The 59,445-nt window shown below is 35.8% G+C and overlaps 5 protein-coding genes and 1 pseudogene across 5 annotated transcripts; 2 read left to right on the top strand and 4 right to left on the bottom strand.

The window, feature by feature from the left end:
• Positions 1-7,245: 7,245 nt before the first annotated feature.
• Positions 7,246-7,345, bottom strand: LOC113339123 (annotated as a pseudogene).
• A 15,013-nt stretch (positions 7,346-22,358) lies between these two features.
• On the bottom strand, positions 22,359-23,688 carry LOC113338575. Its single transcript, XM_026583966.1, has 4 exons — positions 23,497-23,688; positions 23,118-23,413; positions 22,772-22,895; positions 22,359-22,682 (listed from the first exon to the last, which is right to left on the bottom strand). The coding sequence occupies exons 1-4, from the start codon at positions 23,686-23,688 to the stop codon at positions 22,359-22,361; spliced, it is 936 nt and encodes a 311-aa protein (XP_026439751.1).
• Positions 23,689-34,633: 10,945 nt separating this feature from the next.
• LOC113338574 (eukaryotic initiation factor 4A-6-like) lies at positions 34,634-35,878 on the top strand. Its single transcript, XM_026583965.1, has one exon. It carries the CDS (start codon positions 34,634-34,636, stop codon positions 35,876-35,878), a length of 1,245 nt encoding a protein of 414 aa, XP_026439750.1.
• A 395-nt stretch (positions 35,879-36,273) lies between these two features.
• LOC113338573 (egg cell-secreted protein 1.2-like) lies at positions 36,274-36,735 on the bottom strand. The gene has a single exon (XM_026583964.1). It carries the CDS (start codon positions 36,733-36,735, stop codon positions 36,274-36,276), a length of 462 nt encoding a protein of 153 aa, XP_026439749.1.
• Positions 36,736-37,246: 511 nt separating this feature from the next.
• LOC113339051 (protein NUCLEAR FUSION DEFECTIVE 4-like) lies at positions 37,247-40,190 on the top strand. The gene is made up of 3 exons (XM_026584454.1): positions 37,247-37,384; positions 37,542-37,649; positions 37,791-40,190. Exon 3 carries the CDS (start codon positions 38,238-38,240, stop codon positions 40,002-40,004), a length of 1,767 nt encoding a protein of 588 aa, XP_026440239.1. The 5' UTR covers positions 37,247-37,384; positions 37,542-37,649; positions 37,791-38,237; the 3' UTR covers positions 40,005-40,190.
• Positions 40,191-42,978: 2,788 nt separating this feature from the next.
• On the bottom strand, positions 42,979-44,838 carry LOC113338572. The gene is made up of 2 exons (XM_026583963.1): positions 43,741-44,838; positions 42,979-43,050 (listed from the first exon to the last, which is right to left on the bottom strand). The coding sequence occupies exons 1-2, from the start codon at positions 44,836-44,838 to the stop codon at positions 42,979-42,981; spliced, it is 1,170 nt and encodes a 389-aa protein (XP_026439748.1).
• Positions 44,839-59,445: the final 14,607 nt, after the last annotated feature.

Genomic DNA, 59,445 nt, shown 5'->3' with positions numbered 1-59,445 from the left:
AGAGAAAACCTTAGAATAGACAAGAGTTGAAAAACCTAGATTACAAGTTGTATAATCAATCACGAAGATTTAATTAAACTTGGCTTTGTGATCCCCGAAACAAAGACTTTATCTCACTTTTGTTCACGAAGAACAGAAGACATGGAAACAACCTGCAAAGCTTATGCCTATTTTCCAAAAGGGATAAAAAACGTGTAAACTCACGAACCCTTTATTTATAATGAACAATAGCTTGGAAGCTAAGAAAAGCTATTTTCCTTTTTCAAGACTCTCCAACATATGAGAGTCTTTCCTAAGTTACAAATATTATGCATAAATAATTAATTAGCAAATATTTATTTATGTGAATAAATCACATTATAACTTAGGAAGGAATTAAAAGTTATCACAAACACTTTAATATGGTAATCAAATATGTTTGGATTAATAGCCATCTCGCTTAGACAAGGAAACATCACCAACTTGACCAAAAACAGCTTTTAGTCACGTAATTGGTCCCAAGTCCGTGAACTGTTACAAACAGCCCATGGATTGTTTCCTACTAACGAACTGTAATAATCACATCGACACTTATAATTGTTACTTTAATAAATCTCATAACTTCATCGTTGTAACTCGGAATTGAGTGATCCTTGGCTCGTTGGATTCATAAGCTCGTTCACCATAACATGAGATTCTTTATAAGGATAAAGGTTATTGTATCCAAGGTCATGAATCAAATAACCTCAAGTATATATACATAAATGTACATTTACCGTCATTGGAATTGTTCCATAGAGTGAGCATTTATCTTGATATATTTAGAAAGGTATAATTGAACAAGAATCCAAATGAAATCAATCACATACTTTGTTGATGGATTACTTGTTGATGTCTTCTTGTAGTCTTCAATCTTTATCCTTTAAGAATAGCTTCGATTCAACTTCTTAGACCTACTCTAGTCCGAAACTATCTTTAGTATGCTAAATCAAGAATGCATTTTGGCAACTAAAATTGACAACTAACTTGACGTACCAACTCTAGTGGGTTCAACTTAGCAGTATTCTAACAATCTCCCTCTTTGTCAATTTTAGTGACAAAACCATTTTACATATGGCTTGTACTTGTTAAAAGTAAAAACAAAAATCTTGATTTCCTTGGTTCTTAAACTCTGCATATGTTCATCCTGTACTCGTTGAAGATCCATCATAATATTATTACACAGTATCAAAGTTTCATTGTATCACAACTTTGACAATAATACTACGATGATATGTATCACTCCCCCTTAGTCAATAATCCATCTCACATGGAAACCACTCCCCCTTACATAATGATCCGAAAACCATATGTATTTGTAGTGTGAACTACATATTAATTATCCACCTTTTTGTCAATAAAATTGGAAAAGGTACAAGAACGGATCATAGTGAAATTTCCGAAATAGACATTTCATGACAAAAGGAAAAATACATACCAACTAATCTAGATGCAATCATAAATCCGAAGCTAAATGCATTCATCAAGGAGTTTAAATATACAAGATAACCCCTCTAAAATTCCACAACCGCACAGCCCTCAAGATATGACCATTAAGAACAAGTTCAAAAGAACTCTCACCTATTAGATGTCATTCCCGAAAGAACAACAAGAGTGACCTTACTCCAGAGATAAGGATTTATATATTGGATTTTAGAAAACCCACAAGGAGATACGAACTAAGAACCAATCATTGAAAGTCTCTCATGAGATCAAGTTACTGAACATTAGAACAATCTCATGGTAATAATACACAATATGTAACCATGAAGATCAAATATTGTGATCATATTTTCTAAGATACAAACTTGTAAGAACAATAATTGATATGCTTAGAAGGAAGAATAATATTTTCATAAGGATTTACACCAAGAATGGTTACCATAAGAATATGAAAAAAAATTCTTTGACAATAAAAACCAACATCCATGGCTTTGATAATTGCTTCTAACCTGTTATATTTAAGAAGTCCAATCACAAATCAAGTTAGGTAATTAAGACTTATACATGTGGTATCTAACCATATTCATCTTAACCATAACTAGTTCAAATGACTTCACATGAACTAGTTAGAGAGTTTTTCAATTGCAAGGAAATCTTATGTAACTACACAAGACACAATTGAAGCAAAGATGATTTGACTGAATCGGTTCATGAACTTTATAGCCACGGTTTGCAAACTGCATTCCTTAGTATTTATAAATAAGTTCAAAACAATCATCTTTAGATATAACCTCACTCAAGTTCACAGACTAGGTTCGCGGACTTAAGTTACCGGGAATAGTTTACAAACTCCAGCAGAAATTCTCAGGTATGAGAACTTCACCGGTTCGCGGACTTAGTTTCACGCAAGTAGTTTGTCAACTCCAGCAGAAATTCTCAGGTTTGAGAACTTTGGCAGTTCACGGACTTGGCTCACGCCATTCTTCCGGTTCTCTTGATCAACAAAGTTCGCAAACTTTGGTTCAAGGAATAGGACTTATACATAAATGTGTTTCCACAACAATGCTTATGTCCACCATTGGTTATGTAATCTAAACTCTCATTTCAATCATTGAAACATTCTTAGAGGACGTTATACAGTTGTTACACCATTTCTCGTCAAAGCAATTTTCAAAGTGATTATAACATATCATGACTTTCGTCACTAGGTAAAGATCAACTTGGTTGAAGCGAAAGCTTACCAACACATATTTTGAGAAATATGTAAGAGAGTTAGACTCATCTCGAAAAAATAAATTGTTCCACATATCCAGAAATTACCCAACACAATATGTGCGCGCCAAATCTTTTGCAATCTTCACCGCATTTAATAGGGCTTCATGGTGAGGATGCACTTTCAACACACTCAGGTTGTGTTGAGGTGAGCAAAATCTTTCTCACGACAGGTATTCGAAATAAAATCAAACATGGAATCTAGGAATTTAACAACTTCCTTGAAACTTTCAGTAACTGTTCCATACCTTTTTAAGATGTTATACCTTGTCGAACTCTTGTCTGGGAGATCCTTCTTAATAGTACTCGTTGCTTTATTGGTCTTCTTTGGTACCCATTTCTGAGAAGCTTTTGGAGCAACGTATTTCTTTTTCTCCCCAATATAATTATGGAACTTCTTGGGGGGGGATACTGAAAAAACTGATATTATGAGACTCAGTTTTTCTCCAGTTTGGAACATCAGATCTTGTCATCTTAACAGAATAAGATCTGGTTTTATCTCGTTTAAGAAATCTGCAATTCCTTTGCAAGTGACCTGGTTTTTGATGACCACGAAAATGCGAAGCATTTTTACTCATAAATGCATTAGATGGGACTCATTTTATCACTAATAAACTTGTTTGTAAGTGTTTTTATGAAATAATCTCTTATGGAGAAAGTTGCTCGAAAAGTTGTTTTTTACCCCGGAGGACACATGTTATTCTGACTCTCAGTTTTGGATAAGGGGTACCCAATTACTTAGGGGCATCCTAATTTCTATTCGCACTCCCGGATTGGATAAGGGGAGGTCATCTTCAACCTTTTGATTTTGTTTATTGGCGGGAAAAATCAAGGTTCACTCGGTAGAATTAGGATTCGTGACTTGGACCAGTTTTAATGAGATTAAAGACCTGAAATCGATTGGGGTTATTAATTTAAGCTAAACATGGATGATATTGGTTTTTGATTCGCCTACAATTGACCGGTTTATCGGGAAAAAATGTTGCAGTCACTTGCCGGAATTAGGGTTGAAGAACTGGATGTGTTCCACTGAGATTCAATTGCTGAAACTAAATGAGATTGTTCGAATGTACCTTACATGGTTGGTATAGGTGTCTGAATCGTTGAAGTTTGGATGAAATGCTGGATTTGAAGAAAATATGAGTCTCGGGTTTATTCTTCTCCGGGAAACTTTGTTTGGACCTGTGAAGAGATTAGGTGAGATTCAAGTACCGTAATTCATTGGGATAAACCTGTTAGGATCAACCAGGACTGGTAAGTCCCTTAGAATCGACAAAATATGAAGCAGTACGTGGATTGGACAAAATAGAGGTTAAAAGGATATGATAGACACATTTTGGTGTCCGATATGTCTCGATTCTATATGTTGTTAGGGCTCAATTTTGTACTTATTATGGTGTTTTATTTATTTGTACGTATTTTTGGCCAATAAACATTTTTGGAAAAAGTTTGCTCGAAAAGTTGTCGGAAAGCACCCGGAGGACATTTGCTATTCGGACTCTCACTTTGGATAAGGGGTAACCTAATTACTAAAGGGCATCCCATTTCCAGGAAATTGCTAATCGCACCCCTACTCTGGATAAGGGGTAACCATCTTCAATATTCAAAAATCAGGATTTTGGCGGGAAAAAAGTGCAGTTAAAGAGCAGTTTTGGCAATCGTGATTTGAAGGAGTTAAAGGCCGATTAAACCTCTGATTTTCATAGGATAGACTCCTTATGGGTCTAGGAATATGATATGGGTGTTTAAATCGATTAGAATGGGCTCAATCGACAGATTTTTCTCACAACAAGAAAATATGGAAAGTCACGTGTGTGACCTGTTTTAGGAAATTCTAGAGAGATTAAAGCGCTGTAAACCTTCCCAAAGATTTGTATCTATCTAAGGAAGAGTTTAGAATAAAAAAGAAAGCTCAGAAACGCGTAGAAATCCTAAAACAATAAATTTTCGCAACTTGGCCGTGAAGAGAAGAAAAGAGATTTTAGAAGATTTGGGTGATATTTAATCGATATTTTTGATATAAATAGATGTCTTGGGTCATATAGAAGAGGTGTCGAGAGTTTGGGAACCTAAGGAGAGCCAGAGAAGAAGAAATCAGAGCTTTCCCAAACTCTGTTGCTGCTGCTGCTGAAGAAGAAGAACGCGAAGAACATTGACGCTCGGTAGACAGTCGCAGAACAGTGTCATCGATTAATAGCTGAAGAACATTAAGCTATTCAGGGCAGTCTTATTCTAGGGTCTTAAAATCAGCGACAAAGCAACAGTTTTTCTGTAACAGTTCCATTGTAACAGCTGTTTTGCAACACCAATACACTGTTGCAAACAGTCTGTGTTATTACTTTTCACTCTTTTAATCATCTTTTGAGCAACAAACACATATTTTGAGATCATGATTAATATGAGGAGCTAAACCCCATTGCTGAGGCGATAGAGGAAGCTATTTTTCCAACAAAAATTGGTATATTCTATTTTATCTTTTTATTTGCAATAATTATATGATTATTTTCCTTGAACTATTATTGAATATGATTTTTATTTGAGTGATAGTGATCTATTTTGATGGAGTATGCTTAGTTTTAAGACTTTTGATGCTTCATACTTGGTATTTACAATTATTACTTTTGAAAATCTACTTGTTGCAATATTTTAGAATCAAATTAAACAAGAAAATTGCATAAATATAAGTATTAGTTTAATCACTTTGAACTTGGAAAATAGTGGAATCTTAGCCTCACTGTTTCTTTTAGCATTGATATCATCTTTGATTGAGTTTGCTATAATTTTTAGTGAGTTTTCTATTTTAATATTAGAATGTAAGTCTAATTAATATCCTTCACAAGTTTGAGAATCGAACCACTTTTACCACTATCTACAAATCACATCAATTTTTGGCGCCGCCGACGCGGACTTGTTTTTAGGGTTTTAGATTTATTTTATTTTTTATTTTTTATTTTTATTATTTTTGTCCTTTTTTATGTTTTTGGGTATTTATCTTGTGTCTACAGGTTCTGGATCATAAAAAAAATTGAGCCAAGGAGTTTGGTGATTTCATAAAGACTTGGAGCTAAAGATTAAAGCAAAAAGAACAGAAAAGAAGACAATTTTATTTTAGACAATTTTAGTTTAGGGTTTGTTTATTTTATTTTAAAAAAAAAAAACTGTATTAGGGTTTATTATTTTTGTAATTTTTCTTTATTATTTTTTTGGACTTTTGGACTTTGGGACGTTATTTATTTTTTGTTACCCTACGGAAGGGTACTTTAAATATAAACTGTTTGCAGAGAAGGAGGACAATTACGATATTGTCTCTGCACCTTGGGTTCGTACACTAGACATCGGAGTCAGTGGCCCAAGTCGACTACAACCGATTCATCCCCCGTCTGGAACGGGAGGTAAGATTTTAAACACTCGCGAATCCCCTGTCAGCGAGTTACTGGACTCCTTCGTATGAATATATGTTGAGGACTGAATACGGACATTTATTTTTCTAGTAAAGGGCAAGGCCTGGCCATACAAGATAAGGGTTCGGATTTCATCACCGTTCTCTTCTTGCCCGCTTTAGGAACACGTAACCTACGCGAACCTAAGCCTAAAATTTTGAATAGAACGAGACCGATAGGGTAACGAGCTTAACAGGAAAGTCATTCGAAAAATATTGGTTACTCTTTAAGCATACTTTGAAGTTCTTGATGGTTTTTGTAAGTTGAATGCGTGACTGCGCCGCCTTGTAATACCGGTGAGGCCTTGGGTATCAAAGCTCTACCGAGCTTCCCTCGCCTCTATTCAACTTACGTTAACTCAGATTGATTCCAGATGGGTTTGCTTAAATTGTAACGAATTCCCGTTCGAAGGATTGGAAGCTGGTCTAGAAACAATCTAAGTGGAGCCTTCATGCTTTTTGTTTGCTAGAAATCAATAGGTTTGATTTGGTTGAGTCGGCCTTGATCTGTGTTTGCTTACCCTTCCAATTTAGAAAATTCTATTGTATGCATGAACGTAAAAGAGACGCACTAGGTAGATTTATTAAAGAGAAAGCTAGTAGTTCGAAGCGTCTCGATTACCTTAATCTAGAAAGTCCTTTTTAAGAGTCTGTTTTTGAACGTTATTTGACTGAGGAGAGAATCCATGTTGCTTCGATAGCGCCAGAAATGGCAACTTTGAAAGCTTTGTTGAATCCAACTAGGACTACCCGTCCTTCGTGTATTAAGTTAGCTGAAACGGAGGAACCCTATGAACTGAAACCTGAGACCTTACAGATGCTCCCAATCTTTTTAGGGAAAGAAAATGAAAACCCTTATTACCATGTTAGGGATTTTGAGGAAATTTGTAGTACTCTAAGAATTAGAGGCTTAGATGATGATGCTTTGAAACTCAGGTTATTCCCATTTTCCCTGAAAGATAAGGCCAAGTCGTGGTTGTATAGTTTGGACTCCGAGTCAATTGAGACATATGAACAACTTACATCTTCCTTTTTTAATAAGTGTTTCCCTAGGCACAAAACATCGTCTATTAGGACGCAAATATGCACATTTTCACAACAAGAGGGAGAATCTTTATATAGGTATTTGGAAAGGTTCAATGATTTATTATCCCAGTGTCCTCATCATGGTTTAGAAAAGGTTAGGCTAGTTCAGATCCTTTATAAGGGTTTAGATTATTCCACAACGACCATGGTTGAGTCTCTATGCACTGGTGGATTTGAATACCAAACTGTTGATGCGGCGATGGAATTCTTTTAAGTAGAGGGAACGTTAATAGGATAGAAGGAGGCTATGAATCAGATGCCAAAATTGCTGCTATAGCAAAAAGGTTAGAAGCCTTAGAAGTGGGCCAGACTAGTGGTAGAGTGGAGCCTTTTTGGGAAGGCCAGAATATTGAAGAGCATGCCAATGCTCTTTATAATAACACTAGATTTGATAACCGTCAAAAGATTGACCCATATTCAGAAACCTATAATCCTGGTTGGAGAAACCATTCGAACCTTTCGTGGTCTAAGGGCCAAAGTCAAGGTCATTTTAGTAATTCTAATGCTCCCCCAGGTTTTGGATATACTAAGAATCCTTCAGGACTAGCTCAGTTTCAGAATCCGTCAGATAAGAAAATCCTAAGTTTAGAGGAATCTCTCGCCTTGTTAACTCAGCAAACTGCAAAATTCCAGTTATCCGTAGAACAGAGTCTACAAGCTAGTAACAGGATAGGACAAGAAAATAGTCAGGCTATTTTCGAGTTAAAAACCCAGGTTGGTCTGATAAGTAATTATTTGAGAGAAAAAGGTAAGTTTCCTAGTCAAATACAACCCAACCCTAAAGGAGTTCATGAATTAGGTGCAAAAACATCGAATCAATTGAATGCTGTTAGAACCCTTAGAAGTGGTAGATTTGTAGACAATAAGGTAACCATGCCCGATAGTGAACATATTGTAGTCCACCCCTCAGGATCTCACCTCTCAGGACCAGTAGCTGAAGAGACTGATAAAGTTTCTGATGATGTGAATTCGGTTCCTGAAAGGTCTGATTTTAGGCCTAGAGCCCCATTTCCTCAGCTATTAGTACCAACAAAGAAGGAGTCGAACTTTAATGACATAGTGGAGGTTTTTAAGCAAGTTACCATAAACCTTCCCTTATTAGATGCAATTAGGCAAATTCCTGCTTATGCCAAGTTCCTTAAGGATATGTGTACGCGAAATCAAAAACTTAGCGTCCATAAGAAAGCCTTTTTAGCTAGTCACGTAGGTTCAATCATTCAGAACACCACAACTCCAAAGTACAAAGACCCAGGTTCTCCTACCATTGCTTGCACAATAGGTAACTTCCGGGTAGAAAAATCTTTACTTGACTTAGGAGCCAGTGTGAACTTACTGCCATTCCATGTATACTTACAGCTAGGACTTGGTGAAATGATACCTACTCAGATGACACTGCAGTTAGCTGATAGGTCTGTTAAAATCCCTCGAGGTGTTATCGAGGATGTTCTTATTGAGGTTGACAAGTTTATTTATCCAGTGGATTTCTTGGTCCTAGATACCCAACCTGTCCCTGACCCAGAGAACAAGATACCTGTGATTTTAGGTCGCCCATTTTTAGCTACGTCTAATGCGATCATTAACTGTCGAAATAGTGTGATGAGTTTATCTTTTGGAAATATGACTATGGAGATGAACATTTTTAATGTCAGTAAGCAACCTCATGAGCTAGATGACACATGTGTTGAGGAGGTGAACATGATAGAAGCCTTAGTTCAGGAGTCATTACCAAACATCTTGTCTGAAGACCCATTAGAAAGTTCCCATTTTGGTTTAGATTCTACACCTGTGTTAGACACTGATAGATGGAAAGCTAGGTTCGAAGCGTTACCAGCTTCTGAGACTACCCTAATTCCTTCTTTAGAAGAACCCCCAAAGTTGGACCTTAAACCGCTACCCGATACTCTAAAGTATGTGTTTTTAGGCCCATCTGTGACTTTACCTGTGATTGTAGCTTCCAATTTGGATAGTGATCAGGAAAGTAGGCTAGTAAATGTACTTCAAGACAATAAGGAAGCTTTAAGGTGGACTATAACAGACATTAAGGGTATAAGTCCTACTGTGTGTATGCATCAGATTCATTTAGAGGAAGACTCCAAACCTTCTAGGGAGATGCAACGTCGACTGAACCCTAACATGAAAGAGGTAGTTTGAAAAGAGGTGCTCAAGTTGTTAGATGCGGGTATTATTTACCCAATTTCAGAAAGTAAGTGGGTCAGCCCTGTTCAGGTTGTCCCCAAGAAATCAGGTATCACTGTAGTCCAGAATGATAATAATGAATTAATCCCAACCCGAGTGACCACGGGATGGCGTGTGTGTATTGACTATAGGAAATTGAACAAGGTCACAAGGAAGGATCACTTTCCCCTTCCTTTTATCGACCAAATGCTAGAGCGATTAGCTGGACATAGTCACTATTGCTTCTTAGATGGATACTCCGGTTATAATCAGATCGTTATTGCCCCAGAAGACCAAGAGAAAACCACTTTTACCTGTCCCTTTGGTACCTTTGCGTATAGACGCATGCCTTTCGGGCTATGTAACGCCCCTGCAACTTTTCAGCGTTGTATGATGAGCATATTTTCTGATATGGTAGAACGGTTCTTAGAGGTCTGTATGGATGATTTTTCAGTGTTTGGTTCATCTTTCGATGAGTGCTTGCATCATTTGACATTAATGTTGACTAGGTGTAAGGAAAACAATTTAATGCTTAATTGGGAAAAATGCCATTTCATGGTTAAATCAGGAATTGTATTAGGGCACATCGTCTCTTCGAAGGGTATAGAGGTAGACAAAGCCAAAGTTGACCTTATTAAGACTTTACAGGTCCCAAAAACCGTAAAATATATTAGTTCATTTCTAGGGCATGCAGGTTTTTACCGTCGATTCATTAAGGATTTTAGCTTGATTTCTAGACCTCTTTGCAATTTTCTTGCAAAAGATGTTAAGTTTGTCTTTGATGATGCTTGTTTAGAGGCTTTTGAGAAGCTTAAAACTTTACTCACTACTGCCCCGATAGTCCAGGCACCTAACTGGAACCTACCCTTTGAGATTATGTGTGATTCTTCAGATTATGCTATAGGCGTCGTTTTAGGACAACGAGAAAACAAATTACTTCATGTGATTTATTATGCTAGCAAAACTCTGAATGATGCCCAAATGAATTACAAAACTACCGAGAAGGAACTTTTAGCCATCGTGTTTGCATTGGATAAGTTTAGGTCTTACCTATTTAGGTTCTAAGATCATAATCTATACAGATCATGCTGCTTTAAAATACCTTTTATCTAAGAAGGATACCAAAACTAGATTGATTAGATGGATCTTATTGTTACAGGAATTTTCCCCAGACATTAGAGAAAAAAAGGGTGCAGAAAATGTAGTAGCAGATCACTTGTCTAGGCTAATTGTTAGTTCCCTTAGTGATTCCCTTCCTATAAGGGATAGCTTTCCTGATGAACAATTATTCTCTGTTTCCCAATCACCTTGGTATGCAAATATAGTGAATTATCTTGTTACTGGTCGAACCCCTCAACATTGGGGTAAGCAAGATCAATCTAGGTTTTTAGCCGAGGTTAAGCATTTCTTTTGGGACGATCCTTATCTTTTTAAGTATTGTCCGGACCAGATTATTAGGAGATGTGTATCTGAGAGTGAACAGTCTAGTATTATCTCCTTTTGCCATGAACATGCATGTGGGGTCATTTTAGTGCTAAGAAGACTGCTGCTAAGATTTTGCAGTGTGGATTTTACTGTCCTTCGTTGTTTAAAGATTCCCATAGTCATTGTGTTTCTTGTGAGCGTTTCCAGAAGTTAGGAACCATTTCCCGTAGAAATATGAAGCCTTTGAACCCTATTTTAGTGATTGAGGTCTTTGATGTGTGGGGTATTGATTTTATGGGTCCATTTCCTATTTCGTTTGGTTATCTTTACATACTTGTCGGTGTAGACTATGTGTCTAAGTGGGTTGAGGCGGTTCCGTGTAAAACGAATGACCACTAGGTCGTAGTCCAGTTTTTGAAAGAGAATATACTTACACGATTTGGTACACCGCGAGCTATAATTAGTGATGGAGGTTCACACTTTTGTAATAGACCGTTTGCACTTTTAATGAAACAATATGGTATTACCCACAAAGTAGCTACCCCATATCACCCACAGACTAGTGGTCAGGTAGAGGTCCCCAATAGGGAAATTAAGCGTATTTTAGAGAAAACAGTTAATCCTAATAGGAAAGACTGGTCATCGAGGCTTACTGATGCCTTATGGGATTATCGTACTGCGTTTAAGACACCCATTGGAATGTCACCTTATCGTTTAGTGTTTGGAAAGGCATGTCACCTGCCCATTGAGTTAGAGCATAGATCCTATTGGGCTATTAAGAACCTAAACTTTTCACTTGACAAGGCAGGAGCTCACAGAAAATGTTAGATTTAAGTTTGGGGGTGGGGTAGAACTTTTTGTTACCTTTTCGTTGCAATAAGTAAACTCCAGAGTCTAGAAATTTATCCCTATTAAGGATGGCACTAACCAATCTAAGTGGATGGAAGCATTTTGGTTGTAGGAGTTGAGGAACCAATCTGACTAGATAACAACATCTAAAGAGTCTATTCATAAAAGCACATAGCTCAGGTGTTAGAAATAACATGATAGTTTCACCATATCTCATTGAGTCCTTTTCATTTATGTTTTTATTTTATTTTATTTTTAAACTATGTTTCTCTAAGTGATTAGGTGGGGCTCACGATTCAAGTTGTTACCAATGCTAGAGTGAATTAGAGTGATTGAGATACAAAAAGAAAAAAAAAAGAAGAAGAAAAAGAGACCTGACCATCATACCAATTGGAATAAATTCAATAAAGTCGACCACTGGAACCCTTGTATATGCCAGTGTGTTGATATTAGTCAGACTAGTATCTCAGTCCATTAGGATAGGTTCATTTTGGCGGAGGCCTTCAGACAGATATGAGAAACACCGTTCACCTAGTAAACATCAAAACCATCTATGTTTTTTTATATCCATCTTCTTGATCTATCCATGTGATTAGTTTTGACTCCGGATATTGATGTCCATAGTGCGACTATCTGAGTAGAGCTCTGTCACTTCAAATGAATTTTAGTATGCTTGAGTGCAAACTCGTGTACAACAATTGGAATTTCGCATCAGGGTACTTCCTCCTGTAGTCAATAAGTATGCCAACCAAGGAGATTCTTTAGTGCCTTCCAAGGTTCTGTATAGATATCTAGGGTCTGGAGTAAAAAGGTTTTGTGGGTATACCTATGGTAAGCCCTCCGGAGACAACACTCCGCCACTAGGGACACCTAGGGGTTTAAAGGCTTATTGCATACGCTAAATGCAATCGACGATGCCTGCGACAGTGAGTTAGGATTTTATTTTTATTTTATTTTTGCTCAAGGACTAGCAAATAATAGGTTTGGGGGTATTTTATAGACACATTATTGTGTCCGATTTGTCTCGATTCTATATGTTGTTAGGCTTCATTTTTGGCAAATAAACATTTTTGGAAAAAATTGGCTCGAAAAGTTGTCGGAAAGCACCCGCAGGACATTTGCTGATCGGACTCTCACTTTGGATAAGGGGTAACCTAATTACTAAGGGGCATCCCATTTCCAGGCAGTTGCTAATCGCACCCCTACTCTGGATAAGGGGCTACCATCTTCAACATTCAAAAATCAGGTTTTTGGCGGGAAAAAAGTGCAGTTTTGGCAATCGTGATTTGAAGGAGTTCGAGGTCGATTAAATCTCTGATTTTCATAGAATAGACTCCTTATGGGTCCAGTAATCTGATATGGGTGTTTAAATCGATTAGAATGGGCTCATTCGACGGATTTTTCTCACAACAAGAAAATATGGAAAGTAACGTGTGTGACCTGTTTTAGGGAATTTTAGAGAGATTAAAGCGCTGTAAACCTTCCCAAAGATTTGTATCTATCTAAGGAAGAGTTTAGAATAAAAAGGAAAGCTCAGAAACGCGTAGAAATCTTAAAACAATAAATTTTCGCAACTTGGCCGTGAAGAGAAGGAAAGATATTTTGGAAGATTTGGGTGAGATTTAATCGGTATTTTTGATATAAATAGATGTCTTGGGTCATATAGAAGAGGTGTCAAGAGTTTGGGAACCTAAGGAGAGCCAGAGAAGAAGAAATCAGAGCTTTCCCAAACTATGTTTCTTCTGCTGCTGCTGCTGGTGAAGAAGAAGAACGCGAAGAACATTGATGCTCGGTAGACAGTCGCAGAACAGTGTCATTGATTAACAGCTGAAGAACATTAAGCTGTTCAGGGCAGTCTTATTCTAGGGTCTTAAAATCAGCGACAAAGCAACAGTTTTTCTGTAACAGTTCCATTGTAACAGCTGTTTTGCAACACCAATACACTGTTGCAAACAGTCTGTGTTATTACTTTTCACTCTTTTAATAATCTTTTGAGCAACAAACACATATTTTGAGATCATGATTAATATGAGGAGCTAAACCCCATTGCTGAGGCGATAGAGGAAGCTATTTTTCCAACAAAAAGTGGTAATTCTATTTTATCTTTTTATTTGCAATAATTATATGATTATTTGCCTTGAACAATTATTGAATATGATTTTTATTTGAGTGATAGTGATCTATTTTGATGGAGTATGCTTAGTGTTAAGAGTTTTGATGCTTCATACTTGGTATTTACAATTATTACTTTTGATAATCTACTTGTTGCAATATTTTAGAATCATATTAAACAAGAAAATTGCATAAATATAAGTATTAGTTTAATCACTTTGAACTTGGAAAATAGTGGAATCTTAGTGAGTTTGCTACAATTTTTAGTGAGTTTTCTATTTTAATATTAGAATTTAAGTCTAATTAATATCCTTCACAAGTCTGAGAATCGAACCACTTTTACCACTATCTACAAATCACATCAGGATATTCACGGGATTGTGTTAGGTCGAAACGTGTACTGCACATGTCAGAGGTACTCGAGCAACAATTTGGAGTATGAAGAAGTTATAAAAGGAGAATATGTCGTGAAATCAACACCAGCAGATTCGTGAGAATAAAAATCAAAGAAATAAGAGGAAATAAAATCGTGGAAAAATAATGGAGAATATTGTGTGATTAACACAAGATATTTCTTTATGTGAGTATAAATAGACTTGCCTGAGATCAGAGAAGAGCATCGAGAGTTGGGATAGGCTATAGAGAAGAATATGAAGCTGCAGAGCAGATTTCTCTGCTGCTGCAGAGAAGGAGAAGCTGAAGAACAATAAACTAATAAGAACTGTCGTTCTTGACCGTCACATATACAATCCATAAACGACAGCTCTTCTGCGACACCATATAACAATAGTTCTTTGCAACAGTTGTAACAGTGAGTTTTGTAACGACCTTGCAGCGTTGCAAACTCCTGGTTTATATTATTTTCCTCCCTTTTCTTCTTTGTAAACACCATTTGAGCTATAAAAATATACTTTGAGCGTTTTTTTCACTATGTGGAGCTAAACCTTTCTCTGGGACGACGGAGGAAACCAAAATTCGTCATCTGGTAAATTCATTTAATTATTTATATGACTATTTTCATTAAATTAAAATTAGAAAAATATTTTTCTTAATTAATTGTCATTTCATTTGACGGTTTATGCTTAGGATTAATTCTTTTGATATGCCATGCTTAAGATTTACAATTAATATTTTAAGAATCTACCTTAGGCAAAGAAATAGAGTCAAAATTCTTATTGAATGAGCTATCATGGTTTAGAATAAATAGGTGAGTCGCATGAATTTGAATATTTGGTGGAATCCTAGTCCCAGTAACTCTCGCTTTTGTTTATATTTATTATTTTCATTAAATCTTTAAAATTAATCTTCACAAGTCTTAGAGTTCGAATCTTATTTACAACAACGATAATTAAAAACAACATCATTTTGGCGCCGCCGACGCGGATTTGTTTTTAGATTAATTTTTAGGTTTATTTTTTATTTTATACAGTATTTTCAATTTATTCTAGATTTTTTTTCCTTTTTATGCGTTTCTTTTTGTATTTGTTTTCAGGGACTTTTTGAGGATGATGACTTCTTCTGAAGAGACGTCACCTAAGATGACGCTGGCGGAATATAAGCGTAGAAAGTCAAATTATCAGGAAACCTCATCTGAGATGACGCTTGCTGAATATAAGCGTAGGCAACAGTATGGAGTTTCTAATCCACATGTGGTAAGTGAAGAATCACCTTTAACAATATATGAGAAGTATTACAAACACACACCGCCTAGTTTGGAACAAAGATTGAGAGTTATTAAATGTCAAAGATTATATGCTGATGATGATGAATCTTGTAGTGAATCTCTGTTCCAAACAGAACATATAGATGACCCTGTGTATGATTGTGTGGATGATTTTCCTAATTCCATAGATGAATCCATCCCACAAGATAATTCACCCACTTATAGGTTGTTTCTAGACTCCTAGACTTCAAAAAGTTGCCTAATTTAGGGTTAGAATTGCGTGCTTCTAAAGTGTTGTTGGAATACTTTGCATCTAAATACCCATCGGATTTGCCTATTTCTGATACCGTGCATGAGCCAATTGAAATTTTTCCAGTCCCAATAATATCCCCTTATTTTGTTCTATACTCACTTCCATGTGAAGTAAAAACTAGGTTTGGGGGTAATCCTCTATTTCAGACAGTTTCAATGTTACCATATTTTCATAGCATAATTGTGAAGCTGTCGTTTGTAAATATTGTATTTTGGGTTGATCCCCAAATTTTCAGGCTGTTAATTTTTGGGAATCCATTTCTGTACATTCCAGTAGGTATATTTATTTTATTTTATTTTTATTTTGGTTTACTTTTTGCATTTTCCATCTTAATATTTGCGTTGGATGACTCAATTACATTGAGGACAATGTAATGTTTAAGTATGGGGGAGAGGTTAACTTTTTACTTTATTTGTTCAGGAAATTCCTTGCACATCATGACCAGCTGTGTAGCGGGTCTGCTCCTTTTTCTTGCATGTTATGACAAGCTGTGTAGCGGGTCTAAAAAAAAAGAAAAAAAATTGAAAAATATAAATGAAAAAAAATTGATTATTAGAGTTATAACCAGCTGTGTAGCGGGTCTTTTCTTTTTTTTCTTGCATTATGTGACCAGCTGTGTAGCGGGTCTAAAAAATATATATAAAAAAATAAAAAAATATGACCAGCTGTGTAGCGGGTCTCTCTTTCTCTCTTATTATATGACCAGCTGTGTAGCGGGTCAGTTTTCTATTTTTCTCGAGGACTAGCAAAATCTAAGTGTGGGGGAATTTGATGAGCACGAAAATGCGAAGCATTTTCACCCATAAATACATTGACTGGGACTCATTTTATCACTAATAATCTTGTTTATAGGTGTTTTTATGAAATAAGCTCTTATGGAGAAAGTTGCTCGAAAAGTAGTTTTTGTACCCCGGAGGACACATGTTATTCAGACTCTCAGTTTTGGATAAGGGGTACCCAATTACTAAGGGCATCCTAATTGATATTCGCACTCCCGGATTGGATAAGGGGAGGTCATCTTCAACCTTTTGAATCTGTTTTTTGGCGGGAAAAATCAATGTTCACTCCAACAGAATTAAGGTTCGTGACTTGGACCAGTTTTAATGAGATTAATGCCCTGAAATCGATTGGGGTTATTAATTAAGCTAAACAGGGATGATATTGGTTTTTGATTCTCCTATAATTGACTGGTTTATCGGGAAAAATTGTTGCAGTCACTTGCCGGAATTAGGGTTGAAGAACTGGATGTGTTCCACTGAGATTCAATTGTTGAAACTAAATGGGATTGTTCGAATGTACCTTACAGGGTTGGTATAGGTGTCTGAATCGTTGAAGTTTGGATGGAATGCAGGATTTGAAGAAAATATGAGTCTCGGGTTTATTCTTCTCCGGGAAACTTTGTTTGGACCTGTGAAGAGATTGGGTGAGATTCAAGTACCGTAATTCATTGGGCTAAACCTGTTAGGATCAAACAGGACTGGTAAGTCCCTTAGAATCGACAAAATATGAAGCAGTACGTAGATTGGACAAAACAGAGGTTAAGAGGATATTCACGGGATTGTGTTAGGTGGAAACGTGTACTGCACATGTCAGAGGTACTCGAGCAACAATTTGGAGTATGAAGAAGTTATGAAAGGAGAATATGTCGTGAAATCAACACCAACAGATTCGTGAGAATAAAATTCAAAGAAATAAGAGGAAATAAAACCGTGGAAAAATAATGGAGAATATTTTGTAATTAACACGAGATATTTCTTTCTGTGAGTATAAATAGAGTTGCCTGAGATCAGAGAAGAGCATCGAGAGTTGGGATAGGCCACAGAGAAGAATAAGAAGCTGCAGAGCAGAATTCTATGTTGCTGCAGATAAGAAGAAGCTGAAGAACAATAAACTGATAAGAACTGTTGTTCTTGACCTTCACATATCCAATCCATAAACGACAGCTCTTCTGCGATACCATATAACAATAGTTCTTCGCAACAGTTGTAACAGTGAGTTTTGTAACGACCTTGCAGCGTTGCAAACTCCTGGTTTATATTATTTTCTTCCCTTTTCTTCTTTTTAAACACCATTTGAGCTATAAAAATATATTTTGAGCGTGTTTTTCACTATGTGGAGCTAAACCTTTCTCTGGATGACGGAGGAAACCCAAATTCGTCATGTGGTAAATTCATTTAATTATTTATATGACTATTTGCATTAAATTAAAATTAGAAAAAGATTTTTCTTAATTAATTGTCATTTCGTTTGATGGTTTATGCTTAGGTTTAATTCTTTTGATAATCCATGCTTAAGATTTACAATTAATATTTTAAGAATCTACCTTAGGCAAAGAAATAGAGTCAAAATTCTTATTGAATGAGCTATAATGGTTTAGAATAAATAGGTGAATCGCATGAATTTGAATATTTGGTGGAATCCTAGTCCCAGTAACTCTCGTTTTTGTTTATATTTATTATTTTCATTAAATATTTAAAATTAATCTTCACAAGTCTTAGAGTTCAAATCTTATTTACAACAACGAAAATTAAAAACAACATCACTTTTCCACAATAAAAACAATGTTTAGTAGAATGGAAAAAGTTACGTTTAGTGTTACCTGAATGTTTATGTGCTTGCTTTGGAACTTGACAGGATTTCCTCTTTTCGTTATCAGCAGTTGATAGAGATACTTTACTTTTGTCAACCTTGGAAGGTTTTGGTTGAGAAGAAACTTTAGCTTTGACAAATTTTACCTCTTTGCAAATACTAGGAGTGCCTATTCCTTCATAGCCCAATCCTCGTGTATCACGATGAATTCTACATGCTCCCAATATCGAGGTTAATTTATTTGAGCTGCTATTTCTAGACAAACTCTCTTTTAAGCTCGAGTTTTCTTCTTCCAAACTTTTGACCTTCTCAAGCGTAATAACTAGATCATTCTTAGATGATTCATATTGAAATTTGATATCTTCTCGTTCTGAATCAAATAACAAATTCATCTCAATGTTTTCCAAGTTATCTAGCTTTGCTTGAAGAATAATTTCCCAATCACGACCTTCGGCAATTTCTTCTTTAAGCTTTCGTATTTCATTGAGATAATCTCTTGCACCACTATAATCAAGTTGGTCTTGCAAGTCTTTATTTCGACTATGAAGTCTGTCATATTTAACTTTCTCACTGAAAATGGTGTTTTCAGCTTCTGTGAGTTTTTATGACTTTCTTTAAGAAGGTTATTAGCAAATGGATCCACATGGAACACTTCTTCGTCAGAATCAGAATTAGTATCCGCAAGATTCAGAAGATAATGCAACCTATCCAACCAACTCTTGTGGATTATAAAATTCAGGTCCATCATCAAGAGTAGGCAAATCTGCTACATATGCTGATTGTCTACGACTCCAGCTAGGACATACTGAAGTCAAGTGCCCGAAACCACGACAGTTATAGCATTGTACATCATTTTTAGGAGATGTTACACTTTTAGAGAAACTCTTTTTCCTGTCTCTCAAGAATTTTTTAAATTGTCGTGGAGTAACATCCTTAGTATCTGGCGAACCAAATTTATCCTTAGAGAATTCAGAATTTTTTGCAGCTTTAAGAGAAATCACCTCTTTTCTTGCGTGTTCATTATCAAAGATCTTTAACTTTCCAGCAAGAGTATTTCTGGAGAGTGTAGAAAGATCGTTTCCTTCTTCAATGGCATGTTTATTAGACTCGTATGTTGATGGTAGAGACCTGAGAATTTTGCACACAATATCTTTCTCTGGAATAGTTCTTCCTAACGCAAATGAGGAGTTAACTATTTGAGAAAGTCTTTGGTTAAACTCATCAAAGGTTTCACCATCAGACATGCGAAGGTTTTCCCAGTCAGAAGCTAGATTTTGAAGCCTTGCTTCTTTCTATGTGGCATTCCCTTCGAATACGGTTTCTAAGATATCCCAAGCATCTTTAGACTTATTACACGTAGTAACGTGGTGCTGAAGATCTGGAGTAATGGAGTGGATAATCGCATTTAATACTTCATAATTTTGCTTTGTCTTCTCAAGATCATTATAATCACCAATATTCTTTTCAACAGTTACACCGTCTACAGTAACTGATGGAGGATCATAGCCATTAACAATACGAACCCACGATTTAAAATCTCGCGCTTGAATGAAAGAACGCATTGCAATTTTCCACCATAAATAATTCGTTCCATCGAAGACTGGCGGTACGTTTATAGAGATAGCACCTCTGTCCATAGAATCAGATTGCTACAAACACAGACTTATGAGGTCTTAGCGTGTTTGCCTGCTCTGATACGAATTGAAAAAGCGGGGGTCTAACAACCACACCCAATATTTCGTTTGGAAATATGAATAGACAAACTACAATATACTTTCAAGAGAATCAACTAGACAGTTAGACTCAATCTATAAAAAGTATATCAAAGAGTTTTATATCTCTATCTCTTGATTCAATCTGCAATCAGCAAATAGGGATTTGTGATCCCGATTGAATATAAGAGGATTAACTTGAACGGTACCAAAGACCAATATTCAAGTGTCAATCAATTCACTCAAAAACATAAGGCCGGATACAAGAACTGATTGATCTTAACGTACAACCTGTGATGTTTCTATTATATAAATAAAATATAATGCGGAAAAGAAATAACATCAGAATTTTGTTAACGAGGAAACTGCAAATGCAGAAAAACACCGGGACCTAGTCCAGAATAAACACACACTGATTATAAGTTGTTACACCAATTTCCTACTACCTATTCAAACTAGATGTAATACCTTCTTCATCACTTGTAGAACTCCTAGCAAAATACCGATTCTCTTTATAAATTCTTCACACAAATCTTCTAGCAGAAGCCGAGGCTCTCTTTAGAAGATACCACAACATGATTGATACGATTTGATATTTTGTTTGCACAAAACACCGATTTGCTTTCCCTTTAGATATGAATCAAGGTTTTGGAATTCTTGTGTTTATTTTGATAAAAACAATTACTAGGTAAAAGTAATATCAAAACAAACTTGTAGATTAGGGATTATTATACTCTTCAAAAATAGGAAGAGAAACCTAATAACTCTACAACAAGAACAATTAGAATAAATCTAGAGATATCTTGTTTAAAACTTCTCACGGATTTACGAGATGCCTCAATAGAAGTTTTTCTTTCTAGTCTCCGATTTCGACTAACAAGTGTTGGTATACGATCGGAAACTGAAATCTATCAAAACCTAGGGTTTATGATTAACAACTCTTAAATAGTTTTATATCAGAAGAGAAAACCTTAGAATAGACAAGAGGTGAAAAACCTAGATTACAAGTTGTATAATAAATCACGAAGATTTAACTCAACTTGGCTTTGTGATCCCCAAAACAAAGACTTTATCTCACTCTTGTTCACGAAGAACAGAAGACATGGAAACAACCTTCAAAGCTTATGCCTATTTTCCAAAAGGGATAAAAAACGTGTAAACTCACGAACCCTTTATTTATAATGAACAATATCTTGGAAGCTAAGCAAAGATATTTCCTTTTTCAAGACTGTCCTAAATATGGGAGTCTTTCCTAAGTTAAAAATTTTATGCATAAATAATTAATTAGCAATATTTATGTGAATAAATCACATTCTATCTTAGGTAGGAATTAAAAGTTATCACAAACACTTTAATATGGTAATCAAATATGTTTGGATTAATAGCCATCTTGCTTAGACAAGGAAACATCACCAACTTGACCAAAAATAGCTTTTAGTCACGTAATTGGGCCCAAGTCCGTGAACTGTTACAATCAACCCATGGATTGTTTCCTACTAACGAACTGTAACAACCACAACATCACTTATAATTGTTACTTTAATAAATCACTCATAACTTCATCGTTATAACTCGGAATTGAGTGATCCTTGGCTCGTTGGATTCATAAGCTCATTGACTATAACATGAGATTCTTTATAAGGATAAAGGTTATTGTATCCAAGGTCATGAATCAAATAACCTCAAGTATATATACATAAATATACATTTACCGTCATTGGAATTGTTCCATAGAGTGAGCATTTATCTTGATAGATTAGAAAGGTAGAATTGAACAAGAATCCAAATGAAATCAATCATATACCTTTGTTGATGAAGTACTTGTTGATGTCTTCTTGTAGTCTCCAATCTTCAATCTTCATCCTTTAAGGATAGCTTCGATTCAACTTCTTAGACCTAATCTAGTCCGAAACTATCTTTAGTATGCTAAATCACGAATGCATTTTGGCAACTAAAATTGACAACTAAGTTGACATACCAACGCTAGTGGGTTCAACCGAGCAGTGCTCTAACAATTAGAACTGAAAAGATAGAATATTACTAAACAAAATAAACTAGTAGCATCCATTGTACAACAAGGTGTACATAATGGTACACATGTAAAAGTACAGGTAAGAAAAGTGAAGTGCACAGGAAGGTGTACATAATGGTACACAGATCCTGCCACTAATTATCCACGACTAGAAAAGTGAAAATACATTACCAAAAGTAAAAACCAAAAAACATAGAATCTTTCGAACAAATCAAACATAGTAAAAAGCATCAAGACATGGGGCAGGTAGATCTGTTGTGGTGATAAATAGTGAAGAACTTTGTGCACATCCTTGGCCTCTTTTTCTTCTCCCAAGCCTTCTTGAAACGTTGTTCTCTTCGTCTACCAGGTGGAGGCACAGGAATAGGAATAATAATCTTATCACTAGGATCATAAGACTGCGGCTTATCATAATTGGGGATTGGCAAGATGATCTCTTGGTATGTTCTGTTGTACCATGTGGTGAAGTATGGCTCAAAAAATGAATAGATGTCCTCCCTCGTAGATTGAATGGCAGCACAAGCATTGCACAGGGAAAACCATTTACTCGCCACCTGTGACACGTACAAGTTCTCTCCAAAAGATCTACAGAATGAGTGCAGTGAGACCTGACTTCATACAATATTCCCATAGACTCAATAACAGTCCAAGTACGACCAATGTTGATGTTCTCGTTTAGCATATCCTCGAATACGGGAGTGAGCCTAGTGTTAAAATTTTCAAGACCTTCTACCCTTCTCTTAGAAATCATCTGAATAACCTTCAAACTAAGATAATAAAAACACAAAACATAAAATCAAAACATGATATAAAAGATATACAGATAAAACACGTGTACCACAATGTACACATTAAGGAAATCCATGTGTACAACAATGTACACACAGTTGCAGAATCAAAGATATAACATGTGTACAAGTATGTACACATCAAGCAAATCCATGTATACGACAGTAAAAAATAAATGAAACAGTAAATATAAAACTCACCGTATCGCATCAATAAGAGAAAAAGCAGATAACTTTTTCAACTCAAGAATCCAGTTATTGAATGACTCGGAAAGAGTTGAAGAGTGAGCATCATATTTGCATATAGGGAAAAACGCATTTTCCCATTTCTCCTTTGGAATGGTCCTGAGATAATTAGCAGCATGTCCACGAGCGATTGCATGCATGCCACGCGAAGCTTCTTCAAAGTTCGCTGCTGTGTAAGAGTAAGCAGCTTTGTAACACAAATCAATAACGACATTGTAGTTCTCATCACCTCTTCCAATAGGGAGATTGCACTTGATGTGGTAAAACCAATAGATGTGATATGAACGAGGAAATACTCTTGGAATGCCCTGCAAAAGTCCTCCGTGACGATCACCAAGGAAACAATCAGACGATCATCGACCATTTGTTTAAGATTATCCAGAAACCAAAACCAATTTTCTTTGTTTTCAGATAAAACAATAGCAAAGGCATATGGGAAAAAACCATCATTTCCATTGATACATGTTGTAGCCATCAAAGTACCCCTGAATCTACCAGTGAGGAAAGTAACGTCCAAGTAAATCATGAGCCTGAGATGCCTATAGCTATAGCGCCCCTAAGCTAGCAGCTGACTAATCCAAGAAATTAACTAAATAAAGAGGCACTACGAATCTAATTCAAATACTTAAACATTCAATTAAGAAATCTGCTACAAAACTTATCCCAAAACTAACCCCGCTCAGAATATATACACATGAATTTCTCTCAAATGATACATATTCAATAGTCAATTGGTTTACAGATACAATAAACAACATACTAAACATAGCAGAAGTTAACTAATTAACGGAGTCGACACTTGTGGCTTTCGCTGCGCAACTCTGCTTTGTCTCTGAAAACTGAAAGTGGGAATAATTAATATTTAACTTCTAAGTAATCATAAGCAAGATTAAGAAGAACAATAATGTTTTCCCAGATATTAAATAGTGACCAAGTCACTGAGATACACAAACATGAATATGGACAAGCTATTTCTTCAAACAATGTATACTATTCGTGCTAACCACACTCATTAGCTATTGATATCACCAAGACCATGATGACCCATAGTAAGCATAAAAGCTGAATTCATGTAGGTATAAATATGAAAGAGCATATCCTCACAGAAGTAAACAAACATGTATATAGACAAACTCCTTCTTCAAACAATGTATACTATGGTTGTGCAATTCCGAACTCGTAAATCCACACCTAATCGTAAATATGGATGTCGACAACTCCGAACTCGCAAACTGTTGACCGATATAAGCATAAAAGCTGAATTCACGTAGATATAAATGTGAAGGAGCGTACCCTATATACCACATGTGGAAATTCTAATTTCCCATAACAATTCATAATGACATACCTTACAAGTCCTTTCCATTTCATGGAAAGATTCAAAGAATCGACAGAATTATCATAATGCAGTTTATATAAAGCATGGAATGCATGACAGACAATGCATGGTTTGTTAAATATAAACTTTTGTAAAAGAAACAACAATGGTTACAAAAGAGTCAAATGTATTCCCACCTCTTTTGATGACAAGCCACGCCTACCTCGAGATCCGCGATCCACTGGTTCATCCTTTGAATCGATCATTGTTAATAACTAACTGTTAATCACACAAGAATTCTAAGATTCTAGCCAAAATGGCTCACACAAGTATTATACAAGTCTAACTAATGGTTCTAAGCCCATTTAGGACTTTACACCTTTCATTCTCTATCTTTAGCAAAACTAAAGTTTACTAATTGTATTAGGTTGATTCTATCGTCTATTAGCTGAGCCAAATGAGTATCTACAACTTTGTAGAAGAAGTCAAAGTCTAATTCAGACTTTGACTTCTTCAAAATAAGAAAACTATACCTAAGCCCAAATTCATTAAACAAGCCCATTATACAAGGCCTGGTTCACTAAGGTCAACTAATGGTCAGTAACAGTCCACCGGGTCAACTGATGGTCAACGTCTAAAAGTCAGGTCAAGGTCAGATCCTGGTCAAAGGTCGAATCTAAATCGGTCAACTGAGTCAACTCAGGCCAAGTCAGGTAACTCAGTGGGTCAATACGATTTAACTCAGTCAGATACTGAGTCAGACAAGAACTAATCTGAGTCAGACTGAATAAGCTCAGTCAGACAGACTAAAGCTCTACTACAGACTTCATTCCATCCCTTTTATAACAATATCAATATCTATCTCAAATCAGTTCTAAATTAATTAAGACAACAATACATAAGCTTAACTTAAACTTCACAAATCATTTACAACAACTTTGATTACCTGCAATTGCAGTAGTTACAAGCTTCCGAGCAACTTTGATTACCTGCAATTGCAGTAGTTACAAGCTTCCGAGCTTTCACACGAATACAATCTACAATTCTATAATCACTAATAAACTAAGCCCAACCTCAACTTCATCAATACAAGTCATCTAAACCACCAATTCCACTCACAACTATATACCCTTCATTAGCAGTACCGAACCATCACACTTCTCATTCCAACAGTTCAATGCAGCATCATTACTTCAACATGATCAACACCACCAGTTCAATTCCATTACCTCCAAGTTCATTTCAACTCCATTACCACAACCATACACTCCAATCTAACATAATCCTCATCTTCACTCATTAAAGTTCACCTCCATAACAATTCTTAACTCAACATCACCTGCAACACCATAACAATCAAGTCCTTTCTTGTTCACAGCAAAACATAACCACCACTAATATCTGCAACAACAATATTCAATCCAGACTAAACACAATCTCTTCAACAATTAAACATTATCATATCATCACCTCAACCATCTACAGCTCCACATCATTAAACATCTATAACTCATTTAAATGAAATCAAAACTTTACTGAGATACTCAAAAGTAAATTACCTCAAAAGACTTTCTCCCCCAATTGAAATCAACCCCTTCTTTAGATTGATTCGACTCAGCTCATCACCGTCTCACCCTTAAACCACAGTTCATCACAGCCAATTCCCAAAATCTTCACTCAAACAGAATCATAACCCCGGTTATCAATTTCTTCAACCTTATTCTAATTCAGGGAAAACCCATCTTCAATTCCTTCTTAGTATCATTAAAACGAATTCCAAATCCCTAAATTTTTTTATCCACAGGAACCCTAATTCAAACCCTAACTTCTTGATTCAAACATCAAAGAACCTACAGCTTTAATCAAACATCAAATAAGAACAAACCCATCTCAAATACTCAATCCCATCCTCAATATCACATAAATCTTCTATCGATCCATCTCTCAGAAACCCCAGTTCTTCGATTCATCACTGAATCCAATTCAAAGTCTCAATTAAACACCAACCCGTGGTTCTTTATCTAGTCATAGTTCTATATCTTATCTTCATCACCAAAATAACGACCAAAATCACAAACCCTAACTTCACTTATCCCTTTTCATCTTCTTCCAGGAATTAATCGGCTTTCATAAACACCACCACCTTCGGAAACTCGATAATCAACTAAGCTTCCGATGATCACTCACACGAAATCGCTCGCAATTCATCTCTCGAGAAGCAACAGCGAAGGAGAGAAGAAAGACGAGAAGAGCAGAGGACGAGGAGAATAAGAAAAAAGTAGAGAAAATGATTTTCTCTATCGAACTGTTTAGACTTAGAGATAAGACCAAGGGAGAACACTATTACACCCACCTGATTTGCTAAGGGTATCTCAGGTCGGCTAATCGAAAAAGACTATTTTACCCTTCACACATATCTGATGATATCTTCTTTTGACGACCAAATGACACGTTCGAGTAGTCCAATCTGCGTAAATTTTCGAGATCTATCCAGCGGTACTAGTTTCGTATCTAGATCATTGTTAGATTAATTCCTATTAATTAATGTTCGTGTTAAACTAATCGAGTTACTATCGGTTAATACGTCTCTTAACTAGTCTAATAGCGTTGACGAGCTTGAGGGTCCTTACAATATCTACGCTTGCAAGTACCGAAACAAACGAAAATACGCTGAAATCTTTCATTTTCTTGATCAACTTCAAGTTTCACAAAGCTATCAGAATTAATTTGCTCAATGGCTTTGACATACAAATTTAAATCGCTATACGACTTCTCGTCGTCACCAAACTGATCTTCAAATACGGCTTCTTTACCTCTACGGGCATGGTGATACTTAATATTGGATCCATAAGCCTTTTTAAAGAGTGACATGATCTGTTTGGGTTTTAAAGTGGGATCACCCTGTATATTGTCAGCGATCAAATGTTTAACTAACTTGGTTGTCACCGCAGGACTCTTCAACCTCAAACCAACACCACATCTACAAAAAAAAAATCTGGAATAAGTAATATGCACCACAATGTACACCTAATAAGATATCAAAAACAACAACACACATGCAAAAATAAAGCACATACCAAGCAAGAATATGAAATTTACACCACAATGTGCCCCCTAAAAAGCCTACAACAAGTAATGTGCACCACAATGTACACCTAAAACAAGTCTACATATTAAAACCTAAAAGTCAATAGCATGGATCAAAAAAATAAGTGAATACCACTAACCTGTGAATAACGTTAGAATCTTTCAGCAAAAACCGAGAAATGTCACCATTCACAGGCCCAAAGTGAATCCTCCAACCGCAACCATCTTCTTCGCACTTCCCAGTAAAACGAGTCTTGTCATTTTTAAGAATAACAATCTTGTAACCAGTACACATCTTGTACTTACCAACAACAATCCTTACATCTTTAACACCACCCATAAATTCTCTACCAATATTGTCAAAAATATAACGCCATTCATCGATAATGAGAGGCTTGGCCTTGTCCACATCATGATCGACCACCCTTAAAAGCTTAGGACTTTCACTTACACAAGAGTTTGAAGTACTAGCACCAGAACTAGTGCTACAACCAGAATTAGAACGAGACAAAGACGTTGAACTAGTGTTACAACCAGTATGCTTCGAAATCACATCAACATTCAAATAGTAATATTCATTGTTCATATGAATAACAAGAGCAACTAAACCTTGAAGTTTTACATCACCTTATATAAAAACTACTTGATTAGTATCCATATAGGAAAAACGTATACTCCAAGGAGACAAAGACCTTCACTGCTTACAGGCAAAATGCTTCAATTCATCAACGGTGATCGAAGTATTAACACGAAAAGCAGCAGAATGATCACCATGATTCAAAACAGCATGAACAAACTTCTCAGACATATTTGATACACCTACATATAACAAAAAAATATAATAATAGTTTCAGATTAGCATAACCTAAAACGTGAAGAGTGTACAGTAAAATACACATTTAATTGAAGCCAAAAATCAAATAACAGTAAAGCTAAAATCAAAACTACTCCATCGATTAGTCGAAGATATAAGCTTTAGAATCTTGCTAGAACACACAATTGAATAAACCAAAAGCATATGATCTAATATCAGTGTGATTTCATATCATGCATCATAACACCAAAACCAAAAAACAGTAATCAAAATCATTTAACGAAAATCAAATGCTAAAATATAACAAAAATCAAATCAAGAACATACAAACAATAAGATGTAACAAATTGAATTCATATCATCAACTGATAAAATCAAAAAAACTAAATATCATAAAAGAGATTCAACAATGAAGCAAAAACGGAACTAACTTGAAGTTGAATTCCGTTAAATATCAGAAATGATGAAATCCAACCTAACCTCTGTAAATCTGTCTGAAACTGTTAAATCGCTGAAACTGAAGTTGAATTCTGGATCGATCTATCTTTGAAATCTGTCGTGAATTCAAATCTGAGATAAAAAAATAATCAATTTCAAAACACTTCACCAGTAACCTGAAGTTGAATTATGTTGAAGAAACAATTAACTACAACAAATTCTCTCTGAAACTGTTAAATCGCCTCCAAATTTCTTCTCTGCCCGGCTCCCTGTTTTCAATTCATGTTTGAGATCTGAAATTTTCGATTTAAAATCCTCATTTTATATATGGAATCGTCTCAAGGGTAACTACATGATATTGGAAATACAGGAAAATCGGGATCGCTCACACTTTTGGACTAACTCGTCCATATTTGGACTAAACTGTTTGAGACAGGGGATTTTTTAGACTAGAGAGTACTAGGCTTGAGATGAGTGGACTAAAGCGTCCCAAACCCAGTAACTTTGGGACTAAACGTCAATTTCTACTTTTTTTGTTTTGCTTTTGTTTTTTGAGAGTGATCAACATCGGGCTTTTTTTTTAGTTCAACCAGCCCAGTTGGCCAACTGGGCTTTGGTTATTACCATATACGTGGTCATTGTGTGCAAGAAATATATACGTGGTCGTGGTGCGCAAGGAATATCAAGAATACAAAGCACAGTTTGAATAACTTTGCCTATGTAAGTAGCGGTCTATATTTATCCTCACAAGAGATAAATCTACGGCTGTAATTATTTGTTACAAGTGATGGTTGTGATTAGGATTAGATATACATCTAATGGATAAAATTTACTTACCATATCACTAATGTTCCATTAATTCTTCATAATAAATATTTTATTAATTTTTCATAATAAATGTCAATTATGAGTGATAATAAATAAATTATTCTACTAACAATGATAATAAATATATTTTTATTAATTAATGCTTAGGGTTAGTTTAGTATTGTTGTGAGTTGTACAACAACGTGTTTCTAATGTGCACTGCTGAGCTAAGCTATATACAAAAAATAATTGATGTTCGACGAAACATAAACTAAAATTAAAGCCGGTTAAAACAGCGAGAAAATTTGTTTCGTAGATTATCAGGTTCAACTATTGTTGTTGTAGCAAATGACAAGAACAAATATTTCTATGAAGATTATAGTGCATTTTAGTGTGCTTAAAAATAATGATCTTTTTGGTATTAAACAAATAAATATATAATATTAAATTTAGTAATTATTATTATTATTATTATTAAATAATGTTATGTAAAAAAAAAGTTGATGTTAAGTGTTTCCTTTATTTTTATTATTGATAATTAAAGAATTTTCAATGATGATCCAGAATACAAAACAAAGTTTGGCTAGATAAACAACGACCGAGATTTGTTTAGGAGGGAGATAAATCTACCGCCGTGGTTTGTTAGACTTAAATATTAGAAATCCTTCATTAATTAGTGTTTCACTAATTGCTCCTAATAAATGGTTTATTAGTTTTTTTGTTATAAAGTGTTTTATTAACTAATGTTTCATTAATTACTCACAATAAATAATTTATTATTTTTTTCCATTGTAAATGTTTTCTTAATAAACTTATTAAATATGTATTCGTATTATTATTTGACAAAATAATATCAATGGACATTAGTGGTGGTACTGGGTGGCGGAAACAATGACGGTTCTTAGTGAGTGGTGGAGAATGAAATATTAATGGTGGTCGGAAGCGGATCCAAGTCCAATTGTAATTATTTTAGATATTTTTATTATAACATGGACTATTACGTCCATTTTTCACCCGTGTCCAACTTGCCAAAAAATTTTGATACCCGTTCCTCAAAATGCAGGCTCCACCCATGGTAATAGTGGTAGAAAAAATAGTGGCGGTGGGTGTTGGTGAACAGTGGTGGACAATATTATTGTTTTGTGTCTTTACATCACGTATACGATTGTATTATGAAAGAAAAAAAAGTTTGGCTAGATAAGCAACGGCCGAGATTTTTCTAGGAGGGGATATATCGTGGTTTGTTCAACATAAAATTATAAGTGTTTTTATTAATTAGTATTTCACTAATTGTGCATAACAAATGGTTTATTAACTTTTTCTATTATAATTAATGTTTCACTATTGGTTACAATAAGTGTCTTATTTTATTTTATTTTCATTATAAAAGTTCCCTAATTAATTTAATAAATATGTATAATAAATAATTATGATAAAAATAATATCAATAGACTACTGGATGGTGGGGGCTAATCATTTGTTTTTAAAAAGTGGTGGGGGCGGAAATATTAGTAGTGGTCATGGGGGCAGACAAGTCCAATTGTAATTATTTTTCGTTTTTATTTTTATCATAAAATGGTCTACTAAGTCCATTTTGCACCTGTATCCAAACTTGCAAAGACTTTTTTCTTTTCCTTTCTCAAAATCATGGCTCCGTCTATGGTAGTGGTGGTGAAACAAAGAGTGGCGGCGGGTGCTGATAAATAGTGGTGGACAATGTTAGTTTTGTGTCGTTACAACACGGATAACATTATATTATAAAAGATATGGTTCGTTGTTTTTAACACGATTGGTAAACGCATGTACCATATATTTTAGGAATGATATCAAATTATATAGGACAATGTTCATGACCGTTGGATCACTCAAATCGTACACCTCCTATCTTTGGTACCCTATCGCATAAATCATTGTTTTTAAAATGATATATTTCATGATTGATAATGGCAGGGGGTACCCTATATTTCAGGGATTATATCAAAACATCTAGGATAATGTTAGAATATAGGCATCCAACTCAAAACTAATTGGCAATAATTGGAGTGTCCCTAAGGATTATAAACCGTAGGGTCTTAGATAACCCAGACAATATGAGACTAATAATGTCCCAATCATAATAATATCAACACGCCTCCTCACGTCTAGCCTCATTGGGTCTAATACATGGACAATATATCGGGTGACGCGGAGTAAAGATGCGGTCAAATGACTCGACACAAATAAAATAGCATGCTCTAATACCATGTTATTGTTATTATATGAGCATCTAACTTAAAATTAATTCACGATGAGTGGAGTGTCCCTAAAGATTAAAAACTGCGGGATCATAGATAACCTAGACAATATGGGACTAATAATAATATTAACAAACAAAATGTTCATGGTCGTTGGATCACTCAAACGGTACCCATGCTATCTTTAGTACCCTATCGCATAAATCATGGTCTTCTTATTTAGGTGTCAAATATTTTAGTGAGAAAATTGTCAGGTTTGTAAAATCAATTTCTAATCGAAATTTGACGAAGAAACAGAGGAAATAGTTAGAGAAATAAATTGATTTTTTATGTTTTTAATAGAAACTGGACAAACTTGGTTAACAAATAAAAGGAATCAAATGCACATGGCGGCGAAGTTTCTGTATTAACTGGTAATTTATCAATTTGTATAAAAATCTCTTTCAGAATGTAATAAATTCCACTGCATTTTCTCACAAACGGGGTCATCGCTATACTACTTACTTTCATAATATGAGTATTCATCATTATGGAACAACAATAATTAACTTGAAAACTAGCAAAATGATCATATTACTATATTCATTTTCATTACCTTTCTTAATGCTTGAACTTGATTTACCACCTCCTCATTTTTTTAAAGATGCAATGGATAAAAATATAAGACCATAGATGTCTCACTCAATAACTACGTCAATGTTGTCAATAACTTGACGAGTAGGGTTTCATCTTCCAACATTTTACTGATGTTGTTTAAACTGTTATCTGTATTTCAGGTTCCATCAATGACATGCTGATTAAATAAATTAGATGGTGATGCTATTCACAGAGGTCATGAATTCTTTCATAAGCAGGATGCGGTATCAGGTAACCACACTTCCTAAACTTCTCCATATGCGTTGGTTCACGAAAAAAATTTTCTTCATCGATAAAACTGCTACTGATAAGTCTTAAGCTTTATTAGATATGGTAAATTTGTTCGTTGACTTACTTTATTTTTCATCACCTTGCTAGACATATTGGGCAACTTATATTAGTTCTCTGTCTTTTAAAAATATGCCAGTTGACGGTCTTGAAACCATTCGCATCTTGGGAAAATGGCCAATAATATACCTTGACCCTCATTTCGACCCTTGGTCCCTAGGAAAATGATACTTTGTTATCTTACACCACATAAATCTCATTTTTATGGTTGTGTCCGTTTAATAGTCGAGATGATAGACATGGATTGTCATTTTTGAAAAAAAAATTAATATTTAAAAAGGGGTTACTAGGATAAGTTAGTTGAATGAAAATATAGGATGTAAGATAGATGTTCCGGAGAGATAACTAGGTGGGAAATATATCTAGCAATGTGATTTTATGTTTGGTTGTGTAAACTTATTAGGGTCCTTAGAAAAGTGAGTGGCAGTGTAGGAGGATATTTAAGTCTCCATTAATCAGACAGTTAATCTAGCTCTTGACCCATGTGAAATTAATTATGGGGTTGATAGAATTACTCACGTATAAAAAAATGATGATGAAATCATGTTAGAATTACCCATGCATAACAAGTTTAAGATTAAGCCATTCATTCTCTTATTACAATCTCTGAATTATTATAGTTTCGGTTCTTGATAAATTCTTTTTATCGATGTAAGGAAGTTAACTTTCCTGAGAAGAATCTCGACCTAAAGGACTACATTCCATTACCTGCAACAAAAGAAAATGAAAAGCTGCGCTCGAAGTGAGATTTGGTTGCACATATTTTTCATGATGGAGCTCACATAGAAAGAGTTTATAGAGTATTTGCATATTGGAAAACAAAAAAAGGTAATATAACTTGACTATGTAGTAACTAGATGCATTGGAAAATAAAGGTGAAAATCTTTAATAACACTCATGTTCCGTGGTTTATGTCTATAGGTATGAGTTACAAGATCTTCATGTTGCAGACAAATTTTCTTGGATGTATGCCCTATCAGAGACTTACATGCAAATATATGAGCAACAACAATCGTGATTCGGAAGAGTTTTGGTTCTCTTTTAAGTTTACTTTATTTTTAGTGATCAAAGTCGATGATACAAATTGTTTTTTAATCCATGTTTTGGAACTGACTCAACTACAAAGAGATATAAAGATGTACGAATAAGGGACATTATCTGATGTTTCAGTTAATGTGTACGTGAAAGAAAAAAAAAAGGTCATGAACCATATATCTTTATCTCATTCTGATGAGTTGCAGTGTTTGTTACATGTCTCTCATATTTATTTGAATTATGATTTTTGGGGCTAAGCTCAATCTTACCAATTGAAATGAAAAAGTAAAGATGTTATTACATATTCAAATCATGGGTACCAAAGAGATACATATTGGTGAAATATGTTAATCGGTGAAAACAATCATAGATGGTGCAACATTTTAGGTAATGACCACCGTGAGTAATCATGATTTTGGTAAAAAAAAAAATTAAAAGAAAACAAACAAATTAATTGTTACTTAGCAATATTTATCGGCAAGGAAAAAATGAAGGCCCGTGCCGTTACGGCACGGGTTAAGAGCTAGTACCATATACGAAAACGTGTTTGTTTGTAACACGAAGTTTGACATGAATTAGGGTTTGGGGTATTACCGTATACGTTGTGCGCAAGGAATAGAATCCTATGCGACTTCCAATTCTTCTGCTTTTCCGGTGCCTATAAATAGGACACAAAAATTTCACAGCAAAGCTTAGAAATTCACAAAACTCTCAGTCTCTTTTTCTTTCGACAACAAACTTTTTTTTCACAAACATGGCGGGAATGGCACCTGAAGGTTCTCAGTATGATACAAAGAGTTTCGACACCAAACTCAATGCATTCGCTGATGGGCAGGAATTCTTTACCTCGTATGATGAGGTTCACGAAACTTTTGATGATATGGGTCTGAAAGAAGACCTCTTAAGAGGAATATATGCATATGGTTTTGAGAAGCCATCAGCAATTCAGCAGAGGGGAATCGTTCCATTCTGCAAGGGACATGATGTTATTGAACAAGCACAGTCTGGAACAGGTAAGACTGCAACCTTTTGCTCTGGTATTTTACAGCAGCTTGATTGCAACAACAAGAATGTCAACTGCCAAGCCTTGGTTCTTGCACCTACTCGGGAGCTTGCGCAACAGATTGAGAAAGTTATGCGCGCACTTGGTGATTATCTGAAAGTCAAGGTTCATGCTTGTGTCGGTGGAACCAGTGTTAGGGAGGATGAGCATATTCTTTCACTCGGTGTGCATGTCGTTGTGGGTACCCCTGGCCGTGTCTATGCTATGTTACAGAAACGATACCTTCGCTCTGATGGGATCAAGATGTTTGTGTTGGATGAAGCTGATGAGATGCTCTCACGAGGGTTTAAGGACCAGATCTATGATATTTTCCAACTCCTTCCTTCCCAACAAGTTCAGGTCGGTGTTTTCTCTGCTACCATGCCTCCTGAAGCTCTTGAGATCACAAGAAAGTTCATGAACAAACCAGTTAGAATTCTGGTTAAGCGTGATGAGCTTACCCTCGAGGGTATCAAGCAATTCTATGTCGACGTTGAAAAGGACCAATGGAAGCTCGACACACTCTGTGATCTGTATGAAACTTTGGCCATTACCCAGAGTGTTATCTTTGTTAACACCCGACGTAAGGTTGAGTGGTTGACTGACCAGATGAGTGCACGTGACCACACCGTCTCAGCTACTCATGGAGATATGGACCAGAACAAAAGAGATGTTATCATGCAAGAATTCAGATCTGGTTCCTCACGTGTCCTTATCACTACCGATCTTCTTGCTCGTGGTATTGATGTCCAGCAAGTCTCTCTTGTTATTAACTATGATCTTCCAACGCAGCCTGAGAATTATCTTCATCGTATTGGACGTAGCGGTCGATTTGGAAGGAAGGGAGTTTCTATCAATTTCGTAACCAAGGAGGACATGAGTAAGCTGTATGACATCCAGAGGTTTTACAACATAACTATCGAGGAACTGCCTGCCAATGTTTCTGAGCTTTTCTGAACTGATTTTTGTTTTCTTTCTCTGCATATGAGTGACCAATTTTTTTCTTATGTTTTGATTATTAGTTAAGTACTGTTTATTAGTTTTTTTTTTTCTTGTTAACTTGACAGTTTTAATTATTCTTCACAGTTTTAATGAAAAAGCCTTTAAATCTTCTCATCTCTATGGGGCATGTGGTAGCAAATTTTGTCATGGCTTTCAGTATTTTTTATATCTTTATTGTCTCCTGCAATTATATCTGGATGATTGATTTAAGTATTTTCCATGATTAAAAAACTATATTCTTATTCATGATTAAAAAACCAAAAAGACTACAACTCAAAACAAACAACCATCACTCGTGACCTTAACAGTAACTAATAGGCAGGACTAGGTTCTAGTTGAAGGAAAATTATCTACCCAACCACCATTGGGGCAGTACTTGGTCCTGAGATAGATGGTGACTGAGCAGGAGCATCTACCGGAGGAAGCATGGTAACAGGTGAAGAACGAGGTGCTTCCGAGTGTGGAGCATCACAATGACCCCGTAAGATGTCTCCCTCTTCAGCAGTAAAACCAACAGTAGTAAGCATAGAAGGCCAGCATTCACGAGTTATGATACGGATAGCCCTACAACATTCAAGACCTAGATACATCTCGCCATCCATGAAGAAAAGTATAATCTCGTTTGTGCAAGATCGTAACTCATATAGTGCATTCCAGCACTCAACCATGCCAGCACTGTCATCCGCATTGATCCGAGCTGCTAAGTTGTGACCTGGGTAATGAATCACTGCTGGCACTTCCCTTGCAGCTACAAATACCATAAGAGCTGAAATTGCCAATAAAAGGACCAACTTGCTGTTGATGAGAGCCATTGTTTGAAAGAATGATGAGTTCAGTTAGACAGGAGACTATGGTGCTTGGTGGTCGTCGGGTATATATAGAGGAGAGTTGGAATGCAACCATTATTGTGTATTTAGTGGGCTTTGATTGTCTAATAAATTGAATCCCAACGCACATTTGAGTGAAAGCGAATCGACTTTGGGAGAGAATTGAGTTATATAATCGTGGGTCTGATTGATGGCCAAATCAAGTCGATTAAATTCTTAGTAATTAAGGCTGTCAAAATGTAACTGTCATGATAATATGGAACCTGAATTGCCATACTTTGTTGTGTCAGATCGTTTCTGACTCAGATTTTAAAATATTTTTAATCTGACTCGATTTTTTAATTTTTGCTACGTCAGAGTGGGTTTTTCTTTCGGAACGGGTTTTTCTTTCGAGCAAAACAAACATGTTTCTGGCACAAGTGCCCCACAACCACAAGCATAGCATTGAACCCAAAAGCATTCACCACGGTCATGCAGATTTTTCATAATCACTTCGAACAGTTTTCGTTTCTCTTTGGCGTTGACAGCATGAGTTTGGTTATAGATCTGGCTGATTGGGAGTCAATGGAAAGTGATGAAGATAATGAGATCATCAAAAAGCGTGTGATAGAACAGGATGAACGTGATAGACTTTGTAAGTAGTTTTTATTATGAAACTCTGCTTAACCCTAAAAACATATTTATTTCCCAAGTTTAAAAAATCACTTCCAATCGGATACTGATTCAAAATTGTAATGATCAAATACATCATGGAAGACAAATTTATTTATCAATTTTGTTTATGGGCGCAGCTAATTTATATGGTCATGCTTTTGAATTTGACGATGAATATAACTTCTTTACTACTGATGATGAGTGTGATCCTGAGGAAAAATTAGAGGCGTCAGGAAAAATAACTGGTACACAATTGATTTCTCATGCTACCGCTTACCAATTTAAACCTTTTTCTTTAGTGCATTTTCTTTGGTGATTCCTTTAATTTATAGTGACTCATGTTTGAGTTAGCGTTCATGAATTTGTAATTGACATGGGTATCAAAGATGGAGCTTCAGAAAAGAAATGCAGCGAGGAAAAGGTATCTGAAGGAGATGTAGAGCCTATGGAGGAGGTTATGTCAACTGAGATGGAGAAAAAGAAGGAGAAGCGCAAGTCCGAAGTGGATGGCATCGAATTACAGCTGAACAATGGCATCGAAAAAGCCATTGAAGTGAAAAAGAAAAAGAAGTCTGCAAGCATAAGTGAGGTTTGAGTAGGTTTATACTAATAAAAAATGTTTTTATATCTCTTCCACTTGCGAGGGTAAGCATAATACATCACATTCTGGTATCTGATGGAGTTAAAATAAAGAATTTGTCCACTATGTAACAGAAGAATAAACCCAAAAGAGTCTCAAGTTGAGTATTATATATATTAATTTGCTGAGAGACATATATGTGTGTGCCTACATTTAGTCTTTCTTTGTTGCTTAAGAAGAAAAAGAAAGAATTATGGTGGATTCAGGTAGTGTGTCGGCAAACATTGTCCGCTTCACAGTTCAAGTTCTTCGAGGCAGATGGTTCATGCTTTTTGCCGCTCTCCTCCTCATGGGTAGTACTGGTGGAGCTTATATTTTCGGAATTTACTCCAAAGAAATAAAGAAAACTCTCGGGTACGACCAGACAACTCTCAACACGCTTGGTTTCTTCAAAGACCTTGGAAGTACTATTGGGATTTTCTCTGGTCTTATTGCTGAAGTGACTCCAAATTGGTTTGTTCTGCTTCTTGGTGCATCCTTGAACTTTGTTGGATACTTCATGGCGTGGATTAGTATTAGCGGCCGCATTTCCAAGCCCCACATTTGGCAGATGTGCTTGTACATTTGCCTTGGTGCTAATTCTCAAAATTTTACCCTCACTAGTGTTACAGTCACTTCTGTAAAGAACTTTCCAGACAACCGAGGAACCCTGATAGGTCTGCTAAAGGGATTCACTGGCCTCAGCGGAGCTGTCATGACCCAGCTTTACCTTGCCATCTATGGTAACGACTCTAAATCTCTAATCCTCTTCATTGCTTGGCTACCTGCTGTTATATCTATCTTTTTCCTCTATGCAATCCGTTTGATTAAACTCAGTCGGCAGTCAAAGGTCGAAAAGAGAGTTATATACAAGTATCTCTGGATATCCGTTGTGTTAGCTCTATTCATAATGGTTATTACCATAACTCAGAAACAAAAGACCTTCTCCCATTCCGGCTATGTAGTAACTGCAACTATTGTGTGCATTTTACTTCTAACTCCTCTGTCTATAACAATTAAAGAAGAGCTTGTAATCTGGAATCTAATGAAGAAAGACCTTGCACCAGAGATGATAACTGTAGAAACTCCATCTCTTGTGAACCCAATTCCTCAGCCATTAAACACGACACCATCAATGGAAGAAGAGAACCAAAAACCAAAAATTTCTTGTTTTACAGATGTTTTCAAACCCCGGCCGGAGAGGGGAGAAGACTATACCATCTTGCAGGCAATTCTGAGCATTGACATGTTATTACTCGTTATTGGGGGATTCTGTGGACTCGGCACCAGTCTCACAGCGATAGACAATTTGGGTCAAATCGGTGAATCTCTTGGCTACCCAACACTTACGATAAGCACATTCATATCACTTATGAGTATTTGGAACTATTTCGGAAGAGTTTGTATCGGTTTGACCTCTGAAATCCTGCTTACAAGGTGGAAATTTCCAAGAACTCTGGTAATGGCAATCATCCTTCTTTCTTCTTGTACCGGACACATTCTTATTGCCTTCCCAATTCCTGGTTCTATCTACATTGCTTCAGTGATCATTGGTTTTTGTTATGGTGCACACGTAACACTTATTTTCACAATCATATCCGAACTCTTTGGACTCAAGTATTATTCGACGTTGTACAATTGTGGGATATTAGCGATGCCTCTCGGATCCTATGTATTCAATGTAAGAGTTGCAGGTTTCCTTTATGACAGAGAGGCATTAAAGCAATTGAATGTATTAGGACTTGGAAGGGATATCGGGAAGGAGTTGACATGTATTGGAAAACACTGTTACAGGTTATGTTTTATTATATTAGCAGCAGCAGCATTTATTGGAGCTCTAAGTTCCTTCGTTCTGTTTATTAGGACAAGAAGATTCTATCAGGGAGATATTTACAAAAATTTCAGACAGGAGACAACCATGGCCAATACAGAAGCCAAAACTACAGAGCTGGTTTCGCCGGTTACTGTACTGAAAAAGTAAGGAATAAGATTCTTGAGTGACAGCGTCAGATTCAAGTATTTCATCTTTAAAGGTGACTTAGTTGTACTTTAATTTTCCTGCTGCATCTGTGCTATGATATGCTTGGCGTTTCGCAAATTCTGTTTGCAGTCCATGTTATGGAAAGACACATTGCTTTTGCTGATTCGCATTAACAATGATATCAGATCGGTCTTTTTTTTTTCTCTTTGACATGATTAAATTAGCAAATATTCTCGTGATTAAAAACCCACGTATTCCATATCTGATTAAAGTGGAAAATATTCTTGTTTCCACTAAGCTTGAATGTCGACTGACTTCATTATTTTACATCACCAGAATATGCCTTCTTCCACAAAAGTTGGGTACTATGCCAAATCTACATATTTTTTTAATCAACATTGCGGATGTTCCCAAATTTATAGATCATACAAGTATCGGATTCTGCTTGCCTTTTACTGAAAAGAAAAAAAAAAGAAAGAAAGAAAGAAAGAAAGTAAGTTAATGGGTTATCATTTTGAACAATGACCAGAAGATATTAAAATTTTCAAAATAGGCCCTCATGGCCTCATCTCAAAACAGAATAGTATGGTTAGTATAATAATCATGGATAACCTTACACTGTGTTACACCTCAGATGGACTGTTTTTCTGTTATTCTGTTATGTTCTCTTTGGTACACGTGTGTCTCTTTTACTGTCTTCTGTATGATAGTGCCGTTAGGTTGGGAATTAGGATTATCATTTTATCCAGCGATAAAATTCATTAATCAGTTCCCCAAGCCCAAATAATATTATTACTAATACTTGATGATAAGAAGAGAAGAAAAATACTAGGCAACTTTTTTTTTGCCTAGTATTTTTCAACAAAAGGCAAAAAAAAAATGCTTGATGCCAGAAATTTCCAACAAAAGGCAACTTTATTTTTTTGTTTTACCAGAAATTCCCACCCCAAGAAAAAGAAACCAAAACAAGCAAAAAAAATAAAAATACTACGCCTGTACTGAGTTCCCTCCTTGTCTTCTTTTATAATCTGATGAAGCTCAGCAGAGAAATCCTCAGTTCTCACATCCATCCATTTGATAGGAGGATGGTGACCTGCCAATAGATCAGCAGCTCTATTGATTTCTCGATAGACACGAGAAATCTTTAAAACTTCAAAGAAATCTCCAAGTAAGTTAACTTTGCACCAAATTTGGAGAAGCTGCCAAGGTGGTGTTTCCTTCTTATTCATCAGAATGTAGTAGACCACCATTGAGTCAGTGGCCAGATGAGCCTTTTTAAACCCTCTTGTTCTTGCAAGAGTCAGTCTCATTTCCACCCCTTGTAATCCATGAGATGTTGTAGAGATGAGAGGACCACCCCCTTGAGTAGCATCAACAGGCTCACCAGCATTATTCCTCAGAATAACACTCCATCCTCCTGAGTGGTCTTTCTTTGAGCCATCAGTATTCATCATGATTTTACTAATGTCAGGACCAAGCCAGGTGCAGTACTGAATAGTGATAGAGATAAGCCACAATTTAACCCCTATCTTTCCACAAAATATCTAGCAGTAGGGCTGTCCCTTAACTTCCATGTCATAGACATAACTTTGATTTTCACATCATTGATAATAACATGACCAACTTGGTCAGCATAATTAAACTTGCCTGTGAAAATCCGGCTATTTCTTTCCTTCCATATGCGATAAATATAACAGTTGAGGATGATTTTCTTCACTCTAGTAAGCATGCCTTCTCCTACAAAGACTGCAACACACCAGTTTATCTCTTCTTGCCAGCAGCTACTCAAGTTTCGAAAGTAACCCATTTTGAGGAGAAGTCCATGCCAAATGCCTGCAGAATAAGTACACTCGTGGAATAAGTGATCTTCAGTTTCAGAAATACCATCACAGAGAGGACAAGTAGCAGTTTGTAGCAAACCCTACTTCACCATTTTCTCTCTGGTTTTGAGTCTTCTATGGAGCCCTAACCAAGTAATAAAAGTGTACCGTGGCACATGAGATTTAAACCAAACCAAGAAATGTCAATTAACTAAGATCCTAACACCATCCAGAGCCTTATAAGAGTCTTTCATCGTATAATCCCCAGTGGAACTAGGTTTCCGAACCACCAGGTCTTGTTCACTGACATTAAACTCGACTAGTTGTAGTTGAGATATAACATTTTGCACTTCTATAGACTGAGACTGAGGAAAATTCCACTGAGCATTCTCAATAAACTGATTCACCATGTTATTTGAGTTGGGACAAATCTCTTCAAGAATAACACTGCTCACCCAATCATTAAGACGACTACAAGGATGCCATAAATCAGAAATAAACTTAACATTACTACTAGTACCAAACACATGAAAGATGAAATCTCTAGCAACTTCTCTCTGGTCTAAAATTCTACGCCAACACCACGACGAATCCTGTGGAATGTTCATGGTCCAAAAATCTTTATTTTGGATGAGGTTTTTGTAAAACCAATCAGTCCAAATGTTATATTTTCCACTGACCAAGTTCCACAGGTGCCTAAGATTTGCTGCAGCATTAATAATCTCAATATTTCTAACTGTTAAGCCTTCTTCCTGAACAAGTCTACACACTAAATCCCAGCCTATAGGATGGTATTTCTTCCCCATATCTACACAAGCCCATAAAAATTTCTTACGGATGGAGTTCAGTTCTTTAATGGATCTCTTTGGTAAAACAAAACATGCCATCCAAAAGAAAATCATACCAGCGAGAACAATTTTAATAAGTAGAAGTCTTCCTGCGTAAGTAAGGGACTTTGCTTTCCAGGATTTTACCATTTTATGCAACCTTAGAGATAAGAGGCAAACAATATTGATATGAAAGTCTGGTAGATAAGAAAGGAACACCAAGATAGCGAACTGGAACAACACTACTACTACAGTGCAAACATAATAAAATCTGAGATAAAGACCCACTATCAACCGAATAAGAAAAAAGAGTAGTCTTCTGCTTATTTATTCAAGGCCTGAGATCTTACTGAACATAGATAAAGCAGTCTTAAGTGATTCAGCATCAGCAAGTGAACCCTTGAAAAAAACGAGAATATCATCGGCAAAACAGAAGTGTGTCAAATTAGTCAATCTACACCTAGGATGGAGGCCATAGTTACCATTATCAATTTGAAGTTTCAGGGAGACACTCAAAACTTCCATAACTATAACAAAAAGGTAAGGGGACAAGGGACAACCTTGCCTAAGTCCCATGCTAGCAGAAAAATATCCGTAGGGAGACCCGTTAACAAGCACCGCAAATTTTGTCGTGGAGAAGAAAACGTAAATCCGTTCAATGAATTGGGGAGGAAAACCCATTTTAATTAAATAGAGCAAGATGGATTTCCAACTAACTGTGTCGTAAACTTTTCTGATATCAATCTTAAGAGAGCATCTAGGAGTGCCAGTTGTTCTATGATAATTACGAACAATTTCATGGGCTAGTAGGATGTTATCCTGTATAAACCTTCTAGAAATAAAAGCAGATTGGTTCGCACTCACAAGGCTCTTTAACACAGTTTTTATTATGATAGCTATGATCTTAGTTATGCACTTATAAATCACATTGCAACATGAGATAGGTCTATAATCAACAATGGTAGAAGGATTATCAGATTTAGGTACCAAAGTGAGAAAAGTACTGTTTACCTCCCCCAGTAGCTTCGACTTAGAGAAAAAGTTCTGAATGGCCTTGACAAAATATTATTCAATTATCTTCCAACAAACCTTGAAAAAATGACTCGATAAGCCATCAGGTCTTGATGCTTTACTGGAACCACTACAGGATAAGGCATAGACAAATTCATCCCTAGTAACAGGAGAAACCAAATTACACGCATCATTAGCACTCACCAGATTAGAAAAATTTACAAATTCAGCATCATCATCAGTAAAAGTAGAAGTAACATCTTCTTTGAACAAATCAGAGAAAAATTTGACACATTCAAGAGAAATTTCATTATCTTCATCAAGCATATTACCATTAGAATCTTGAAGTGTAGGAATATTATAACGACATCTTCTTTCTTTCAAATAGTTATGAAAAAGTGAAGAATTTGAGTTTCCTAATTCCATCAATTGGACCCAAGACTTTTGCTTGAGCATTGATTCTTCTTGTCTGACAGCCTTAGCATAAGCACTTACAGCTCTTCTTTCGACATAAGCAGCATCGGCATCAAGAGGTCTTAATTGGACATTATTTTGATAAATTATCATTACCTCTTTAGCTTTACACACTTCTTCAGTTAAATTATTAGATTTACCTCTTCTCCATTCATTTAGGGCATGCTTAACTTTCTTAAGTTTAGAAACCAAAACAAACATAAGATTACCTTTTATTATACCTTTCCAAGATTCTCTCACAATGTCAAGAAAATCTGGCTCCTCAGTAAGATAATTGAAGAATTTGAAGGGAGGAGGGCCATGTTGTCTATGTTCAAAAACAGAACACACCATAGGAGAGTGAGCCGAAACACCCGGATTTAAAAAATCAGACATAGAACAAGTAAAAAGATTAACCCATTCAATGTTAGCTAAAACTCTATCAATCTTTGAAACAACTCCCCCCGAGCCAATCTGTTTATTTGACCAAGTGAAGAAATCTCCAGAAAAAGATAGATCAAATAAGTGAGACTCTTGGGTACAAAGAATAAAATCATTCATAGAAGAAGCTTGAATAGTGGAGCTACCCATTCTCTCTTTAGGTGCTAAAATATCATTAAAATCTCCCATAACTATCCAAGGACCCTCATATAAAGAGCTGTAGGCAATTGTATCATTCCATAAAGCCTTCCTCATGTTACTATCATTATCAGCATAGACCATTGTTAGAGCATAGATCGGTTGAACCCACCAAGCATTGGTATGTCAAGTTTGTTTGTCATATTTTAGTGATCCAAAACTCATTTAAAGAGTCGCTTGATTATGTACTAGAGTCAAGTTCGTATAGGTTAGCTTGAAAGTATTAGGATATGAGACATTACAAGTATTGCGAAGACTTGAAGAAGTGAATAAGTAAGGATCTACAATGACAACTTCATCCTTCTACTTGAGGTTAGTGATATTTGACTTGAACTGTTTCATTCCCTAACGTATCTTTCAAGTCGTGCATACTGAAAACATAACTGCGAAGCATGAATAATTGTACTCTAGTTAGACATGGTATTAAGGAATACAATACGAGGTTTATTGCTTAACCGTTAAACTTTGTATATAAGACATTGACATAATCGCTTAAATGCTGTTGTGATTATGTATGGGTATTAGGTGAAGATTTCATCCTAGGAAACAATGTTTTACATTCGTTTAAAGGAAGTAAATTCATGAACTCGTTTTGTGAATCGAAAGGGAAATCGCTAGGATTATTGGTATTGTGATTCATTTCATATCTTTTGAACTACCAATATATGTGATTAGTATCATGACTTGTTTGTGTTCTTGGTAAAACTATTCACAAGGCCCGACTTTTGTATTGGTATGACTTTTATTAGTGAAACCGATCTTAAGTAATCACCTGAGATGGTATGATCGATTTACTGTTATTGGTATGACCAAATCTAGGCAAAGGGGAATCTATCCTATGAAGAGGTGTAACCGATCACAAAAATGGAATCGATCCTTGTAAGAGGTGCAGCACAGTTTTAGCAGATGGGGGAACCGATCCTATGAACATGTGCAACACGTTTTTAGTGAAAGGGGAACCGATCCTATGGACATGTGCAGCAAATACAAATATTTACCATAAGTATGTGGGGAACCAATCCTAGTACCTAGTCGACCAAATTTTTGGAAAGCTAGCGTGACTATGCACAGTACTCACATGGAGGTAGAACCGAAACTTTTTTTGGTAGAACCGTTAAACCCATGATTTGTGATTGAGTGTTCTTAATCAATCACATAGTTTTTGAAAGTCAGATGAACCAATTCTAAACTTGTTCGGAAGTATGGAAAATCGGTTTCAAGATTGTAAGTATGAAAGAGGACTTACAAAGTATAGATGTCGACATTCTTTGAACATGTGCAATAACGCTTATCTTTTATTGTTCAAAGATATTCCTTAATAGCTAAAGGAAAATCCCGGATCAAAATATAAGTTAAGAATCTTTATAATTAAGGTTGTTAATTTTATTTTTAGAAAAATGAAAATTGGTAATGTGCATTTACTAATTGGAGATTTTCTAAGAGATTTTCGGTCAATGTTTGGACAAAGAATTTCCAGGAATTATAGAAACCGAATCTGGAATATATTGCATATATTGAGAATATTTTCGGTTTTGGAAATTCCTTGGTGTCCAAACTTCCTTAGTCTATAAATACCAAAGTTTGCATTTCGAGCAAACTAATCCTCAGATCCGGCAAAACCACCTAGTTGTGTTGTTACTGGTGGAACCTCCTATTCGGAGAGAAAAGTAACCTAATTAGGCAAAATCTCTTACGGACGTTCAATTTAAATACTTCTTTTGGATTGAGAAGCTCTATTAGTACCGTTGGTTGGAAACTAGATAATTGCGGTTTATTATTAGTTTTCGATTGATTTCCTTGACTAACGGTTGTGGAACTTTGATTGCACCTAGTTTGTTTATGCTTGAGAATCTTCTCTTCTGATATAAGATCCACTCAAACTAGATCGAAGTTTCAACGGGGATCTTTAGACTGTTTGAAGATCTAAAGACGTCTTGTGATAATCCATTGTTAATAGACTCCGTTATGTGCGTGATTGATCACAAGAGATTCAAGTTGATTGTGTGCGGGTGTTTATTGAAGATATAAGAATATTTGAAGACAAAGAAGACTTTGAAGATTTCTGATTTGGGTTCATAATCTTTGGTGTGCATAATACTTGTTTCGGTTAAAGAGGATCCAACTATAATCAGTTTATCCTTGTGGTAGATTGTATTGATTAGTTGAGTAGATCGGCATCAGTACGATTCTTTGTGATTCAAGGTATTGATTGCAAAATCTAGGCGATTACTTTGGTAGTTGTTAGTGGATAGATCTACGGACCTGACAAAGGAGTTTATTGAGATAAACAGAAGAGCCTTTTGTTGAACTCACATGACTTGGTTGAGTTAATACCAAACATATTTGTTGTTCCTTTACTGTTTGGAATATGAACCAAAGGAATTGTTCCAAGTACGTGACTTATTCATAAGTTGGAGGCGTGGGAATACAGACAGAACTAGGTGAACTATAGGTTTAGTTGCTTGGTCTAAACTATACGAAGTTGGTTTTATTTTGTGTAGCGACTTAATCCTGGGAGTATTCAATTCTGGACAAGGTCCCGGGGTTTTTCTGCATTTGTGTTTTTCTCGTTAACAAAATCTTGTTGTGTCTTTTACTTTTTTATTTCCGCAATTATAATTGTTTTCATTATAATTAGAAGTAAGATACACAAACGTTAATTCCTATTTACTTGATAGTAATCCTATTATGTTTGGTTAAGTCCGAACCTCTTATCAAGTAAACACACTTCGTTGTTGTATTGTCTCGATCTCGTATCCATAGACGACCACACGAAGTGTCAACCGATTAGTTGTATTGTCTCGACTCAGTCCATAGACAATCACTTTTAGATAATGGACTTATAGGTGGAAAAGTTTTAGATTGAGGTATATTTGGGTACCCTCGTCTTTTTAATTGGTATCAGAGCAGGCACACACTAAAAGATCTAACAATCTGTGTTTGGCGCAATCCAACCTATAAGAAATTGAATCCATGTCTGATTCAGTTAACTTTATGCAAGAGTATGAATACTCAAAAGTTGAAGATCTTACTACTTCGTTAACTCATGATCCAAGAGTTACGAAAACATCTAAGTCTATCTCTGATGAAAGAGAAAATGTTGATAAAGAGTTGGTAAAACTCCTAATGCCTATAAAATCTCTATCTTCTAAAGTGATGATATTAAAGACAGAGTCAAATCTTCTGAAACAGGAGATCAGAGATAAAGACATTGAACTGAATATTCTGGCCAAAGAGAATATGGATCTCACTGTCAAACTAGAAGCTCTTGGTAAAACTCTTACTTTAGATAAAGAGATACGTCTTATGACTCTGACTAATGATGTTGTTGTGATTTCTTCTGATAATGAGGAAAATAAAATTCCTTGTTCGACTTTTACAGATTATGATAAAACCGGTTTAGTCACGTATGAAACAGATCAAGGATGGTAGTTTTCCTAACTACATCAAGTCATAAGAGGATGAGAAACCAGCTTCTAGATCTACTGATGATCAAACGAAAGAAATATTGAAAGAAATTTCTTGTCTTAAAAAACTGAAAGACCATTCCTCAGTAGAAAGACAAATTATACCACTACCCGATAAGATCAACTCAAAAGAATCATATGAAAGAGTTGATAATCGCTTTTGGAAAAAGGTTCCTCCTCACCAATATCGAAACAATTCTTGTTTTGATGAAGAACGACTCCAGAATAAATGGAAAGAGAGAATCTCTGCCAAAAGAAACAATCAGGAATTTTCGATAGTTGTTTCAGATAATCACACTGATGTGGATCATAAGGAAGTCCTTAGAATGAGAAAATCATATGAAAATATCATTGAAAGAATTAAGAGAGATTTATCTATCTTTGAAAATTCTCACGTCAGTACAAGTTCTCCTCATGATCATATCTCTAGAGTTAGAAAAGATCATCGTCTTGGGAGAAGATATTTTGAGCAGAAATTCCCAAGGAGAAACATGAACTATGTTTCTAATACTCATTGTAAGCTAGAAAAAGCTTACTCCGATGCAACTTAGTTGTATCAAAGTTGTGCAATCTCATCCTTTTTCGTGCTCTTATTCATGTATGGGAAAGGCACAATAAAACAGGAGCACATTTGTTTTGTGTAGTTGTTTATCAGAAAAATCTGTGACATTTTATGGATTATTGCGAATCCGTGGCTGTCTAAAAAGTGTTCATGTTCATCATGATCTTCCAAAGATAGGTTTTTTTTAGAATTTTCGAATTTTAATAAACCTTCCAGCTTGAGAAATTCGGACAAAGGTAACATAATATATTCTTGTAATATTTCGGATTTTCCTGATATCTTTCGGTCTGAAAGTTGTCTCTTTTAAAAAGAGAAATTATCTCTTGCCTGTATTCTGAGACCCTGATCAATCCTTTATATATATATATAACCGAGCATGCATCCAATAACTCGCAGCCTCACAAAGTCTAATAAGGAGGAATCTCAAAAGGTTAAAGATTGTCAAGGAATCAATACAGAGAGGAAGAAGAAAAACATATCAAATATCATGTCTGACTATGATTCTGATAGTTCAGTTGAATCACAAGATGAGTCATGTTTGTTGGCTTTAGGGATGCACATGGGCGGGTATGGGCGGGTATAAGCTAAAACCAACCTCGCACCAACAGGCTGCGGGTTTTTAATTTTATAACCAACCCCGCACCCACAAACAGCGGGCGGGTTTTAATACCCGCCCGCTGCGGGTTGGGCGGGTATGGGTTTAACCCGCTTTATATTCAATAATCATTCGCACACATCTGTTTTTTAAAATTTAAATAAACTACTTACTTAAGTTCTTGTATAACTTAAAAAAACAAACCATAAACATAACATTGCTAAGCTAAAACAAGTTTAAACAGTACAACTAATCTACTACTTTAAAGTTCAGAATAAAACTTAAACAATAAAAGTTTCCAGACTATCATATTCAAGTCTCTCATCCTAACATCCTCAAGGATCAAGGACTTCCTACACGGTCTTCTTAAATAAATCTATAACCAAATTGAAAATTATGTTAGCTTGTTTTAAGGTCTTTACTCTTTACTGACATATACATAAAATAGAAAACAAAGAAGAAGAACATTTTGAAGATTACCTTCCTCAATGCTAGAGGAATCATCTGGTACATACTCCATTAGAAAATCAAGATCGACAGTCTTTTGTAACCAACTCCGCGTACAGAGTAACGCCTCAACTGTCCTCGCAGACAAAGAGCTTCTCCATTGTCTAAGAACACGCTTCCCTGTACTAAATGCAGATTCAGACGCAACTGAAGAGACAGGTATAGCTAATATATCCTTCGCCATATGTGAGAGTATTTTATACTTGGTGCTATTTTCTTTCCACCAAGCCAATATATCAAAATCGGGATCATTTGGAACACAATCATCCATCAAATACTTATATAACTCTGAGTTTGCATCAATAACTGGGTTTTTTCTACGCTTTTTCTTCCTTGACTCAAGAATAGCCTCAATCGAATCATCTACCATAATATCAGGAGTTACATCCACAGCAGCAACACTAGATGACCCTTCCTCGACTGTTGAAAACATACACTTATACTCTTCAAAGAGTCTCACAAGTTCTTCCTTTACCTTTTTCATAATACTTTCAACCCTGTATTCATCGCTCTCATACAAACACTGAAGAACAAACTCTAACCCACCTTCTTTCTCTCTTGGATCAAGTATTCGAGAAAAAAATAATGTTGAATTCATATCTTCATACCTATCCCAGTACTTATTGTACTTGCCAATCATAAGAGTTGCCAAACTTGAAATATAAGGATCTGGATTTCTGGTATCTCTAAAAGCAATTAATTGTTCATGGATGATTGCTAATTGCCATAAGAATATATGTGATGTAACCTTTGTTGAAGCATAAAACTTAGTAATACAGTCAAAGAATACCTTAAAACACTTCACATGGCCTCTGGCATAATCCCTATCTTTAGCATAAGGAGCATGCTGCTTAGGATTCTTCTTCTTTTTCTTTTTCAGTAGTAGCTTCCTGCCTCTTGGATTAGCATTCACACTTTCACTGCCAGATTCAGAACTAGATGAAGAGTTGGAAGATAACTCTCCAAGGTCAGAATTATCAATATCAGAAAGTATATCTTGAATATTAGGTAAAGCAAACGATTCATCTTCAGGGAAAATATACTTCTTTTGGAAGTCTTTGTCATTCCTTGCTAACCTATTAAAAACTCTTTCGTACTTTTCAGCTGCCTCTAACATCAAATATGTGTTATTCCAACGGGTTTTAACATCTAAAATCAAACCTTTCTTGGAGTCAATCCTTTCTTTTGTACAATACTCTTTAAATGTAGCCAACCTAGTAGGAGAAGCAATAAAAAACTTCACAACTGACCTGATCCTCTTAATTGACGCGTTATATTTAAGTATTTCATCTCTTATAACCAGAGCAAGGACATGTGCAGCACATCTGACCCGATAAGAACAAAAACAAGAGAAACTTAGAAATTGCATTGGTTGAATCAGAAATTAAATCGTCATTTGTAATAGGAATAAATATAACTTTCTTACATGTAAGTACGCAGCTCTTTCAACTGCACCTGTCCAACCAATTACACTAGTATTCAAGTAATCAATAGCCACAATATTAGCATTAACATTGTCAAGAGTCACAGCAAAAACATCTTCGAGTCCCCAATCCACCAAACAATTTTCTAGCATGATACCAATGTCTTTACCTGTATGACCTTTCACCAAGCAAAACATGATAATTCTCTTTTGCAACTTCCATTTATCATCTACATAATGAAAAGTTACACACATATAATTGAAATTATTCGGCGATGTCCATGTATCTGTTGTTAGAGATACTCTTTGTTTGTTCGCCTTGAAATATGCTTTCAACAGTTTCTTCTCATCAATATACATTTCTAAAATGTCTCTGTAAATTTTCATACGACTTGGGACAGGAAATATAGGCTCAAACTCTTGAAGCAAAGACCTTAAACCCTCTGCTTCAACAATTCTAAACGACAACTCTAGCTTAATTATAAACTCCACTAAACGCCTTCTGCACCTATCATAACTATAAGAGGAATCAAATAATTTAGCACTAACACCTGGCTTTGGGGGTAATAAAACAGTACTCTGTTGTTCCTTCTTCCTATCAAGATTCTTAGGACATCTAGCCGCATGATTCTTCAAACTAGTTGTCCCATTCCTAACCTTTGCATCAAAAGTATTTTTACAACGATTGCATCTTGCTTGAAGAGGATTTAACCTAGTAAAATCTTTCACCCATACATCAGAATACTGTTTTGACTTCTTGTTAACTTCACCTGGGGTTGTAACTTCAGTTTCAGAGACATCAGGTACATATTGAGGTGTCCCACCAGTTTCAGATTGAGGTGCTGCCGAGGGTGGTGCTGCACTTGACATTTGGCTGGAAGTAGCCATAGCCAAAGCCAAAGGTTGATATGATGAACCTTCTTTCATTAACCTCACTAAAAAACATTGAACACCAATTATATTTTATACCTAGATACAAATGAAATCACTTTCGTTACAAGAGACAATCGAAATAAATTCATAATGAATATTGGGTTAAACACTAGATAGACAAATGCTGGAGAATCAATTGAATAACAACATACATCACCACATCTGAAGGCAAGACAGTGAGCAGTCTATTGCTTCATTCCATGAATCCCATGTTACTAAGTTAGTTTGGGAAAGGCTAGACTAAGCAAATAAAGATTGTAATACAGGACCTAGCACAGTTTAGCATGACAAAACTAGAAGAAAGGATTCCAACGACAAGAATAAAACATTACATGTAACAACATCAAATTGAACTTCCTAATAATTTCAAGGCTAGTTTCACCAAGTAGAAAGACTAATCAAACAACATATTATTCAGGAATTAGTCTACATAAACACTGATTGTTTCATTCATTCGAATCATTGATCATATTTCTGTTCTGATTCCAGAAAATCAAATTGAAACAAATCAAAATTATAAAATAAAAACAAAAAATAAGAACAGTATAATTAGAATTCACAGAATCATAGATGAACATTAACTCAGTGAAGAAAAACCAAAACCCCAAAAATTTTCATACCTAGGAAGTTCACGTATACAGATTAGGTGTTGAATCTGTTGATTTTTTCGATTGCTGGTGAAGGTTCAAAGTTGTAGTTGTTGTTGTTGAACTGTTGATGAAGAAATAGACAAGTTACTGTTGTTTTCGTAGCGAATCATAGGTGAGGAAGAAGACCGAGGAGGAAGAAGGGGAGAGGCCAAACAGAGTCTAGAGTCTGAAAGTCCGAAAGTGAATGAGAGCTTACTAGGATTAGGGTTTCATAATGGATCGGACGGCTAGGATTAGTTTTATCTAAAGGTATATATTTTGCGGGTTTTTCGGGCGGGTATGAGCTAAAACCAAACTCGCACCCACGGAAAGCGGGTATTTTTTTCATAACCAACCCCGCACCCACAACAGACAGGTATGGACTAAAAACCCACGGGTTTAGCGGGTACGGGTGGGTATGGGTATCGTGGGCGGGTCTTGTGCAGCCCTAGTTGGCTTACAACCTACAAGATCCGACCAAAACCAAGTGGATTCGTTCTGACGACAGTATGATTGATTATATCCAAGGTTTTGAGGAACTAAGAACCAATCTCATAATAACGGTTCGAAATATAGATTGGCTCAAGGATAAGATTGAGGAAACAAAAGCTGATATTGCTGATATGAAAGTTCAAGTTGAAAAACTTGAGAAACATGAAGTGGTTGCAGACAAGTCTCTTGAGACATGCTTCAAAAGTTGGAACACTGAAGAAACCTCAGTGAACAACAGAGCACCACTAGATTAAGTTATATGTTGTAATACTTAATCCAAGAAAAATAGACATCAATTTTTGATTTCTTTCAATGATTGTATTAGGTCTATTATGAATAAAACTATCTTATTATGAATAAAATTATTTAAGTTATAATTCTTCTTGTGATAGTTTATCTTTACATATCTTGTGCTTGAATGCTTTATATTATTGCTATGTATGTGTATGGGATGTTTGATTACATTTTTCTAACCTTGATATTCGACCTCATATGTTGTGAACCCTTATGGTTTGGGTGACTTTTTGGTTTAGTAGGATTAAGTTCTAGCCCATGTTGGTAGGCTTTATCAAAGGATCATGAGGGGGTATGATTGAAAAAATATGTGAAAAAGTCACAATATGTTGAATCGTTTGGGTTAGCTGGTGGCTCTCTAAAAGAGTCACAGAAATTATAACCGCAAGTGCACGGTGTCGAAAGTGGCAAATGTGCAAGTACGGGTCGATCCACAGAGACTTTGGGGAACAATTGTTGTTTTATTTCTTTCCTAACTATCTCTAACTGCTAACAGAGCATGAATGGACTGAAATGAGAGCTGTGAGAAGTGAAAAAAATCAGAACTAACAGTTATAGCAAAAGTGAAAACATGAAAATTAAAATTTGAAAATAGGACATGAAAGAAAATTAACAAGAACAGGACGTGGAAGATGTGAATGTGGATGGGAATGAAGTGTATGGAGATGGATGAGAATTCTCTTTCACCTAGCTAGTTAGCCTAGGATAAATCCTTGTCATGTGGCTAGTTAACTACCTAAAATCCTTAGATTAACCCCTAGCATTGCCTATCTGATTAAAGCATAAACAATCACAGGTCATTTAGGTTCCTAGGTTTCTAACTAATATGGTTTGTTCATCCCTTAGATTATTACTAACTCCTAGCATTAATGGTCTGTTTAAAGCACCACTAATCACAAGCCAGTGAACCCTTGGAATGTCACTAACCTAAGTGTTTTGAGCTCAACAAGGTATAACCCAAATGGCTAACCAACATGGTTCAATAGTCTTCTCTAAGATTTAAACAGGAAATTAAACTAACTAACATGTGAGAAACAAAAATTGAAAGATGGAATTAAACAGCAAAGAACAAATATGAACAGAAATTGAAGAACCCTAAATTGCTTTGAAATGGAAATTGAAATGAAATTAACCCAATTAGGGGGTATCTCGGATGACCCAAGAACCGTTTAAATATTCTACATCAGTTTCTATTTATAGCTTACATCAAATCCCTAATTTCTAAACCCTAAAATTTGGGGATTTTCAATTTCTCTCACCCATTTGCAAATTCAGCTCGACCCATGCCCTGTTGCTGTTCCCTCTGCTCCTCCTCAGCTTGAACTTCTCCCAATTGCGTCTACTGATGCCCTAGCTTTTCTCTTTCTTATTTGTAGCACTTAGGGTTGATGCTAAGAACAAGAGAGGGAAATACTAGGGAGCTGTATGATGGTGATGGCTCTGATTTGGTCTGGATAATGGAGATGGTGAAGCTCGAGGTGGTGATGGAAGAGATGGTGGTAGCAGTGGAGTTGCAGGCGGTATGGTGGTAGGACTGTGGAGTTTTTGGGGAAGATGAGAAGAAGAACCCGATGGAGAAGAAGGGTCTGTTTGGTTGGGTAATAGGGTTCGGTGACTAGGGTGTTAGACGGACTCATCAATTTTAGATGTTCTGATAAGGGAAAACGTTGGATGAAAAGATGATAGAATGATCCAACGGAGCGATGGAGATGGGGGTGGAGCGACCGTTGGATGATGGATACATCAAAACTGACGGTCCAAGATGGGGTTAGGTACTATGGTGTTTGACAGGAGCTTTGGATTTTGATGCACAATGATGAGGTGCCGTTGGATGATGAGATGGATCCAATCTGACGGCTCTCATGGAAATGGGTATGGATTTGGGTAAGGGTTTTGGGCCTTGGGTATGCCAAGCCCATATCTTCTTTAAGACAATTCTTCCTCTTCAATCCCACTTCTAATTGATCCGACTCTTGCAAACATCATTCTTCGCTTCCTCCTAGCGGGAGTCTTTGCCGTTCCTTTGCTCTTTTCGCTCCGTGAGATAACCAGGCTTTATTTAGTACCTAAAAATGAAAAATTAATTAAGAAAAGTATTTATTCTTGAAAACAACGAAAACACAGAATATGGGATAAAATGTAGAATTAATGCACAAAAGATGAGTTAAATGCCAAGAAAAATATATAGAAATATGCACTTTTTAGCACTCATCAAATACCCCCAAACTTGAATTTTACTTGTCCTCAAGTAAAACAAAACTAAGGAAATCCTACCTATACCACTGTCGCTGGTCTCTCGATTGCATTTAGCGAATGCAATAAGCCTTTTAAACCACTAAGTGTCCCTAGTGGACGAGTGAAGTCTCGTGAAGGTTTGCTTAGAACGTACCTACAAAGTTCTAGGACAAAATATAAGCTCATATTCCATCAAATGTGACATGTGCAAGACAGTTTAAGCTCACAGCAAAATGGAGATGTCAATCTAGCTATCTAAGGCACAATCCTAGCACTGATAACAAATAAAGACATGTGATAAGAGTGTAAAGTGTATCTACACATGTGTAAAGAAAGATCGGATGTTATGACTACTAATCACCAAGAGATAGTTTCTCAGGCTAAGAACCAAGGTCGAAATATAACTAGCTGTCCGGACTTTACGAGAATTGTGAATGAGTTGGAGGTATTTCACAATTACTCGCGTTGTACATCAATGGCATACACCCTTCCTTGCTTATAACTCAAAAACACAAAAGATGACTCTTTACATGACTCTTATTTACATTGACTACTCTCTTTTATTTTTAGACAAGAGAGAATGGAATTGCTAAATACTTGATTTTTTTGAATTTTTTTTCTGATATTATTTTTTTTTTCCTGAATATATACATCGGTTTTTTTTTTTTTTTGAAGAAGGAATTGATTTTTACATATGGTAGCTCTTTTGATACATAACAAAAAGAAATAAAAAATTACATGACACTTTGCAAGAGGTAGCCCTTTTTGATGCACCCAGTTAAATTCGATGGTTGTCTTTCTTAATGTAACCTCCACCTTCTATCCCAACCAACCAAAGAACAAGCTAGTCAAGTTTCGTTCAGTATTCTAAAGTGATTGGCAACTAAAACTTCCGATAGAACACCTCAAGGATGAGGCTATACATGTATTGGTAGATCGTGCGCGTGCAAGTTTCTTATCACTATGTGAATTGTGCTAGAATCAGGGGTGCCTAAATATCTAGACTAAGAATCCTAATAAAAATACATATTTGCACAAGAGTCAACATTTCAAGGTAAATGAGCTCCATTTTTATGTTTTTTTAATTTTTTAATTAATTTTTTCATTTTTTTTTTTTTTGAATAAGGAAACACTTTTGATACATAAGCAAAAAGAAACAAAAAATTACATGACATTTTGCAAGAGGTAGCCCTTTTTGATGCACCCAGTTAAATTCGATGGTTGTCTTTCTTAATGTAACCTCCACCTTCTATCCCAACCAACCAAAGAACAAGCTAGTCAAGTTTCGTTCAGTATTCTAAAGTGATTGGCAACTAAAACTTCCGATAGAACACCTCAAGGATGAGGCTATACATGTATTGGTAGATCGTGCGCGTGCAAGTTTCTTATCACTATGTGAATTGTGCTAGAATCAGGGGTGCCTAAATATCTAGACTAAGAATCCTTATGTTTACATACATGCACAAGAGTCAACATTTCAAGGTAAATGAGCTCCATTTTTATGTTCTTTTTCAATTTTTAATTTTTAATTTTTAATTTTGATTTTTTTTCATTTTTTTCAAAAAGAAGGAGTTCTTGTTTTCAATTATGGCATATTATCAAAGTATCTACTTTTCACCCCCAAACCTAAACTAAACATTGTCCTCAATGTTTCAAAATATGAACAAAATTATAATACAACATATGAAAAGGATCATGTTGAGTAGAGAAAAAGGAAAGAGAATACCCGATTTTGACGGCGAAAGCAATATTAGAACTCCGTTATTCAAGGAAAAAATCCAACATATTTCAGTTAAGAGTCACATTGGATTAGCAAAATATGTACAAAAGAAACAAAAGATTTATCTAGAATATTATCTACTGGATTATATACAAGAAAATTCACCATACACTAACAATCTAAAGAGTTGAGGATCAACCCAAAAGACGGAGTGTAGACATTTCAACAGCTTCACACAATAATAATAGGAAAGAAATGCAAGTGAGGCTGTGAAACGAAATGAGCTACCCCCAAACCTGGATTTTTCAACAGATATAATTTTGGGTACAAAATCTCGCAGTTTTGGGGGTTCATCATGCACAAGGTCTAGCTCGAAATGAACTTTGCTAGGGACGGGCAAACATGCTAATTCCAACTGTGGCTCCTCAAAGATATTATACTTAGATGCAAAATAGTCCAAAAGGACTTGGGAAGCACACAGTTCCAAACCTAGGTTGGGCATTCTCAGAAAAATTGGTTTGACAATATCGATACAAACCAAATCTAGGTTGGGTGGAAGGCCATCAGATTGTGACTTATGTAGGACGATAGGCACATCATTATTAATCACATCAACATCTCCTAAGTCTTCTACAAGTGTCACAACATGCTCACCATGCTCACACAAATCAGAATCATCAACATCATCAGAAGAATTATTCTCATGCATCGGCAAATCAGTGGAAACATCACAACGTGACCCAGGTAGAGAATCAGACACAACAATTATATTTTCATGCATATTAGTGTCAACAGAAGATTCTATATTACCTAAGTCATTTTCATAGGACAGATGCACATGCTCAAAATCAGTATCAACATCACATGTATATGGAATACTAGAAGAAACATCATTCATGAAGGTCGAGGCAGAGAAGCCTAATGTATTTGAACCCAAAGGTTCCATAACATTTTCAGTATAGACATGTTCTTCTAACATAACATCATAATCATCATCATCATCATGATAGGGATTTTGCAATCTAGGATAATTTTCAATCCTAAGGTCGGAGCTATCACAAGAATAAGACTCTAACTCATGGGGGTGACTCATACCATGTGGTGTTGTCCCTGTTTCCCTAACAGATTCCCATTGATGGGTTTTCTCTGCAATCTCAGCTAAAAATTTACATGCATCATCCACAGATTTATCAAGAAATTTACCATTACACATAGACTCAACCATGGTTCGAGATTTAAAGTCTAGTCCCTCATAGAGGATGACGACAAGTATCCATTTCTCAAATCCATGGTGCAGACATTCGCTCAACAAATCATTAAAACGTTCAAAATAGTGAAAAACAGTTTCCTCATCCAATTGGACAAAACAATTGATACTTTGACGAATAGCGATGGTCCTATGATGTGGAAAGAATTTTTTGAAAAATAGATCTGTGAGTTGGTCCCAAGTGTTGATTGATTGTGGTCTCAAACCGTAAAACCATGTTTTGGCCCTTTCCTTTAGAGAAAATGTAAACAAACACAATTTCAGAGAGTCTTCGGACATATGATCAGGTTGCATAGTCCGAAAAATTTGTTCAAACTCTCTTACATGAGTATAGGGGTTCTCAGAATCGAACCCTCGAAATATAGGAAGTATTTGTATCATGCTTGCATTTATTTTAAAAGGGTTATTGGTTTGAGGTAAGACAATACATGATAATGGAATTTTTATTGTGGAATACATGTATTCATGGAGAGCACGAGGTTGGCCCATATTGAAAAGACACAAAGCCCACTATTTGGTTTTAATGGGTTTTAGAAAATTTGGACTTAATGGGAAAAGAAAACACTT

The sequence above is a fragment of the Papaver somniferum genome, unplaced genomic scaffold (assembly GCF_003573695.1).
Source record: "Papaver somniferum cultivar HN1 unplaced genomic scaffold, ASM357369v1 unplaced-scaffold_19, whole genome shotgun sequence".
Classification (NCBI taxonomy): Eukaryota; Viridiplantae; Streptophyta; class Magnoliopsida; order Ranunculales; family Papaveraceae; genus Papaver; species Papaver somniferum.
Note: the sequence above shows the minus strand (reverse complement) of the source record. Positions and strands in the feature narration are given on the sequence as shown.

Bases quoted from the DNA above. Each gene is read 5' to 3' on its own strand.
- LOC113338575 (XM_026583966.1), bottom strand. From the start codon at position 23,688: ATGATTTACTTGGACGTTACTTTCCTCACTGGTAGATTCAGGGGTACT. The intron at 23,414-23,496 runs GTGATCGTCACG...TACCACATCAAG, and splicing joins ATCGTCTGATTGTTTCCTTG to TGCAATCTCCCTATTGGAAG. The intron at 22,896-23,117 runs GTGAGTTTTATA...TTATTATCTTAG, and splicing joins TCTCTTATTGATGCGATACG to TTTGAAGGTTATTCAGATGA.
- LOC113338574 (XM_026583965.1), top strand. From the start codon at position 34,634: ATGGCGGGAATGGCACCTGAAGGTTCTCAGTATGATACAAAGAGTTTC.
- LOC113338573 (XM_026583964.1), bottom strand. From the start codon at position 36,735: ATGGCTCTCATCAACAGCAAGTTGGTCCTTTTATTGGCAATTTCAGCT.
- LOC113339051 (XM_026584454.1), top strand. From the start codon at position 38,238: ATGGTGGATTCAGGTAGTGTGTCGGCAAACATTGTCCGCTTCACAGTT.
- LOC113338572 (XM_026583963.1), bottom strand. From the start codon at position 44,838: ATGGTCTATGCTGATAATGATAGTAACATGAGGAAGGCTTTATGGAAT. The intron at 43,051-43,740 runs GTTTGTTGGAAG...GTTTTTTTCAAG, and splicing joins TATCGAGTCATTTTTTCAAG to GGTTCACTTGCTGATGCTGA.